This window comes from Gigantopelta aegis, chromosome 3 (genome assembly GCF_016097555.1).
Source record: "Gigantopelta aegis isolate Gae_Host chromosome 3, Gae_host_genome, whole genome shotgun sequence".
In the NCBI taxonomy this organism is placed as follows: domain Eukaryota; kingdom Metazoa; phylum Mollusca; class Gastropoda; order Neomphalida; family Peltospiridae; genus Gigantopelta; species Gigantopelta aegis.
Window position 1 is genome coordinate 45,060,190 of NC_054701.1, and position 64,492 is coordinate 45,124,681.

Sequence of the window (64,492 nt, forward strand, 5' to 3'; positions counted from 1 at the left end):
GAGGGATGGGTTACACTCTTACGTGCTAAAACAGCTGACGATACCAACAAGAATGAGACAATCCCGGGATACCGAGATATTTTTACAGGTTTACATAGTAAAATAAGTGGTCAGCTACTGTATTTACTTTTGTCATTTTGCAAAAATTTGGTATCGGCTTATACACGGGACCGATCGTTTTATAGCAGTTATTGTGGGTCAAACTAAGGGGTCGGCTTATACACAGCAATATACGGTACTCAATGCACACTAAACAAACTAAATAATTAAATCAAATTATTATTTTAATAATGCAACTTAACGAACAGAAAGACAAATACCACCTTATTTATGACCAGGAATATCAATCCTCTGGTATTCCAGTCACTGCTGCAAAAATTAATCTTCTATCACCAAAAAGTTCATTTTTCTCTACTTTGTGGGATTTCAAATGTCAGTCCCTTTAATTGAAATGTTAGTATGGAAATTGCATGCATCAAACATTCCCTAGCGGACTTGCAGAGTAAATTGTTAATTGGAAATCGTCTCTGTGCAGCTGCTTAATCTGAAGCCAAACTGCTTGTGTGCACAGCATTTAATTAACTCGGAACACAATTTCTCCATTTTATCTCTGTGATGGAAAAACAACAAAAGAAATCTAATATAAAAATACAGCAAAGGCTTAATACAGAGTTCAGGATGCAGTGCCCACAAACATACAAAGTGAAGGCTCGGACGGTCAGACGCCTTGGTTTTTATCTAAACAAACCTTTCCACTTGATGAAAGTGATGTGTTTAATTACTTCTTTAATTATTGAACCTTTGAAGTAGTATTCAGATGAAATGACTCTCGAAAGACCAAAAAAAAAATCAATTGAAAAACTTCAATGGGGTTTGAAAAGTTGGGTCATGGATATATATTACTGCAAGTTTTTATCTAAGTTAAAGCACAATTATTAATTAATCATCGACTATTGGATGTCAAACATTTGGTCTTCAGAGAAAACCATGCTACATTTTTCTATTAGCAGAGTAAGGGATTTTTTATATGTACTTTCCCATAGACGGAACAGCACATACCACAGCCTTTGATATTCCACTTAAGGGGGGCACTGATTGGGACAGGAAAAATCCTAATGATTATGTTGATTAAGTTTGAGCCTAAGAACTTTAAGTGAAGTCTGATGGCTTAATCACTAAACCACTGGTAGTCCATGAAGTGGCAACAGCAGGTTTCCTCTCTCAATATCTGGGTGGTCCTTAACCATATGTCTGACACGATATAACCGTAAATAAAATGTGTCGAGAGTGTCGTTAAATAAAACATTTCCTTCCTGCCTTCACTACTCCACTGAGACAAGTAGTCACATTTTGGAAAATATTAATTTTTATACAAACTAGCTAAGACATGACCATTCAGTTATAAATGGAAATCTGTATGCATTACTGGCAAATTATTAAATTCCCTAGAAATACGGCAATTTAAAAACAAAATTGCCATGAGTAAAACGGCCCACCAACGGCAATTTAAAGACTGCCCATGGCAACTGAAAAAAAGAAAAGACTTTTGCAGCAAATAAATAAGACTGAAAGGTTATTTTTCTGTATGTAGACATATTTTAAATGTATTAATGTTATATACTGGCATGTAATGTACACAAGGTGTAAACATTTTGCCATCATTGAGGAGCATTATCGATGGCACTGTTGTGCCGTCGGTGATGTTCCCAATCTACGGCAATTAATATCTCAACCATTGTAATGTAAGATGATCTTTGATTAACCAACATTATTATAATCTTTGCCTTGAAACAAATTATTTTCTAACCACATGTCGTTTAATCATTTATTCTCTGTCAATTACTAATTTGATTTATTGATAACAATTAATTATTAAACAAAATATCAATTTTCATATCAATAATCAAATTAATGACATTAATAATTCTATTTGATTGTATAATTAACTGAAAACAACATTTGCAATGTGAAATATTAAATTTACATTTAACAAGTTTCGTGTGAGTGTGTATCAAAAAAAAAAAAAAAAAAAAAAATTAGGAAAGAATGAATGCTATAAAAAAAAAAATTTTTTTAAAAATCAATAAAAAAAATCACCTTTACCTTTTTTGAATTCTTACTTGTTTTGGAAAACAAAAACCCAACAGTTTTATACATATATATACATGCATGTGTATCTTCTGAGGGCTCTTCCTAGTTGTTATCTCAAGCTCCTGGGCCCAATTTCACATAAACATCGTAAGCCTAGTTTTGTATATAAATGTAAATCTACAACTAAACCACCATTTGTATTACCAATACAGTACAACAAATATAGTTAAAAGTACATGTATTTCCTTTTCTTTTGTCCTTAAAATGCTCCATCTTCTGTAACGATGTAAATTTCTTTGTGAAATAGATGCCAAACACTTGTAAACGTATGCCTCGTATAACTGCTAGCTACTCGCAGACATAAACTTATGTTTTGTGAAATAGACCCCTGGTCTTGTTGACCACCTGCCCCATTTTCACCCTGGACAGGGGGTAGGCCTTTGTAACAGGGAATGATGAATACAAAAAATAATAATAATAATAACAATTTTAACAAGCATTCTGCAAAATTAAATGTCTCACCTGCCATACATTTATTCAGTGTTGCTGATAGCTGCATCCATAAATGTTCATGAAAAATAATTACTCTAAAAAAATTAAAGTGAACTTTATAATGCACACATACGTGGTTTCTCATGTATTAACTACAAACAGTACTGGGTTCAGTGGCATAGTGATTGATCCATCGGTCTCAAGGCTGATAGGTACTGGGTTCATAATCTGGTACTGGGTCCCACTCAGAATTCTTGTTAAATTTCTCACCGAGTGTCAGACCTTGTTGTTTAAGGGGTGCCGATAACATATTTTAGAGTGAAAATTTCACTATTTCATTCTAAAATGTGTTATCGTTACTGTAGAAAGTGTTATCTTCACTGTAAGAAACCCAGAACTATTTTGCTGCTGGCATTTTAAAAATAAAGATAAATTGCCATAAGTTATATAATAAATAGAATATTTCAAGTTTTTTTTGTCAGATATGATTTATATATCATCTCGTGAAGTTTGCAATCATATCACACTTGTCATGCAAGCGCAACTCATGATATATGATTGCAAACTTCACTCGACGAGATATAAATTATATTTGACAAAAACCATAAAATATCCTCTATATATTTCAAACAGTTCCCTATAATCTAAGCTAAGGAAGCAATTAATCATTCTCTCAAAACGTTTTTCACATTGAGGTCTGCTTTGAGATGAACATCCATAGGTGCAAGTTCTATAAACCAAATTTCATTGACCTGGGACTTGCAGTTTGTGAGAAATGGAACTAAACACGAAACTAACATTGAGCTACATGCCATCGGAATAGTAATGTATAACTATACCTCACCTTTCTACTTCCATCAAGGTGAAACAAAAATAAAGGTTTCTATACCAATGAATGAATTTTTAATGACAAAAAAATTGGGTAGCACACAAAGGTAAATAACTGGCCTCGGTGGCACAGTGGTTAAGCCATCGGACTACAGGCTGGTAGGTACAGGGTTCGCAGCCCGTACTGGCTCCAACCCAGATCGAGTTCTTAAGAGCTCAATGGGTAGGTGTAAAACCACTACAACCTCTGCTCTCTCACTAACAACTAACCACTGTCCTGGATAGACAGCCCAGATAGCTGAGGTGTGTGTCCAGGACAGCGTGAAATGAAAGGTAAACATATTAATGGAACTGAGTTTCTTATACAGTCAGTATTCAACTAAATTAAAGAGCGGGACGAAGACCAGTGGTAAAGCGCTCACTTGATGTGCAGTCAGTCTGGGATCGATCCCCGTTGGTTGGCCCATTGGGCTATTTCTCGTTTCAGCCAGTGCACCATGACTGGTATATCAAAGATTGTGGTATGTGCTATCCTGTCTGTGGGATGGTGCATATAAAAGATCTCTTACCACTAATAAAAAAAAATTGTGGATTTCCTCTTGCAGGTTTCCTCTATGACCGTGCCAAAAATGATTAAATGTTTGACATCCAATGGCCATTGATTAATAAATCAATGTGCTCTAGTGGTGTCATTAAGCAAAACAAACTACCTTTTTCCCCACTAAATTATTTGACACGTATCCTTTCCTTTCCTATAACCACTGATCCAAGGCTATGGTATCATGTGCTATACTGTTTGTAGGAATGTGCATGTAAAAGATCCTTTGTTGCCTATTGGAAACTAATAATGGGTACCTCCTTACCCCCCCCCCCCCCCCAACACCCATCTCACATCCAGAGTGAGTTTAATGACTTAATGGGTAAGTGTAAAGCCGCTACACTAACGTCTCTTTCACTAACCTTTAACCCTTTATCCTTAACAGACCAGATAGCTGAGGTGTGTACTCAGGACAGAGCTATTGAACCTCAATTGGTTATAAGTATGCAAATAAGTATAAATGAAATGAAAATTGTTAAGAGTGGTCCACATGGTCCGCGCTGTAGATCTCACTAATATTTGGGCACAATGGGGACTGTTGTCTTTTCTGAGTGCAGGAAGGTTATTTTAGTTCAGTTCTGTCTTTAACAGCTGCTAGAGAGTTGTCAATATTCAGATATGTACGGTATTTCAAGTTATTTTAATGTAATTCAACTTAACATTTTAGTGGTTTTAAGGTGAAATATTTTGAGGTCAGGATGTGTGTATTTATTTATTTTGGGCACACCGTTTATTGCCTCCACTTTAATGCAATCCAAAACCTTGAAGGTGACAGCAGCAAGTTTTTCCATATGTTAGGCACCTATCAGTTGGACTTTTAACATAGTCTGACTGGGGATTTTCCCATCCCAAATAGTGCCCCATGGCTGGTATATCAAAGGCCATGGTATGTGGTAAATTGCATATAAAAGGCCCTTGCTGTTGATGAAAACATTTAATTGGCTCACCTCTAAGACTATATATCAGAATTACCAAATGTCTGACATCCAGTAACTGATGATTAATAAGCCAATGTTACAGTGGTGTCATTAAATAACAACCCCTGCAATTAAGAAAATGTCCACAGCAAAAAAAACATGTCACTGATAAAATAAAAAAAACTCTGAATATGGTCCAAGGTCAAAATGTGCTATGGAGAATTAAAAACTCCACGGCAATCTCCATGGCATTGCCCCTGCACGTGCTGTAACCTCACCGTGGTGCAGGGGTGTAACATTCTCTCTGAGAATGGCTAATACAGCACAAATTGAAATTTTGAGTAAAAGTCAGCATCTATCTGTGATATTTGTATTTTTGTACAGTTCTTTACAGTTTTTATTTAAATCTTGAATTTTTATATTGATGTTGATCATCACCTTATTTGTTTGCATTACCATAGTTTGACACCCAATAGCTGATGTATTTTTCGTGCTGGGGTGTCGTTAAAACATTCATTCATTCATTCATTCATTCCATGGCATTGCCGATTGCCGTGGGCAATTGCAGGGGTTGAATATTACAAACTTTAACTTTATATGCTTTTCATTCCTTCGAGTTCTAGATGAATAAAATGTTTTTAAATGTTAACTTCATAAAAATAGATCTTACCATTGAATGGGAGCTCTTACATTCCTTTCCCATCACTCTCCTGAGACTAGTTCAAGGAGAGTAATTTTTATCTCCCCTTAGCATGTGAATTTATATCATATCAATATGATATCTTAAATGGAAGGAAGGAAATGTTTTATTTAATGTTGCACTCAACACATTTTATTTACGGTTATATGGCGGCAGCCATATGGTTAAGAACCACACAGATACTGAGAGACGAAACCTGCTGTCGCCACTTCATGGGCTACTCTTTTTTATTAGCAGCAAGAGATCTTTTATATGCACCATCCCACAGACAGGATAGTACATACCATGGCCTTTGTTACACCAGTTGTGGAGCACTGGCTGGAATGAGAAATAGCCCAACGACTCCACTGATGGGGATATCTTAAATGATTCCCCACAATCTAAGCTAGGGGAACTATTAAGAACTTATAAAATTAAAATAGCCTACATTGGAAATGAAAACATAATGTCATCTCCTAATATTTGATTACAACTTGGCAAACCATTTTTTTAAAGACTGGTTTTAACTTTACTTTATTACAAACTTAATCTTTAGTTATTTTCACAATAACATACCAAGTTGATCAAATCTTTCAGATATTCTGTAGTCTACCAATGAATTGAGAGAAAACAATGTGTTAAAAAGTCTCACTACTTATGAGGGAGAACTACCCAGCGTGTTATCATCTACTGGACCAACACATGGTAAATCCGTGTTATCATCTACTGGACCAACACATGGTAAATCCGTGGCCACATTTAACAAAGCTCCCAAATTTAATTGCACCAGCAGTGTCTTTGATCTGAAGGACTGTGGAGATGGCGGTGTTATATTTCAAAGTAGCCGATTCCGTTAATTAGAGGGAACTCCATTCAGTTTGTCGTGTCATCAAGATCCGAAAAACGTTCATCGTTTGAAGTTCTGTTTACACTGAAAACCATAATAATAATGTTGTTTGCCCAAAGAATATAGATTTTTTTTTAATATATAAAGATGAAAACAGTTTTGCCAAGGGTAAAATCATATTATTGAACTTATTGAATACCACATGATATACATGAAAAAGCAAATGTTTTGCCAAGTATAAAAAATATATTACCAAATCTATATTATAGACTATAATATAGTTAATACGAGATCAAACAATTTGCATTGGTGAGTTACACAAATAGTTTCACATTTTGAACAGATGTAATTACATGTAGTTTACAAAAAAGTGAAAAAGAAAATCATTTATGACATTCTTCTATCTGATACTGAAAGTAAATCAATAATTTGAGGAAAACAGAAATAAATAAAAAGCACAGTAATTAGAAAAAACTTTTTCTATCACTTTGAAGCAAATGACAGACCTGGGTTTTTTTTGTCAAATAGATTGATCATTTGTTTGTATGTTGCAGATACACTACATCATACAAGTACATATCTGTATCCACAAGTACATGTAAACTGTCAATGTTTCATTGTATTATAAACATGTCATTCCCCAAACTGCATTGAATTACTTGTGAATATATATGATAATTAATTCACCAAAAGCTAATACAATCTCTCATTTATTTATTTTTGTTTAACTTTTAGCTATGAAGACAAACCAAATTTGAATAGTTTTTCAAACAAAATTCATCAACACACTATTTTGGGGTTTTTTTCACTTGAATCTTGAATGCACCACACCAGCATTACCCTTCACCAGCTTGAAAAATATCCCCTCCTTTTAAGTGATATGTACATTTTAAGATGCTTAATTTACTTTAGTCCCCTGGAGATGCTTCATGATAATTATGTTTCTTTGCTCATCCATAGATGACCGCAACTACAAACAATTCAATATAGTGAGGACCAAAAAAAAATGTGTTTCCGGTTTCATCCTTGAAAAAAATAGGGTATGTTTTTGGGGTGTTTTTTTTTAAAGGGATAGTAAACTCAAACATGAGCTTTATGTGTTGAAAAGATGCATACCCAGACCACCAACAGATACTGATACTTTAAGAAATGAAAAACGAGTAATTTTAGAGTTAATAAAAAAAATGTGATTATTCCTGCTGTTTTCATTGCATCTGGAATTCTAGCTTGGGGTTAAGTGACATCAGCTCCAATCAACTTCTGTATGCACAGTGCAAAGAAAGAAAGAAAGAAAGAAATGTTTTATTTAACGACGCACTCAACACATTTTATTTACGGTTATATGGCGTCAGACATATGGTTAAGGACCACACAGATTTTGAGAGGAAACCCACTGTCGACACTACATGGGCTACTCTTCTGATTAGCAGCAAGGGATCTTTTATTTGCACTTCCCACAGGCAGGATAGCACAAACCATGGCGTTTGTTGAACCAGTTATGGATCACTGGTCGGTGCAAGTGGTTTACACCTACCCATTGAGCCTTGCGGAGCACTCACTCAGGGTTTGGAGTTGGTATCTGGATTAAAAATCCCATGCCTCAACTGGGATCCGAACCCAGTACCTACCAGCCTGTAGACCGATGGCCTACTACGACGCCACCGAGGCCGGTCAGTGCAAACAAATGCAGTCATTTACGACAAGGCGCTTCGCTTTCAATAACCTGACTTGTAAAACAACATAAATGACTTGATAATATAATCAACTATTTAACTAAATATATTTCAGTTTGCATTAACAGAACAAAATATAAAGTATTTTTCTCTCTTAAAAAATCCAAAGAAAAAATGCATATTATTAAGCCTATTGGTGGGGTATATTGCAGTAAAAACGACCACTCACAATAAATTTTCTTTATTTTGGGACTACGTAATTGGTCAGTTTTGTAATTTTAGATGGGAAAGTCTACTTAATACAATTTGATGATACCGGGTAATTTCTAGGAGTTTTAGCATTATACATGCCAATTCATGAGTTCCCTTTTTCTGCAAATAGACTAAGTAGTACATTTGTATTATTAAAAAAATGTGTCATACAATTTTTATATTTATGAACAAGGGGCTTTTATCATGCTGCCATTTGAAATTGAAATTTACGTAATAAAAACTATAAAAGCACAATCTACAATATCAGTTCTCAGACTCCCACCAACACTGCCTGACAATCTCGTTTTACAACATTGTCAGCAAGTACAAACAAAGCACCGGCAGCCAGATTTAAGTATGGTATACTCTAGATATATGTTCACTTTCATGCAACTGAATAAAGAATCAAATTCTTAGACAAATAAATATCTGCCAGAGGAATCCTTGAAAAACAACATAAAATGTGATCTCAATTCTCAGGACATAAAAAAGAAACAGAAGGCCTTGAAAGAGAGCTCTGCTACTGCTGGAACAAAGCACTGTTCAGATAATATACTGATGTCCAAAAGAAACTATACCAAAAAATATATATTTAATTTCCTTTTATAATTTGGATACTGAAAATAAAAGGTGGTTAAATATCTTTTTGCTTTTAAGGAATAAAATTCAGTTCCCAACATACAAAGACAAAACTTTCGTGAATATATGTTTTAAACATGCAACATATTTTGGTTTTTCTTTGGTAGTCTCTCAGAGTATTGGTATAGTTTCTTTTGGACGTCAGTATATGTTTCCGAGTTGTCCACTGATGATAAAAGCAGACGTCTGGTGAAAACACAGGACACAAGCACCCAGAAGACATATTTAAAATAACATACAGATCCGTTACATCGGTGAATGACCCTTTGGTGGATCCATTAGGTTTTTCCCATCCCAACCAGTGCCCTGCAGCTGGTATATTTGATTTGTGCGGTCCTATCTGAGAAAGTGCATAAAATTATCCCTTGCTGCTACTGAAACATGTATGAGTAGCTGTTTTCCCCCTGAAGACTTTGTTAAAGTTAGGTTTTTTTAACGACCAGGTTACCCCATAAAGCGGTCTATTTACAAATTGCTTGTTTTCAAAGAATCTAGACATGCGTGAACCCTGACACTGGAAAGAGTTTTGGTGAAGTCAGGTGACATGCATTACATCACTCTTGAAAAAACAATAGCCTGGTTTATTGAAGGAGCTGACGAATGTCAATATTAGATTATGGCATGCATTTAATCTTTTCACAATAGAAATTGACATTGTTATGAATATTTGTTGGTTAATTTTGAAAGTAAATTGAACAAGGTAAAACATTATATCATCAAATCAATTGTACATTAAAATATGCATGCACAGAAACCATTTCCCGTTAAAAGGCCAGTTCACGGTTCACGGTTACTCGAGGATAGTCTTTGAGAGGAAAGACTACATTTTTCCATTAGAAGCAAGGGATCTTTTTTTATGCACCATGGGTTCACAGATAGGGATTGATCCTAGAATATAAAATATGGCCTTGAACCACTACCACCACTAGAGGTTTTTACATTGTAATAATTTACACTCATAAATATATAAACTGTACATTATTTGGCATTAAATAATTTTGTTTAAAGACACTCGAGGAAAGAAGAAAAAAAATCACAACCACCCCAAACCCCCCCAAATTTTGAAACCAGTCCTCCATGCACATGCACCGGCCTCGGTGGCGTCGTGGTAGGCCATCGGTCTACAGGCTGGTAGGTACTGGGTTCGGATCCCAGTCGAGGCACAGGATTTTGAATCCAGATACCGACTCCAAACCCAGAGTGAGTGCTCCACAAGGCTCAATGGGTAGGTGTAAACCACTTGCACCGACCACTGATCCATAACTGGTTCAACAAAGGCCATGGTTTGTGCTATCCTGCCTGTGGGAAGCGCAAATAAAAGATCCCTTGCTGCTAATCGGAAGAGTAGCCCATGTAGTGGCAACAGCGGGTTTCCTCTCAAAATCTGTGTGGTCCTTAACCATATGTCTGACGCCATATAACCGTAAATAAAATGTGTTGAGTGCGTCGTTAAATAAAACATTTCTTTCTTTCTTTTCCATGCACATGCACAACCCTATATAGTCCGTCCCATGGGGAACGCCTTTTTTCATACCATGACATTTACTAGAAGTTATTTATTTCTGAGCAGATTGATTTGTAATTTGCATGCAAAATTAGTTGTTAGTTACTTTTTGTTATTTCCAAAACACTTTTACTTTTCTTCTTACGTCAAACCAAACGGAAATTATTTACAAAAATATTTATTTTTAGAATGATGGGACGGACTATAGACTGGCTAATTAAATTCACTTACCCTATCAAGACCGTAACAATAAAGAATGGCTGAAGTCGTGTGGTAAAAAATGAAAATAGTAACGACCAGTTACTGTATTAGTAGCCATAAATTCAAATTAATGTTAATAATTCAAAGTTCAGTAAATAATTAATTATTAAAGTAATAATCTGAAAACCACATTTCTTTTCTCCATCCCGTTCAACAACTTATCCCAGGACTCTCGTTCTGCACGTGCAACAGTGTCGATGGATTCCATTGGCTAAAAGACTACTGAAAGCGCTAGCACGACATCCCGTTACAGGAATAAAATTAGAATTTTACATGAAAATGTTCCATAAGTTGACGTAGCCTGGATTTTAGATGGGGATGGGGGGGGTGGGGGGTGGGTTGGGGGGGGGGTGTTGTCACACTATGTATGTATGTATGATTTTATAAGATTTAATACAGTAAAGAAAAAAGTTTCGAGGATGGTCCAGTGCCCCCCTCCCCCTCGCTACGCTGTAATAGAATTTTACAATTATTTTAAACATACTTCAATCGTTAGAGTACGGTGTATATTTCGAACGTCCGTTTACTTTAGTGATTTTAGGTAGGACTGTTTTTATTTGTACGGCCATGGATGCGTTTGCGGCAAAGTCAACTTCGCCATGTTGCGATGAGCTCTACGTGCATTTTGCTATCTGCACTGACGCCATATAACCGTAAATAAAATGTGTTGAGTGCGTCGCTAAATAAAACATTTCCTTCTTCCTTTCCATCCTTCTTTGCTATCTGCACGTGGAATTCTCCCAAATGACGTATTTCCTAATGAAAAGAATATTTTAGCTAGATGGGGTGGGGTGTAGGCCCAAAACGTATGTAGCGTTATAGGGGTGGGTGGGTATATTTAACAGCGTTGTGTAACGCTCTTTTCAGGCACGAGCTGGTTCCAATAATTATGAATAAAAAATATTATTGATAGTAAATCTTAAGCCAGAGATGAATTTTACTTGTAGAATGCAGGAAATTGCATTTGAGGACATTTAGATTTCAAAATTTTACGGAGGAGCATACCCCGAACCCCCCTAGAAAGTCCCCCCTCCCCCCCCACCCCCAAGTCTACTTTCTTCCACCGTGCCTCTTATTTATTATGCCATGGCGACAGTGTTTAACGTAGATAGTTTGTTTTGTTTAACGACACCACTAGAGCATATTGATTTATTAATCATCGGCTATTGGGTGTAAAACATTTGGTATTTTTGACATATAGTCTTAGAGAGGAAACCCGCTACATTTTCCCATTAGTAGCAAGGGATCTTTTATATAGACCATTCCACAAACAGGATAGCACATACCACAGCCTTTGCTATACCAGTCGTGGTGCACTGGCTAGAGTGAGAAATAACGTAGGTAGTTAGAGCTACTTTAGCCTTCGTATACACACAATAAGGAGTATAATTCGAGTTGATATGCGTATAATTATGCGCTTTCCCAAATCGCAAAACAATACGTTAAAATTATATTACATCCGTAGCATGGCTTTATTTTATGGGACGTGCGTAATACGTAATTTAAAAAAAAAAATGTTTGGGGGGGGGGGGGTGGTCTAGCGTTATGGAGCGTTACAGGGAGACAAACATAGCGTTACGTAATATTTGAACGGCCCTTAACACGCTCAACTAGGGATATTTGGTATCTCAGAACAATATTGGAAAACGAGAGAGAGAGAGAGAGAGAGAGAGAGAGAGAGAGAGAGAGAGAGAGAGAGAGAGAGAGAGAGAGAGAGTGGAATTATGATTTTCATATACTTAGCATTTGTGACACCCAATAGCCGATGTATATTTTTGTATTGGGGTGTTGTTAAACATTCATTCATTCATTCATTCATTCGTTCATTCTTTTATTTATGTACTTTCCAGTAGACATACCATGGCCATTCGGCTTTCACGTACTTGGCAACTGTTTGGGAGGTGGACCCGAGTCTATCGAGAGCGATCGATCCTACGACCCATCGCACGTCAGGCCAGCACTCGACCACTAGCCCGATGGAAACATCACGTCATGTTCATATTATACTGACATTAGTTTTTGCGGTCTGTTCGACCCGTTTCTCGGGTGAGAGCACCTTGACATTTCGAGAAACAGGTGCGAGATTTCAACACCGGTATTTGGGCGTGTCCAGTTCCTTTTATCTTCTGCCCAAGTTAGATGTCACGGACAACGATGTGTTTCTGGGCTTGAGCGAAAATATTCAGTAAACACGTGTGTCGATTGTGGCTCTTTAAATAAGACATTTCAAGCAATTTTTTAGTAGCCAATGAAGGCAAGAATTTTCATTTTTTATATTTGTTTATTTATTTATTCATTTTACGGCCTGGTAAGATCACGAAAATTTATAGTTTTTGTTTTTGTTGTTAGGTTTTGTTATTATTATTATTTGTTTGTTTTGATTTTTAATTTTTTTTATTGATTTTTATTTTTTTTGTTTTGTTTTTTATTTGTTTGTTTGTTTGTTTGTTTTGTTTTGTTTATACTTAAGTTTTGTATAAAAACACCAAAAAGACATGGATTCGAGAGGTACGGGTGAATACACAATATGTTGGAGCTAGGCATTGTATTTGTGATATTTTTAAAAAGTTTGAGACCAAAACATACCATACAACATTCGAGTGGTAACCTCGCAGGGTAATTAATCTACACGTGAATAATTTAGAAAACAGTATGTAAGTGATATCAAAGATTTGTGTATCACAGGGAAAAAATTTCCTGATTAAAACAAAGTGTAATTTAGAAGGGGGCATTTAATGTAACTAAGTCTTAACCAACACCATGCTTCCTTATTTTTACCCCTGCACGTGCTGTAACCTCACCGTGGTGCAGGGGTGTAACATTCTCTTTGAGAATGGCCAATACAGCACAAATTGAAGTTTAGAGTCAAATTCGGTGTCCGTAAAATTCTGTAATATTTGTGTTTTTGCAGTTCTTTACACTGTTTTTGTTTAAGTCTTGAATTTTTATATTGATGTTGATCATCACATTATTTATTTGCATTACCATAGTTTGACACCCAATAGCCGATGTATTTTTCGTGCTGGGGTGTCGTTAAACATTCATTCATTCATTCATTCATTCACCATACAACATAAGCAAGTGAATTTTTAATGCTCTTTCCCAGACAGGACGGCGCATGTCGACTTGTAACATACCAGTCGTATAGCACTGGTACGTGTTAAACTAGAAGCACATTGATTTATTAGTCACCGGCTGTTGGATGTCAACATTTGGTAATTCTAACATATAGTCTTAAACAGGAAACCTCCCCTGCGCGTGCTGTAACCTCACCGTGGTGCAGGGGTGTAACATTCTCCTTGAGAATGGCCAATACAGCACAAAATTGAAATTTTGAATAAAAGTCAGTACCTGTCGGTGATATTTGTGTTTTTGCACAGTTCTTTACACTGTGTTTTTATTTAAATCTTGAATTTTTGTATTGATGTTGATCATCACTTTATTTGCTTGCATTATCATAGTTTGACACCCAATAGCCGATGTATTTTTCGTGCTGGGGTGTTGTTAAACATTCATTCATTCATTCATTTAAACAGGAAACCCGCTACAGTTTTCTATTAGTAGCAAGGAATCTTTTATACGCACCATCCCACTGACAGGATAGCACATACCACAGCCTTTGATATATACCAGTCGTGATGCACTGGCTGTATCGAGAAATAGCCCAATTTTGTACCCTTCTGGACTAGTTAATGATTTTCAATTTGATACCACCATTCATACTAGCTTCACAGATATATTGGATGACGCTTATGTTTGTGTGTGGGACATCTTTGTGTTGAAAAAAAAGATAACAGGATAGCACATACCACGGCATTTGATATACCAGTCGTGGTGCATTGGCTAGACCCGATGTCACTGATTTGATTCGGGAACTCAGGAATATCAACAAGTCCTAGCAAAGCAGCTTTACGTATTATATAAAGCGGGAACTTGAGCTGTTTAGATTCAGATGAAATCGTCGCAAGTGTTTAACGAACCCTGGAACCTCCCTGCAGGCGTAATTTTCAGGGATATCAGAAGCTAAGTTAGGTTAATCATGTATGAACTATGAAAGAGATTGAGTTACAACCTTACCTTAGGAATACCTGATCCGTTACAAGATAATCCTCTTCCCGAGATAGGCAATCGTCTGCAGATGCTATCAAATGCAGTGAAAAACAACTTTTGCTTTGAAAAGGAAAAAAGTTCCTTTGTGATGTCTAACCTTGAAGATAGTGGACACAACGAAATGATGCGGCTTCCGAAATGATGCGATTTTTCTGCATTGGGTGTGGTCTGGCAATAACTGCGTCAAGCTTTTAATTTCCCCGGCTTCACCAAAAACCGGAGAATAAGATTTTAATCACAGAAATAAAAGTGTATTTACACTAAAATCAGAGGGAGAGATAGAGATATGGGCAACCACTTTGGCCGCTCATTACCGTACACGGGTAATCAAAGGGAGGTGGTGGACTTAATGAACTGAATAAACAGACAACTCGCTGGATGTCTGCTTGTCGTTCGGGCGCGGGTTCTTGAGCAAAGGAATTGTTTTCGACCCTGGTCGCCCCCTTGATCCGACCGACGCCTTCGCACTTCATGCCACTTGAAATATAGCTCAGTGTTTTCTCAAGGAATCGGGGATCTCATTGAGGCCCATCAAGCACGCTTGACCATTGTACGGGATGGGGTCACATCAACGACACTGTGAAATGATCGTGTATCGTGTTAATGACCTGTCCAACGGTCAACAGACAAAACTTCACACTGTATACATACTTAAAGGAGGCGACAATAATCCACGAATTGTATGGTTTGAGATACTACTGAAGAGCGATATCATGGTCGAGATATATGAACTCGTGTGTGTACTAACAGGTACTAAGTCAATAAAGGTTAACTATATTGAAAACTTTTAAATGACCGTCGAGGTTTTGTTATTCCAGCAGGGTGTTTTTTTAAAGCACGAATCCTTCGAGATGGGAAGGGGGGAATCATGTTATACAACTATCCAAAACATGATCCGGTCATTCTTTTCATCAGGTTTGTAGTATCTGTTGCAGAATTGTTATTTTTATATTATAGATAAGATAAAATTTATTGCATTTAAACATTCCACATCTGAACAGAGTGCCCCTGCGCGTGCTGTAACCTCAAAGTGCACAAAATAACATCAAAAAGTTGCAATATCAACAAACAATTCTAGATGAGCTGGGTGGATTTAAAGGTACACATGTATATCGTCGATCTGAGTTGTTTACAAGATTCACTCTAAAGCCTTAAATAGCTAAATATAATTTAGGGGGCAGGGTGGCAGTAAACAAGATGAACTAGAACGGTAAAATGAGCTTTTCTCTATGTTGACATTAAAGGGACACACCCTAATTACTGTTAGTTGTTAACCATTACGGCGTTGTTTTTCGCTATTAAACCCATTTTTTCACAAATAAAATTGCACTTTACTTACCGTTTATTATTTAGAATATACATTTCCATTCACCTGAAGTGTTTTTTGGTAATCCTGGTAATCCTGGTGTTTGTAATACCACAAAATGCATTTTTCGTATTTCTTAAAAACGGTCGCACGTTTGAGAAAAAACCGTTGAGCAGACAAGGTCTAATCTATTTTTAGACGGGATATTTCCATTTCAATGTCACAGACGTTGGTATACCACGTGACCGTTATCATTTTGGTTCAGTTTGTTTTCTCGTGCACGGTTCGCGCAATCAACATCCGATTTGTTGTTCATTTGTGAGATTTTTCTTCACAATTCGTGAACATTTTCAGTAACAATAAAGTTCAGACAAGTAAGTGTCTCAATACAAAACGGTACAAATCCTTAAAACCAATAATTTTGCTAAGTCTTACGATATATGGAGAGGGGATACAACCAGGACAGAACAGTTGGAACATGTCCAGGAGAGGTGAAAAGAACGCACCCAAAGTCTGTGCGCACTCTGTGAAATTTGTCGTGACGTAGGCATTGTCGTGCTTCGAGCGACATCTACCGGTGACATCAGAATACTAACTTTCAAAATTATTTCAAGCAATTGGAACATGGGGATTCCCATGGTATTTATCGATATAAAACCTGCTTTTTCACTCCATTTGATAAAAACGTGATCTAAGTGTGTTACAGGTTTGTAGATTAACCAAATTATAATTTATTTTCGCTGGATGGAACTAGGGTGTGCGGCTTTAAGGGCACTTGTAAGATGAAGATGAAAAAGTGACATACTTTTAAACTTGAATTCATTGCTTGCGTCCCAGGATCGAATCATCTCGGTGGATCCATTCAACTGACTGGGATTTTTTCTCGTTCCAATCAGTGCAAAGGCCGTGGTATGTGTTTTTCTGTCTGTGGGAGAGTGCATATAAAAGATCCCTTCCTGCATTAGGAACAAATATAGCGGATTTTCTCTGATGACTTCGTGTCAGAATTACCAAATGTTTGACATCCAATAGCCGATGATTAATAAATCAATGTGCTCTAGTAGTGTCGTTAAAGAAAACTAACTTTTCTGTCAGTCAATCTCTCTATATGTCTGTCTTTTTGTCTCTCTCTTTGTAAGAGACTGGAGAGTGAGTGTTTTTGCTAATTTAATATATCACAATAAGACGGACGCTGCGAAGGGCGTTAATACCAGCATATCCTTTTTAATCCAAAAACGTCAATAGAAATATCCCTTGCGAAAACAAAAACATTTTCAATTACATTTTTCACTATGGAGAAGAAGGCCAGCAAAACAAAGTAAACTGTACATTGAAAATGTTGAAAAATATTAAGGCATACTGTCACAGATTTAAGTACCTTATTTCTCTAAAAATGGATAATAACTAAAAATTACATTAATTGTTGGAAACTGTGACGGAACATGCTCTTATTTTTTTTTCGCCTGTGGTGATGTTAATGGTTTCAGAGGGCTGTGTGCACTTGTTACGTAATACCTCCGCGCGACCGTACCCTCTAATACACACCCAGACCAGGTGTGGAGGCCATGTGGCCAGTAGTTACGTAATACCTCCGCGAGTGCGGTTTTACGACCGTGATTTTTGGCGAACTAGGCGACAGTAAGTCTGGCCATCTAAGGAAAAATACCGTCTCTGGGAGTTGGGGGAAATTCACTTGATAGGTGAGGTGCCGCGTTGTGCCTCCAGGCGATATTCGCTGTCTCTCAGATTTATGAATAAATAGATAGGATTTTAGAGATATCGGGCAGAAACATATTGGAAGGCTTCCAGGGAACGTTAGTCCGTTTGGACTGGTAAATATATATTTCTGCTCTGTTGTATAACCTTGATGTGATTGATGTGACTTAAAATATTTTTATACTGTATTATACCAATATTATTTAGACAGTGTTTCCGGTAAACTGACGAAGTAAATTGTAGGCTTCACTGTGCTAAAATTAATAAAGCTTAGCCGGTCATCCTAGAGGACCTAGGTAAACTGTATGTTATTGTCTTTATTGTGATAGGTACCAGTATTAATTCTGCATTACAAGGTTACTGAATGAGTAGTTAAGGGTTAATTAAAAATTAACCAGTTAGGAATAGAGTTGTAATTCCTTTATTAATTAAGTTCCCCTGGAAGCTTTTCTCAATTATCACACGTGTGGGTGTTGTGTCACGGTGAAGTGATTAGAATATTGTGTAAACTAGACACCTAGTGATTAACTAATTAAGTGATTAGTTCTGGGTTGTTATTATTATTGTTGTTGTAAACCATTAACTGCGGCAAACATATTTGTCAGCTTAAGGCTAATACAGATTACAAAGTGTATTGTGTTTTGTTGTGTTTTCTAGTGAACTAAACGTGCTATATTACATATACTTTATATAAGATCTTATCTCTGATATACCTAGAACCGAGCCATGCGGGTATTGGACGGCCCGTTACAGAGAGATCTAATAGATATACAGTTAGGAGAGATATTTGGATAATCGTGTTTATTTCAGTTACGGGTATTATAGGATCCCCGTGACAGGAGTGAAAATTGGGGCGCTCGTCCCGGATCTGAAACGGGACATGCATATTTAAAAAGGTATTGTTTGTAAATGGGGGCTTTATAAATTATTTTTACAAATTACCAGAAGTAGCAACGTTGTTCACTAGAAAATTAATTAATAATAAGTGCGTCATACCTAAACATGGATAAGAATTTGCTGGATAGGCCTACGCTCAGTGTAGTGGAGATTAAGCGAGCACGTAAGACCGAGTTAGTTGAAATCGCGAGTGAGCGGAAAATTGATTTAACATCAGCTAAAACATTAGGAGATATAAGGACAATTATTATCCAGGAAGTTTTTGGTGATAGTCCTGTTATGGAAGACAGTGAGATTGTTCCAGAGATAGAGATAAATGAGTTAAGTGTGGAACAACAACTAGCTTTTAAAAAGCTTGAGTACGAAAGAGAAGAACGTGCATTAGATAGAGAGAGAGAGAGAAAGAGAAGAGAGGGATAGAGAAGATAGAGATAGAGATAGAGAAGATAGAGAGAGGGATAGAGAGAGAGAGAGAGAGAGAAGAGAGGGATAGAGAGAGAGAAAGAGAAGAGAGGGATAGAGAGAAGGAAGAGAGGGATAGAGAATTCCAGTTAGAAAAATTAAAAGTGGAACAAGAGTTAAAGTTGAATACTGAAGAAGTTAGATGTGAGGCAGGAAATGGGTTTAACATGTCGGAGGCTTATAGATCAGTGCCTGTATTTGACGACCGGGAGGTAGCCATGTTCTTCCAACTTTTTGAACGGGCCGCTAAGCAGCTAAATTGGCCGCAGTCTAAGTGGACAATGTTAGCCGTGTCTAAGTTTAAGGGGAAGGCTAGCGTAGCTTATAATTCAATGAATGATGAGCGAGCAAGTCAGTACGACCTAGTTAAGTCTGCGGTGTTGAGGGCTTATGAATTACGACCTGAGGATTATCGTTTACGGTATAGCGAGTTGAGAAAAACGCAGGGTCAGTCTTATAGTGAGTTTGTGGCTAAGAAGGCAGGGATGTTTGATAAATGGGTGGTTTCTCATCAGGTAGAGTCATATACCGAGTTACGGGAGATGTTGATCTTACAGGACATTAAAAATGGATTACCAGTTAGCTTACGTATTCATTTAGAGGATCGTGATGTCAAAAAGATAGAGGAGGCAGGCATAGTGGCAGATGACTACGTGTTAATACACAAAGCTCAGGCAGTAAAGGGTAGCTCTTTACAACAGGGTGATAAGAAGAAATTTCAGCCAGGTTTTTCCCGGGAAAGTAACTATCGGGGAGAGTCATCTAGTTGGTCAGCTAGTCAGCCAAGGAATGCACCTGGTGGGCAAAGTAAGGATAAGCCTGCATTATCAGCCAATGCACGAACTTTTCGTCCACATTGCAGTTACTGTAAAAAGGATAACCATCTTGTCGGGGACTGTTTTAAAAGGAAACGCGATAATGCGCAAGTGGTCGGTTTAGTGAGGTCAGCTCCGTTAGCGAGAGAGTTAATGGTTAGTCCCATGGCAGAGAAAGTAAACCCGTATGTGTCCACTGGTATGGTTTGTGATGTGAAACATGAACCGAGTCCTAAGGCAATATCAGTCTATCGAGATACTGGGTGTAGTCAGTCACTTATCACGTCGGAGTGTTTAGCTGGTATAGAGAATTCAGATACAGGACGTAGTTTTGCTTTAACCTCGGTTACTGGAGAAAATATGGTTGTCTGGTTACATAACGTTTTCTTGTGTTCGAAGTTTGTGACGGGACCAGTCATTATGGGTGTTGTGAAGGACTTGCCTTTTGAAAACATAGGAGTTTTGTTGGGTAATGATTTGACTAGTCAATGTTGTCAGCCGCAATGTGACCAATTGTTAATTGAAGACAGCCCTTTACCCATAGAAGAGTGTGAGGTTGATGAGACTAGATATCCTGTATGTGTAATGACTAGGGCTATGGCCAGAAGGGTAACACGAGACCCAGAGGATATTTGTGATTTGTCTGATACGTGTGTGAGCCATGAAATTGGAGTGGATGAGGTTATCAGTAAAATGGTAGATAAGTCAACTGAGGAACTAAATGTGGTGGAACCTGTTGATCTCCCGCAGGGGGGAAATGAACCAGTTGTGTTTGATAGAGGGGACTTACCTTGTAATAGACAAGAGTTAATTCTAGAGCAGGGGGCTGATCCAAAATTGTTGGCAGCTCGCACTACATTGTTAACTGAGGGCGAGATGGAGTCTTCTTCTGCAGGAATTCCCAATTACCATTGAACATATCAAGGGCACATCCAATGTAATCGCTGATGCCCTGTCCCGAAGTTGAACGTGGTGATAATGTGTTGACATTCTTGAGTTCTGTTTTGTTTTTATATATTTATTTGTATACCAGGGACTCAGAGACTCAGTGTGATTACTGGTAGTCACCTTATTATTATGTGTTGTAAATGCCAGGATGCGTCGGTTAACGCACTTTTTGTTTTGTTTTAATGTAGTATATTTCCCTATTCCTAGAGTAGAGGAAATATCGTTTTTGAGGTGGGGGTGTGTGACGGAACATGCTCTTATTTTTTTTTCGCCTGTGGCGATGTTAATGGTTTCAGAGGGCTGTGTGCACTTCTTACGTAATACCTCCGCGCGACCGTACCCTCTAATACACACCCAGACCAGGTGTGAAGGCCATGTGGCCAGTAGTTACGTAATACCTCCGCGAGTGCGGTTTTACGACCGTGATTTTTGGCGAACTAGGCGACAGTAAGTCTGGCCATCTAAGGAAAAATACCGTCTCTGGGAGTTGGGGCAAATTCACTTGATAGGTGAGGTGCCGCGTTGTGCCCCCAGGCGATATTCGCTGTCTCTCAGATTTTTGAATAAATAGATAGGATTTTAGAGATATCGGGCAGAAACATATTGGAAGGCTTCCAGGGAACGTTAGTCCGTTTGGACTGGTAAATATATATTTCTGCTCTGTTGTATAACCTTGATGTGATTGATGTGACTTAAAATATTTTTATACTGTATTATACCAATATTATTTAGACAGTGTTTCCGGTAAACTGACGAAGTAAATTGTAGGCTTCACTGTGCTAAAATTAATAAAGCTTAGCCGGTCATCCCAGCTAAGTAAACTGTATGTTATTGTCTTTATTGTGATAGGTACCAGTATTAATTTTGTATTACAAGGTTAATGAATGAGTAGTTAAGGGTTAATTAAAAATTAACCAGTTAGGAATAGAGTTGTAATTCCTTTATTAATTAAGTTCCCCTGGAAGAGTTTCTCAATTATCACACGTGTGGGTGTTGTGTCACGGTGAAGTGATTAGAATATTGTGTAAACTAGACACCTAGTGATTAACTAATTAAGTGATTAGTTCTGGGTTGTTATTATTATTGTTGTTGTTGTTGTAAACCATTAACTGCGACAAATATATTTGTCAGCTTAAGGCTAATACAGATTACAAAGTGTATTGTGTTTTGTTGTGTTTTCTAGTGAACTAAACGTGCTATATTACATATACTTTACATAAGATCTTATCTCTGATATACCTAGAACCGAGCCACGCGGGTATTGGACGGCCCGTTACAGAGAGATCTAATAGATATACAGTTAGGAGAGATATTTGGATAATCGTGTTTAATTCAGTTACGGGTATTATAGGATCCCCGTGACAGAAACCAAATCTAACTATTGCATCACCTTAACTGAACCATGATGGAGTGAACCCTCTCAGCAATTTTAGTTTTTGAATTATGGACCATTGCCATAATTCAATTATTTTTACCAAATATCATTAATAAATGAAGTATGGTGGTTATGAAGATAGTTGAATAAAGTACATTTAGGGACAAATCAGATTATTTTTGTTCAGATAATACTTTGTTAGACCATTAAATAGGTCAGTGGTCTGTGACAATATGCCTTTAATGGCCATTTTAGTAAAACAGGATTTGTTGCATGTTACACATAGTACACGCATATGGATTAACACAGGAACCTGAAGGTTAATCAGTCTTTCGGCAGCACTTATTTATTTACCAAACAAGTGACCCATGACACATTCTTATAACTAAAAGCTTATTGGGTTATTGCAAGCGACCCCGTACAGACATTCCTGACAACGTTTGTAACCATTTTGTAAATGTTATCAGATTTTCAGCTCACTGCATCCCACCCACGCCCTCCAAAAATCTTTTTGGAATTTCCTAAAATCAGGGTACACTGGCGTAGGAAGCGGGGGGGGGGGGGGCAAGGGGGCATGTGCCCCCACGTTTCAGATATTTTGCTTTATAACAGTGTAAAGGTGTGTAAATATAAAAGTGTGCCCCCCCCCCCCCCCCCCCACACACACACACTTTTTGGCACCTTACTACGCCACTGGGGTATATACACGCGCCCTTTAAGACTTGAACCAGCTAGAGCGTGTACATCTAGTGTCAAAATCCGATGACCGATTCCTTCCAAGTGAACGCATGACATGACCTGTATTACCTATGTTTGTGTCATTATAAAAGACACACACAACGTACTCTCTCTCTCTCTCTCTCTCTCTCTCTCTCTCTCTCTCTCTCTCTCTCTCTCTCTCTCTCTCTCTCTCTCTCTCTCTCTCTCTCTGTGTGTGTGTGTGTGTGTGTGTGTGTGTGTGTGTATGTGTATGTGTATGTATATGTGTGTTTGTTTTTGAAGGTGTGTTTGTGTGTTTCTCTTTCCCTCTCTTTTTTTAATTGAAGCAATGCTGGAGCCGATTACTAATGGGTTCTGTTTGTGCATATTAAAAACAACTTAGTAATTTTCTGCTACTTGAAACAGTGGAATGGCAACGATTTCCGTCTCTTAACTAACACTAACCAGTTGGTCTAAACATGTTTAATGCCTAATTAACATCGCGCAGATAGTGTCGTTAAACAAGTATTTTGTTCCATTTATATAATATAAATAAATTCTCATCTTTCCATGGGAGTATGCCAGCCACTACATCCAGTGCATTGTGATGCAACCCATACCAGTAATGTGATTCTTAATAAAAACTATTATTATTATTTTTTAATTTCCTCCTCCTCCTACGCTCTCCATACATTTAAAGGGACAGATCCTAGTTTTTAAACACTAAGGCATATTTTTCACCTAGACCCTAATTTCAACCCGTAAAAATGGACCCTAAATTTGGTTAATTTACAAACCTGTAGATACAACAGAGTGAAACAAGAATCTATGACGTTGAAATACCCTTAAAAATAGACTAAAACGCGATTCCATAATCATTACTTCTCAGACGCGCGTGCGTTTTTTAAAATATGAAGAAAAAAAATGCATTTTGTGATATTAGAAATACCAGGATGACTAGAAACACTTCGGATAATCTAAACAATAAAATGTAAGTGATGTTTGATTTCAGTGATCATAAACGGCTCTAATAGTGAAAAATATGCCTTAGTGTTTAAAAACTAGGGTCTGCCCCTTTAAAGAAGAAAATAGAACTAATTTAACATTGACATTAGGCTACCCTACCAAATTATTTTTTAACAAACCACCAATCAAATCACCAATTCATCAAACGCATTTTACCACATAAATTAACATTGTTTATGTCCTTGTAGAAAGGAAAGGAATGTGTGTCCAACGACGGATGAGCTGGCGAAAGTCGACACCCATGACAGACGTGTGCTACAGCAGTTTGTTCTGAATGAGCACGTTAAAACCTATGACCTGGCCTGACCTAATCTGTCCAACGATGTTTTATCATCACTGAGTTTAATCAGCGGCAATAGCTAAAGCACTTGGCGTAGAAAACGCTAGGGAAAAAACCCTACTGCACCATGGGGGTTCAATTGACATTCCAATCAGAAACAATATAGCATGTATAACTAATGCACTTTCCTATTGAAAGGATATCGGATACAACGAACGGCATTTTGAAAGAGAACGAAAAAAAGAAAAGAAAAGTTGGGTAAGATCTAGTTCCGTCGATAGAGCGCTCACCTGATCGATGTGCTTAGGTCGTAGGATCGAATCTCCTCGATGGATAGATTCTCTGGGGTTTCCTCAACCTAATTTTAGCCATATACTAGTACATTAAAGGCCGTAGTATGTGCTCCATATGCAGTGCGGGACAGAATGTAGCTGAATTTTAAAGACAAAAATTTTGTTTTGTTTAACAACACCACTAGAGTACATTGATTAATTAATCATCAGCTATTGGATGTCAAACATTTGGTAATTCATCAACGGATCAAAGGAAACCCGCTACATTTTTCCTAATGCAGCAAGGGATCTTTTATATGCACTTTCCCACAGATAGGAAAGCACATACCAAACCTTTAACCAGTTGTGGTGCACTGGTTGGAACTAGAAAACCCCCAATCAATTGATTGGATCCATAGAGGTGGTTCTATCCTGCGTCGCCCCCTTGATTTTAAAGTGCTCATTGAGGTGTGATAGGCCACTGTATTAATCATCCATGACTATATCTTTTCTTATAACTTGATTTACTATTACACTTTTACGGAGATTTACTTTTGCGATAGCGGCATTGTCGTCAACTTTTGGGTTATTAAAGTTTATCTTCAAAGTTTTACGTTTATATTAGTTTCTCACAAACCATAGATCTCTCGTACGGTCTCCCATTTTTAATTAGGGGGCAGGCTGGATGTTGCTCGAATTAAAAAAAAAACCCCGAACATGCCGGAATCTCGATAACAATATTTATTCCTATTAGCATTATTATAACAGCTATATAGGGTTGCAAACGAATTACTACACATTTTTACATGGATTACAACTAATTTTGAGGGTAGAATGATTGTAATACATAGTAAAAAGGTTTCAGGTTAGCACATTTTGCCCGAATATCTGTATAATTTGTGCCCGAATTTCAGATTTTTCTCCAGCACTGGGGGGCGGGCAGTTGTCTCGTATGCTTATGTCACAAACTATATGTCCTTGGCCATTGAAACTTGGTTTTCAGTTGCATATAGGCGTATTCAATGCAGTGCAACGAAAAGGTTTATTGTAGGTGAGACATTTAATTCCGTGGAATTCTTATTGTTTCTTATTAACAGCCATGGTATGTGCTATTCTGTCTATGGAACAGGCACATTAAAGATCCCTTGCTCCCAATGGAAAAATGTAGCGAGATTTTTCTCGATTCAATCTCATCCCCCCCCCCCCCATTCCACCCGGTGTCCCTCCCCTCAAATGGTGTACCAAAGGACATGGTATGCGGTATCCTGTCTGTGGAATTGTGTATATAAAAATTCCCTTGTTACTAATGACAAAATGTAGCGGGTTTCCTCTCTAAGACTATGCATCAAAATTAACAAATGGTTGACATCTAATAGCTGATTTCGTGCTGGAGTGTCATTAAACATTCATTCATTCATTCATTCATTCCAATAGTCAATAAATAATAAATCAATGTGCTCTCGTTTAATAAAACTGTCTCTCTTAAAAACCCAACAAAAGCCAACTGGTCATGAAACATTATTACGAATAACATATTTAAACCAGTGAACCAGTGGCCTAGTAATAGGCCTATACTTTCCACGTGTTTCTATAACAAGCTTAGCATGTCCTAGCGATCATAGAACTTACCACTTGACGTATTGTCCATTCTCTTCATGTATTGTGCGAAACGTGCCAAAAAGCATTCCAGTTCCACTTGCTACAGGAAAAGTAAACATGGCTGAAACATTCTTATATATTGTGTATGGCCGTAGGTATACGCGTACAGAGAAAACTGTTCCTACAGTAAACTAATGTTGTATTGAGAAATTTCAAATCTGTGCCATTGTCTTCGAGTATTTATCTTAGGAAGTCAGTGTGACCTTTAATTCGTTTCTCCAGACTGGAACCAGATTTTAGGATTTTTACGACGTGTGTTATTACATAATAGTTCCTTCTCTCCAACTTTCTTTCTGTTTGTTTTTCTATTTCTTTTTCTTTTACTTTATTTTTAAAAAAATACAATAAGGAAATGAACTATTCCAATCTACGTATATGTATAACATGATTTTATTGTCCTTTTGAATGCACATGTGTGTTCTGCAATCTGGATCTAGCTTAGTCAGTAGAGCCCTTGCCTGAGGTGACTGGGTCGTAGGGCCGAAACCTCCCCCCCCCCCCCCCCCCCTCAAGTCGACCTTCTGCCAGTCTCAACAAGTGCTCCACAGCTGGTATATCAATGTCCGTCGTAGTATATACTGTCTTTTCACCGGGAAAGTGAATATTATTATTATTTGTTTTTTACTGCTAATGGAAAACAACAACAACAACAAGTAGCAGGTTTCTTCTAAAGATTAGGATTAATTACTCAATGCACTAGATGTGTTTTAAAATTAAATACAGTTTTGGAGGCTATATCTACTAAATGCGATGCATCACTGACTAAACTGACGGCGGAGCTATTTCATATTTTGAACTATTGCCAGTGGCAGATCCAGAAAGTAGATTTAGGGGGGGGGGGGAGAGGAGCAATGGCATGTGGTCTAAGGCCACAAACGTTCCCTAAAATATTACTGTCGCAAAATGTAGGGGAGAGGGCACTAGATCCTCCACTGATTGCATACTATTAAAAAAATTCATCTCTTTGGTGAAATTCTTGCACTTTTTTTCTTTTCTTTTTATCGTTTTAGATAATAATAATAATAACTTTATTTAATGAGAGTGACAGGTTTTGCACAAGCTAATCTTCCACTTGGCCCTCAACAATACATTGAAATACTGGAAAAGAAAATACATATATACTAAATACTATACTATTATAATAATGCATACATACATATTGACTAGAGAAATCTTACATTTAACAGACATCTGTTAGTTGTGTAATATTGACACTAAAGTCTCAAAACATTAGATGAAGTGATAGCCTTTACAACTGTAGTGGCAGCACTATTGACGGATGTAACCAGTAGGGCAGGATATGGTCAGCTTTCGCGAACTTCTGATATTCATGAGTGCATATCATCACAGTTATATTTATTCCAATGACCTCCGTCCTGTGCTAGTTTTGATTCAGTAAACTAGTCTGGCAGTCCTCATTATGGTGGCACTGTATTATTCAGTAAAGGATCTCCTCGGGAGTGGCTGTCCTCCTATATACGAGGCACTACATAGAGATTCGTGGATTCAACCACTATTTTGCCCCCTCCGTTCCCTGCTCTTCCTGTCTCGTACGCTTGTGATGGGTCATAATAACACCGACATTAGCTTGAACAGAGATATGCATTGTTCGTTCAGTCTGGTTGTAATCAATGCAGCGAACAGCCTCTGAATTGAAAAGAAAACACCAGACTCGGGCGTACCACACTTTAGTTGTACTCCTTTATAAAGGCCTGCCAGTTGACTTTAAATGGGTTTTTTTTATAGATTATCGAAGAAGAAGAAGTTAGTTTTGTTTAACGATACCACTAGAGCACATTGATTTATTAATCATCGGCTATTGGATGTCAAACATTTGGTAATTTTGACATATAGTCTCAGATAGGAAACCCGCTACAATTTTCCATTAGTAGCAAGGGGTCTTTTATATGCTCCATCCCACAGATAGGATATCACATACCACAGCCTTTGATATACCAGTCGTGGAGCACTGGCTGGGACGAGAAATAACCTAATTGGCCCACCGACGGGGATTGATCCTAGACCGACCGCGCATCAAGCGAGCGCTTTACTACTGGGCTATGTCCCGCCCCAGGATTATTGATTACATAAATTAATATTTACGAATTAAATTCACCTGTATATAATATAATAATATAACACATTTGAATGTTTAAATCGGCAACTATATAATAGGCGCACCACCCCTTGGATAGTGACCTGCTTAGGTTGAGTATTCTGGTAGGTACTGGGTTCACCTCCCGGTACCGGCTCCCACCCAGAGCGAGTTTAACGACTCTGTGGATAGGTGTGAGGCCACTATACCGACTTGTCTCTCATTAACAACTAACCACTAACCACCAGCTCACTGTCCTGGACAGACAGTCCAGATAGCTGAGGTGTGTGCCCAGGACAGCGTGCTTGAACCTTAATTGGACATAAACAGGAAAATAAGTATAAACAAACCTTGTGGGCACTCGTTTTTGAAGTGTATGGGTTTTTTTTACTCATGCTATTATTTTTGTTTCCCAAAACAAACCTAACCCCCAAACCCACACCCCCCCCCCCCCCCCCCAAAAAAAAAACCCCCCAGATAAAACAAAAATCACCAAACAAAACAATACAAAAACAAAACAGAACGAAAGAAAGAAAGAAAAAAGAATTAAAGTCCGTGAGAGTGGTTAGTCGAATAGTGCAATTACATAGATTTTGGGATCGTGTGTGTGTTTGTGTGCGTGTGTGTGCGTGTGTGTGTATGTATGTATGTATGTGTGAGTGTGACAAGCCATATCTTTACTATCATTTTATAGAGAAGAAGAAGAAGAAGAAGAAGAAGAACAACAACAACAACAACAACAAAAATCCCATACATTTTCGTCCTCCAGAGTAGACTCAATGGGTATGTGTAAGTAAGGTCACTACTACGACTGACTTCGTGTGACCTTCTTAACATTCTATGTTCCCCTTTTCATGAACATTGCTCTATCCCCCCCCCCCACCCCCCAAAAACAAATTCTGAATAAGACTTTGGTTTCTCTTTCTTTTATTGCAGTTTTTTTGTTGTTGGAAATATAGGCATGAGATATAAACCGTAATAGTTACAAAATAAAACCAATATTCATGTACATGTTAGAGTTAATTAAACGTTTGTTTTATTTAACGACACCTCTAGAGCACATTTATATATTAACCAACGGCGAATGAATATAAACATTTGACAATTCTTAGTCTTAGAGAAAAGCCGCTATATTTTTTCCATTAGCAGCAAAGGATATATGCACTTTCCTACATGAAGGACATCAGTTACCACGGCCTTTGATATACCAATCGTGGAGCACTGGTTCGGACGGGGGAAATCCAAACAGAGCATGGGTCCACCGGGGAGTTTCGATCCTCTTTAGACAGAAAGAATATGATATACAGTGACCTTTAGTATTATACCACTCATGAAGCTTTGGTTGGAACAAGAGAAAAGACAAGTTACACGGGCGGATCCAGGAAATATTTTTGCGGGGGGGGGGGGGGGGGGGGCTAACGGAAAAAAACCACATGGACCAATTCGTCAAAAAGGCATCCCAATGAGGGGGAAAAAAGAGAGAATATATTAGGGAGCGGGTTCCCTAATACCCCCTTAGATCAGTCTCAGCAGAGCGGGTTTAAGGATCCGCGGGGCTTGTAGCATAAATAACAGCAGGGTCCCCTTCCTAGGATATATATTTTGCAAGTCCCTCGGGATGAGGGGTAAAATGACCTGGGGAAAGTAAATGTACACATCACCGCGGGGCCCTCTGAAGAACGGGGACGGTAGCATGTGCTACGTGTGCTACTAGGATAAACCGACTGCACCTGAGACGAACGCAATGCCACTGAGATGTGCATATTACATGATGTGATATAAGTTGTGTATGCTTGAACAATATGGGCGAATTTACAACGCCTGTTTATGTCTTGCACACGTGTAACAACATATATTTACAATGCTTAAACACCTGCGTCTAAGAAAAACAGGCTTCGTAAATTCGGCCCAGTGTGTTTAGTTTTTAAAGCGTCCATGGACTAAGGGAGCTAATCACGTTTTTGTTTACGCGACATTCTAACAAAAAGCATTGAAGGGCTGAGTCCCTATCTTACTTCATATTATCGATGGACTCTTTTTACAAACAAACATGATACGATCAATAATTCAAGTATTTCTGTTGTCAACTCGCATTCACAGTCAACTATATACATGTATATAGGTCTCCGTATAAAAATATTTATTTAAAGACATCTGACTGATATAATATTGGCATAAACGTTAAAGCCAAATTTTCAGCGCAAATGAATACTTAAAGGTTTTGTTTAACTACACCACTAGAGCACACACACACTCACACACACACAGATATATATATATATATATATATATACAATGTATATATATATTAATCATTGGCTATTGGATGTAGTCTTAAAGAGGAAACTCGCTACGTTTTATCATTAGTAGCAATGGATCTTTTATATCCCACAGACATGATAGCACATACCACGGTCTTTGATATTCCAGTCGTGGTGAACTGGCTGGAACGAGAAATAGCCCAATGGTCCCATCGACGGGGATCGATCCCAAAGAGACCGCGCATCAAGCACGCGCTATACCACTGGGCTACGGCCCGCCCCTATACTATGAACACTACAGAAACATATCAATATATAAAGTGTTGCTTGCAAAACTTACATAAGGTAACTAAACATACATTGAATAAATATAAGCAAACACATGCTGATCATTCATGGTACCCTTTAAGCAATTTTACATATATATATATATATATATATTATTTATACAAGCGCCAGAAGAAAAAAACAATAAACTTTCTTGGATAATATATCTAAATTTATTTTAAACTTTTTTTTTGAAGATAAGTAATCTAAATAAAACAACACTGTACTCATGTGCGTTAGATACCATTCATCTCGTTGCTTACATAAGTTTACTTTCCCTGTCATAGACAGAACTCTCTGGCGAAGTCAAAGGTTGTGCCCACGACAGGCGTGCTTGGACATTGTTCTGATGAAAACACGCCCAAAATGTCCCATACCAATACCAACTTTGCTTTCTCTCGTCATATTCGTCCATGTAACACTCTCTTTCTGTTATTTTTTATATTAAATATGTATATTTTGTCGATGAAAAATATAGCACGTGGCTATTCGACCCCGTTTACATAAACTATAACCTCCTGCATCAACGGTCACTTCTGACCTTCGTATCAAATTTATTAAAATCAGACCCTAAAATCCACTGCTTTCTGACTGGTTATCAGGATCCGATGTTAGACTGCAAATAGATATAAACATTGAATTTTAGGATCTAACAAAAACCAAATCTAAATATAATTGAAACAAAACGGATTATCCATTAAAACATTAGCGATGATCAAACAATTACAGCATGACCATCAAATAATGGAACAAATAATTTAAAATATAATATTATATGTCTATCAATAAATATTAATTTTTCAATACAAGTCAAGCTATAAAGGCAAGGCAAGGCAAGGCAAAGCAAAAAATACTTGAAAGGGACATTCCTGAGTTTGCTGCATTGTAAGATGTTTCCGACTAATAAAATATTTCTAGAATTAAACTTACATATTACATATATTTTCTTCTTTAGAATATCAGTGTCTGTATATTCCATGTGTTTCTGGTCGTCTTAATATTTGTAAGAAGCCCAAACTGGATTTTGTCTTCAAATAATTTCGTACATACAATTTTTTTTTTTTTAGGAAATAAAATGAAATTTAACCTAGTACAAATATTAGAACGATCAGAAACACGTTTAATATACAGCCACTAATATTTTATGCAGAAAAATATATTTGATATATAATTACAATCGTTAAAAAGTCTGTTTGTCGACAACGTCTTAAAAATTGCAGCAAACTCAAAAATATCCCTTTAACGTGCGTGTTCTGACTCAGGAACAAGCTGTTGTAGCACACATCAGTTCTGACGTGAGCCAGTCCCTTCGCCCAAGACAGGAGGTAAGCTACCATGGCTCCGAGAGTTTCATTAAATAGCTTGGCTCACGCGTACGTCGGTTTGTTTGGCACCCTTTCGAGTCCTTGGAAATGCACGCATCACCTACCCACCTGAAGAAGAGTGTGCGATATAACGGCATTAAATTGTGTAATGGAACTGAGTTACTGAGACTCATAATCATATTATCTTCAGTAAGACATCGCAGAGGGCAAAGGTCAAAATTATTCCTTACTTCATCAAGAGATACTACTTCTTATTTCTGCTCCAAGTACAAGTGTAGCAGATTTCATTCTGTCTATGATGTTGATTTTAACTTTTCGATATAACACATTTGTGCGTGTGCAGAAAAGAGGTTCGGGGGTCGAAACCTTCTCCCAGTCCTTGATCAAAATGATTCTAATGTTCAATATATTTTCCTGGGAAGCATGAACCGACCCCCCCCCCCCCCCCCCCCCCCCCCCCCCCCCATATAACGCTCTCTCGCCCCAATCTAGCCACACACTTGATCACATCATTCGAGTGAATAAATCTCTATTGAACATGTGTTCTACACTATTATTAGACAATTTAAAATACTGTATGATACACAGAGGAATAAAGAATTCCAAACCGACATGCACAAAAGGCCATATTCATTTAATGTTCAAACATTTAAGAGGTATAAAAATGCTGCTGAAAACAAATTAATTAGAAACACTGCAGATAAACACATTAACCCTGGTACGTCAAACATTTTTAATTATAAAACGTTTTCTTAAAGGAATGTCCTGAGTTTACAACCATTGTAAAATGTTTCCGACCAATAGACCCTTTTCGATGACGTAACATATAAATTAAATATATTTTCTTATTTAAAATATCAGTGTCTGTATTTACAAGGTGTTTGTTGCTGTTCTAATACTTGTCAGTAGCCCAAAAACGGATTTTACCTCCCAATAATTTCGTACGTACGAAAAAATATATATCACGAATTAAAGTAAAAACTAAGTGCTACAAACATTAGCAAACACATTCGATATACAGGCACTGGTATTCGAACAAGAAAATGTATTTGGTATGAAATAGTAGTCGCCAACAAGGCTCTGTTATCGCAAACATCTTACAATGGCTGCAAACTCAGGACTGTCCCTTTAATAACTGCTTAAATGTGTTAAATTAAAACAACAAGACCATGCAGTTATTACAAAAATAGAACAATTAAAATTGCTAAAATTTTCAGGCATTCATGAAATCACTGATTTCATAATCTTGCTGAATATACACAAATATACATTTTCATCATTACATATATAGATATTAACGCACTGGCGCAGAGGATACTTTATGGCCTCATAAATTGTCTCTTGCCGTTAATGGGACGCGAACCTGTGACACCGAATCGCTCGCACCTTGCCGACTTGCCACGATGTCTTCTGATCTATCGATGCATCCATAAAAAGGATGCTCTTTAACTCAACCACATGCATGGGGCCTACAAACTACGCGGTCGATCCCACTTAGGTGCATGAAACAATGGGAAGACCTGGCACTGGCTAGTATGTATTGATGTATGAATATCTATAAATTGTATGTATGTCGTAGTTGACTGTTAATGTATGTATGTATCTATGTACGTATGTATGCAGGTAGGTAGGTAGGTAGGCGTATGTATGCATGCATGCAAGTGTGTGTGTGTATGTGTGTGTGTTTGTGTGTATGTATGTATGTATGTATACATGGATGGATGGATGGTTGGTTGGGATGCATGCATGCATGCATGCAAGTGTGTGTGTGTGTGTATGTGTGTGTGTGTGTGTATGTATATATGTATGTATGTATGTATGTATGTATGTATGTATGTATGTATGTATGTATGTATGCATGCATGGATGGATGGATGGTTGGTTGGTTGGTTGGTTGGATGGATGTATGGATGTATGGATGGATGGATGATTGGTTGGTTGGATAGATAGATGGATGCATGCATATGTGTACACATGCGAGCATGGATATGGTGTGTGTATGTCTTCATCTCTCTCTCTCTCTCTCTCTCTCTCTCTCTCTCTCTCTCTCTCTCTGAACACAAATATAATACCACAATCTCAATGTACAATAAAAATATAATACCACAGCAACTTAAAATAACTTCACAATTTTAAAATAATTTGAGATACTAAAACATAGTAACCCATGGATACAGACATTCTATATTTCACATGTGATAATTAACAACACTTTGCAGAAACTAAATGATAGAGTGTGCAGTCACATGACGTTAATCAAAAAGCCACGTGATACAGTCTGTCTGCGTTGTTGGTGGTTAGACGATAACCAAGTGTTCTGCACACACGTTTGTTCTGGTGACTGGGCTTTCAACCAAACGATAACATAATTCTTAACATGGCTGCTTTTATAGGAAAATGGACTTTTGTATCTGAAGAAAACTTACAAAAATTTATGGAAACTGCAGGTAAGTGTATCTATATTTATTTATTTGGTACTTGCAGATTAATTGAATCTATCACCGTTGTGATATGGGTCCCCGATGATTCGCGGTACTTTGTGTTAGTATATTTTAACTGCTTTGTATTTTTATTACAATTATTATTTGAAGAAACTTTTTAATTGTTACTTGAACCAAAGAAGCAGAAAAATCTACATAACTGATACAATCAAAAGTGCACACGTGCTTACAATCGGCCTACTCCCGCTCTTTGAAACAAAAGCAAAAAATGTAACTCTGTTGAGTTGCGTTATAATATTGTTATATATAACATCACATTGGTAAATTAAAAATGTTAGGTAGGCCAACAATATAAATTTACAATGAACTTGAAAGATGAGTATGAGAGTAGGTAGATGGTAAAACATTTTAAAACACACAGAAAACTGAGTTTTAAGGGGTTCTTTTTTATTGAAAATACATGGTTATAAATTATAATTATTATACAAATAGTAGAAAGAAAGAACACAGACATGTATGGAAATATATGCACACAAATTAAAGATCAAAGAACGTCAGGAATTATGTAACGCTCACTTGTCGCATGTTCGTAATATTCATGGTGATGGGTGTTTCTGACTCGGTGTGGTACACGGGCTGAGGTCTGTGTAATAAATCAAGAGAGGCAGGTGGTATACACCTCGGAATACGTCTGGAATGCTTCCATCTCTCGTATTTATTGTCACAGACTGCAGTGTGATTCATGTTCCTGAGAATGTTTCAGAACTGCTCAAAGAACGCATTAATAGAATGTGAAGATAAAATCAAGTTTGAGAAACTTCTAACCTACAAACATTTCGGAGACCAGAAATATATAGGAGGATATAGGTCTACAGACTACAGGCAATGATAATTTTAGAAAGAAAATGCATTTATGTGTAACAGGCATTTTAATCGTCAAGAAGGGCATGGTATGCTACAAGGCTACAAGGAATAAGAATAATTAAAGACACAAATTTTAAACTACGTCTTTGGGGCGAAAGAGACGATCGACCTGCTGCTGACTGTGGTGTTCATGGAGGCGGTAAAACTCACGATTTGTATTTAATAAGCATAAAGAAACTGAACGCCGAAGAAGAAGAAACGACGTCTGTTTTGGTGTTTAACATATGATACGACATTTGGTCGAAATAAAAATTAAACGAACCCCGCTGCCGCCATACAGGCTCCTCCTACCGATGCATTAAATAGAAAGGGATCTTTTATAATGCACTTTTCAGTACACATCACGGTTTTCGATGTAATAGTTGTGCGGTGTAGGTTGAGACGGGCGGTCGATCCTGCGACCCATAGCAGCTTAGGCGAGTGGTCTCCCTCTGAAACACCACACACACGCGCGCACGCGCACACGCACACGCACACGCACACGCATAAGCACACACCATTTCATTGCAGTGACTACAAAGTCAAGAAAATTCCTCCTTTAACAAACGTCCCAAATTTATCAATTGTTCTTTAAGTTTGAGACCCGGAATAAATGACATTGCAGCTCACCCCCACCAAACCCTTTCGTCGAATGGCCCTGACAAGATTACGAGATATCTAGGATCATAGATTTTTTTTCTTTCTTCTTCAAGGTACCAAGTACAACGATTACGATATTTATGACTCACAAAAGACAACGTCCATACACTATCGTCTTAGATAGGAGAGGGTGCTATACGATAAGATAAATATTCAATAGCTATATTTTACCGACTCAACAGTTTTTTTTGCTTTGTTTAACGACACCACTAGAGCACATTGATTTATTAATCATCGGCTATTGGATGTCAAACATTTGGTAATTGTGATATATAAGGCCTAGTCTTAAAGAGGAAACCTGCTACATATTTAACATTAGTAGCAAAGAATATTGTATATACATCATACCACAAACAGGATAATACATACCACGGCCTTAGAATGTGGGTATGATTCAGACGTATATAAAGTAATTATAACGTGTTTCATTTTCATTTTTTATTTATGTTCGTTTCTATATCAACTTATGTTTCAAGCATAGGGTAGGGTGAGCCAATACACATATTCTTCACATATATATTAAATTGAAAATGCTTTCAAAATTCCGGTTGCAGTCTATTAAGAACCAGAAGTTGAAAGTGCAGGTGTCAAGAAATTAGAGACGAGTGCATACAGCAACAAAACAAACAGTGAATTGTTCAAACAGCAAAAGAAAACATCATTTACCACCTAACCTCGACAATGTACGCGCGTCTGTTAATTTGAGAACAGTTTGCTTTTTAGTGGTTCAAATATTTTATTTGTTTTGTGTACTATCGTTAGGGTCAATGCAATACTCACTTCTTTTTCTTCTTTTTCTTCTTTCTTCTTCTTCTTCTTCTTCTTCTTCATAAACAAAGATATTCGAATAACTGACAACCGTTGATTATAATATGTAGAGAGAGATAGAAAGAGAGATAGGGAGGTAGAGAGGTAGAGAGAGAGAGAGAGAGAGAGAGAGAGAGAGAGAGAGAGAGAGAGAATGACTTTTTTAAAAGTACAAAGCGACAGACAAACCCGCTGTAGGTTAATTTTTTTTCTTCTTTTTTTCCTATTTATATCCACTTAGGGTTCAAGTAAACTCTTCTGACATTCATGAATTAATGCTGAACCAACAATAAACAATTCTGAACTACGCTGGTACGCAGTGTAAACAGAATGTACTGTGCTTGGTAAAAATACGTTTTCAAGTGTCACGAAGAACCGCGACGGAAACTGTTATCTGTATAGATGTTCATAGTCGGCCCAGATACATCCTGTTTATAATACATACATCCCCATCCATTAAATTAAACATGGATGCAGCAGTTTAGCTATTTTTCTGGTAGGGGTGAGATGTAGCTCAGTGGTAGAGCGCTAGCCTAAGGTGTGATCTCCCATTAATGGACTCGTACACCTCCCGTCAATTCCAACCAGAGCCTCACTTGTACATTAAATGTGAACTTCAAAACCGTAATACATGGTATCTCTGCACAATGCAGAGTCGAATGGGCATTTGGCAAAATAGAGATACATTCCATGAATCTCTTTATAGTGCCTCGTCTATAGGAGGATTCCGTGGTGTACACATGTTTTTCAGCTTTTTATCTAATTTCAGGGGTTTTTTGGTTTTTTTTTGTAAAACAATTTTAACACAGTAGCCTGGATTTGATGTGAAATGCTGGAAAATTACAGAGGTTTCAGTTATTATTTTTAAATGGGTATAGCACCCGGCCAGGGCTGTGTACAGTTTCCTGTCTATGGGAAAGGGCATACAAAAGACCCCTTGCTGCATTTCGGTAGAAGCAGCAAGGCTATTTTTGTGGAAGCGAGTTTCACCTCTCTCAACCAAGTGTTGTGGTAACCACACCAGACACCAATCATATGGATATCTTTGTCGAGTGACATGATAGCACATATCACGGCCTTTGATATACCAGTCGTCGTGCATTGACTAGAACTTGAAATAGCATTTTTGCCCACCGACGCGAATCGATCCACGACCAACCGCGCATCAAGCGAGCGCCTTACCACTGGGCTACGTCCCGATCCCTTGATACTAATGGGGAAATGTAGCGGGTCTCCTCTATTGAGACTATACGTCAAAATTACCAAACGTTTTACATCTAATATGATTAATAAATCAACGTGCAATAGCATTGTCGTTAAACAAAACAAACCTTGGTCGAGAGATGTGCAAGCGTTATGAACATTTCCAACTTAACAATCCAACAATCACCAACAGTAATAGTTTAATAAACAGAGAATAATACATGAGTGGCCGTTAGATACCATTTATCTCATAACGAGTTCTTTTAAAATGTATCTAACGAACGAAAGAGAGTTTGATACGTTTTTAAATAATGAGTTGTGAGATAAATGGTATCTAACGGACACGAATGTATTATTCTATTTCTTACATATCATCAAAAACCAGGTTTTATGCAAATTTTAACATCTTTTTCGACTAAAAGTTATTTACAGCCGTTGCACTTGTAGCTGACTTACGCGTCACAGACACTGATTGCCAGGTTATCTATACGTCACAGTGTAATCGATTTCCACCGTGCTGTTTTTTTTTATTGGACGTATGACATTGGTGACCTGGTCATCACCTAGGTGCAGTCAGTCGTATGTCTTGAAATTGTTAACACACGTACGTGTGTAAACAACTATTTGTTATAAAAAATAACGCATGGTGTTCTCACTAACGGGTGAGTAAGATATGAATATAGCTTTAATACTGTTATCTGAAAACAAACAAAGCAATGTTTTGGATAGCAGTTATTAATTTTTATTTTTTTTTATTTTTTTTTATTGTCCCCAGAAATATTTGGCAGTGTCAGGGTTGAGGTGCCCTGAGCTCTCTGACGTACACATATTTTAATTGTATTTCATATAGACTATTTACATGTACACAATGTTCATGTTTAAAACATATACTGCATTAAAAAAAACTCTCTCATCCACTCGCCTACTCACCCCCCCCCCCCCCCCCCCCACCCCACACACACACACAAATATCCATGTACATCAGTTTTCATATATGTCGGTAATTAGTTTTAATTATTTCTGGGAGCACATCTAGAGCACATCGATTTATTAATCATCTGCTATAACATTTGGTAATTTGGACATATACTTAAAAAAGAAACCCTTTAAAATGTATTAGCAGCAACGGATCTTTTATATATACCAGTACACTGGTTGGAACGAGAAATAGCCCAAAGGGCCCACCGACGGGGATCGATTCTAAACTGACCGCACATCAGGCTAGCGCTTTACCACTGAGCTACGTGCCCTACCCTTCCCACTGTGATAAAGCAACTTTTAAAGGGACATACCCTAGTTTTTAAACACTAAGGGAAATTTTTGACTATTAGAGCCTTTTTGATAACTGAAATCATACTTTTACTTAGATTTTATTGTTTAGTTTATCTATTTCCGTACATTCGAAGTGTTTTTGGTCATCCTGGTGTTTTTCATATCACAAAATGCATTTCTCATATTTTTTAAAAAACGCACGTGCGTCTGAGAAGTAACAGGTATTCAGTTGGAGTTTTAGTCTATTTTTAGAGGGTATTTCACCATTTCAAAGTCACAGACTCGTGTTTCACTCAGTTGTAACTTTATCTAAATGTGTTACAGGTTTGTAGATTAACTAAACTTAATTTTAATTTTCACGGGTTGAAACTAGGATCTGTCCTTGTAATGTTTACAAGAGGTCTGGGCTGTTCTGAAGCCTCAAGAGTGACTAATTATAATGTGCATAACCTTGGCATTCTCTTGTAACAAAACCCGTCTGTTAAAGTTAGAGACGTCCCGTGATACATATGGACTGTCAGGAGAACGGACGTGCACGGGATATGTTCGCCAATTGACCCCGCTGTAGTGGACTGTCCGGTGCCACGTCTGGCGGGTCGCTAAAAACAATTCTTCATAGTCCTAAATGTCACCACTTAGACCACATTGTGCATATTAAATCCGACTCCGTAGCGCCGGTACGTTACCATTATGGAAATATGAAATTATCATTAATCAGGGGCCCATTTCACAAAACATCGTAAGCCCAGTTTTGCACGTAAAAGTAAATCTACGACTAAACCACAATTCTTATTTCTATTATAAATATAGTTAGAAATACACATATTTCATTTTCTTTTGTCCTTAAAATGCTCTATTTCCCTTAATGATGTAATATTTGTCTTGAAATAGATGCCAAACAGATGTAAATGTATGTCCGGTATAATTGCTAGTCACAGACGTAAACTTACGATGTTTTGTGAAATTGCCCCCTGTAGTTTTGTTTTAATGCAGTCTAGCTCGAGTACTCTGACTGCAAGAGAGCCCATGTGCGTCTAGCTCTCCTACAGTCAGAGTACTCGGGCTAGATGCAGTCTAGTACTGCCAGGAGCATTTACAAAAGTGTGTGAAGTGCACGGGGCATGGCCAAGGGAAAGATATTGTGAATAAGGGGTGAAGCGGGATGTGATGAGTGGAACATTGTTAGTAAGCCTAAATATGAGTTCCAGGGATATCTTGGTAGGGTGCAGTTCGCAATCAAAATCCGCTTCACTGGTTTTCAAGTAAACTGGTAGCCATACGGATCTTTCGTCTTATACTGTCAGTCTTCCTGTATACTGTCGGTCTTCTTGTATTTTTGCGTCATACGAATCTTTCGTCTTATACTGTGAGTCTTCTTATATTTTTGCGTTATACGGATCTTTCGTCTTATACTGTGAGTCTTGTATGTTTGTGTCGGATCTTCGGTCTTATACTCTCGATCTTCTCGCGGTATTTTTTCGCCATACGGATCTTTCGTCTTATACTGTGAGTCTTATATATTTGCGTCAGATCTTCGGTCTTTGTTATACTGTGAGTCTTGTATTTTTGCGACATACGGATCTTTTGTCTTATACCGCGAGTCTTGTATGTTTACGCCATACGGATCTTTCGTCTTATACTGTGAGTCTTATATTTTTGCGTTGGATCTTCGGTCTTATACTGTGAGTCTTGTATTTTTGCGCCATACTGATCTTCCGTCTTATACTGTGAATCTTCTTGTATGTTTGCGCCATACGGATCTTTCGTCTTATACTGTCAGTCTTCTTGTATTTGTACGCCATGTGAATCTTTCGTCTTATACTGTGAGTTGTATGTTTGTGCCATACTGATCTTCCGTCTTATACTGTGAATCTTGTATTTTTTCGCCATACACATATTTCGTCTTATACAGTCAGTCTTCTTGTATTTTTACGCCATCTGAATCTTTCGTCTTATACTGTGAGTTGTAACTTTGCACCATACGGATCTTACGTCTTATACTGTCAGTCTTCTTGTATTTTTACTAAGTGTCCGACGAATCTAATGTTAATCTCGATATTCTAGAATCAGTATTTCAAATTATTTAAATTTATGCTGAATAACTATCTCGAGCGACAGACATGGTTATAGTATGTTGTTTAGAGACAAAAAAACGGTAACCGTTGATAACATGTGGGGGGGTGGGGGGGTCCTAATGTAGCCCAGGGTAAAGTGCTGATTGGCGGTCGGTCTGTGGAAGGTGGACCCACTGGGCTATTTCACGTTCCAGCCAGTGCACTACGACTGGTATATCAAAGGCCATGGCATGTACTGTCTTGTCTGTAGAATGATGTATATAAAAGATCCCTTGCTACTAATTGAAAAATGTAGCGGGTTTCCCCTTTAAGACTTTTATTTGAAATTACCAAAGATTTAACATAGCCGATGATTAATAAATCAATGTGCTCTAGAGGTCAAACAAAAATAAACTTTAACTGTAGGAAATTATGTTAGGATTCTAGCTGTGAGGCAAGATTGCATCATTAAGAGGTTCTAAGAGAATCGTAATATGATATTCCCCCCCAAACAGACGCCCGAAGCACAAGGATCTACGGTATTTTTGAATCACAGGTCAGCACAAGTTCAACAATAATTCTTTCACCAAGATGCCAACAACTGTATATGCTGGAATGAGTCGAGACATCCGATACGCACAAAAGCGGCCTGCCAAGACAAGGACCATATGCCATGATGGTCGCCAGTCAAGTTAATCTGTGTAAATAGTTATAATTTAAAGTGCGCGCTCACGCAGCAATTTGCAGTAACGACTTGCAGCTTGGAATTTGTTTGTAACAACGGTCTCAGTGGCGCGCTGGTTATGCCATCTGGGCCCTGTTTTACGAAGCGATCTTAGCGCTAAGATCAACTTAGGTGCATAAGGTAGTTATGCACTTAAAGGGACTGTCTTGAATTTTCAGCCATTGTAAGATGTTTGCGATAACAGAGCCTTGTTGGCGACTACTATTTCATACTAAATACATTTTCTTGTTTATAATACCAGTGTTTGCGGTCGTATACTAATGTTTGTAGCAGTCAGTTTTTACTTTAATTCGTGATATATATTTATTTTTAAAATCCAGTTTGGGCTACTACAAGCATTAGGACAACAACAAACACCTTGTAAATACAGACACTGATATTTTAAATAAGAAAATGTGTTCAATTTGTATCAAAAAGGCTCTAGTGGTCGGACAATTTTTACAATGGTTGTAAACTAAGGACTGTCCTTTTAAGATGATCTTAACACTAAGATTACTTCGTAAAAACGGGGCCCGTTGATTAAAAACATGGCTGTATCTAGCGAGTTGAGTGAGGTGGGGACATGGGGATAGTGCCTCCCTCCAAAAATACAAAAAAGTACCCTTATTTTTTAAAAGTGCATTTTTTTTTTTGTCTACCAGGAGATCACCCTATATTACTGAACCCTGTTGTTGTGTGGTGTGAGGTTTTTTTTAAAATTTATTTTTCTTCCTGCCACATCTTTCCAGAGTGATGATTTCTGGAATAACCTTTGGTATATCGTCTGATCAAACAGTTATTTCAACAGTCGACTAACTGACACCGTTGATAACAGGTTGCGTCTAGGATATCTGATATTATATGGCCTCTTGACTGCCAACAAACTGAGACTGATCATCACATCTGTAGAAGCGAAGTGCTTTATGTCTTCCACATGACATTTAATACCTCAAAATAGGTATTCTACGACATTAGGATGGCATCTCCTTTACAAAAAAGTAAATCTCGTTAGCCATTAGTAAAGATTTGTTTCATAGAAAAAAAAAGAAACCTTTTTTTCTCTGTTATAATCTGTTTTTGATTAAGGTATCATATAAGGCTTTAAATCGTTTTGTGCTTTCATGTGGTAACCATATAGTCCTGCTTATGACAATATGCATACCCCCCCCCCCCCCCACCCCCACCCCCAAACTCACACACTTCTTTTCGGTAGAAGTAACCTGTGTGACGGCTGTCCCTCTGTCTGTCTGTCTGTCTGTCTCTCTCTCTCTCTCTCTCTCTCTCTCTCTCTCTCTCTCTCTCTCTCTGCGTCTCTCTGTCTGTCTGTCTGTCTGTCTCTCTCTCTCTCTCTCTCTCTCTCTCTCTCTCTCTCTCTCTCTCTCTCTCTCTCTCTCTTTCTCTCTCTCTCTCTGGGGCAGGACGTAGCCCAGTGATAAAGCGTTCGCTTGATGCGCAGTCCGTCTAGGATCGATCCCCGTCGGTAGGCCTATTGGGCTATTTTTCGTTCCAGCCAGTACTCCACATCTGGTGTAACAAAGGCTGTGGTATGTACTGTACTGTCTGTGTGATGGTGCATATAAAAGACCCCTTGCTGCTAATCGAAAAAGTAGCCCATGAAGTGGCGACAGCGGGTTTTCTCCTTCAATATCTGTGTGGACCTTAACCACATGTCTGACGCCATATAACCGTAAATAAAATGTGTTGAGTGCGTCGTTAAATAACCCCTCTCTCTCTCTCTCTCTCTCTCTCTCTCTCTCTCTCTCTCTCTCTCTCTCTCTCTCTCTCTCTCTCTCTCTCTCCAAATATTACACACCAAATAGCCGTACTTTATAGACGATACACCAGCAAAGATTCCATGTCCCGGCAATGATTCCATGTCCCACCCATAATGTTCCATGTTTCCGTTGGCTGGAAATGCCATTTTTAAGACCTGAAATTCAAAATGTCTCTCAAATACATGCATTTCCCCCCAGACCATCGAACACCCCCCCCCCCCCCACACACACACACTTTCAAATATATTCGGCGAGCTTTGTGGAATATGGGTATGGGAACTTGTTTTTCGTGCCCATATCCAAAATAGGTTCAGGCACGCCCATCCCGGACTTAATTAACCTCTGGCATCGCCAGTGGCCAATTCCGAGACAGGAGTGCTTTGTGGAATAGATGGTCTCATTACCCAGGTATCGCTTAAAGAGGTTGCAACTTGAGCTGCATTGACTCACTATGTAGGCGTCTAAATGACGGTGACCTTTAAACAGTAATGGTCACATCTATAGAGAATTCCACTATCTATGATTACGAAGCGATACCGACCATTCACTGCCTCCTATATTCATAGCTTTTATGTAACCAGTCCAAACCACTACATATATAGGCCCTAATAACTGTAGGTCTAACTGGTCCCTAGGTAGATTCCAAACGCATCGACAACAATTAATGCCCTCTCGAGAGCACGAACATATTTGATAATTCTAACATATGGTCTTGGAGAGGAACCCGCTACATTTTTTTTCCATTAGTAGCAAGGGAAATATCATATTACGATTCTCTTAGAACCTCTTAATGATGCAATCTTGCCTCACAGCTAGAATCCTAACATAATTTCCTACAGTTAAAGTTTGTTTTTGTTTGACCTCTGGAGCACATTGATTTATTAATCATCGGCTATGTTAAATCTTTGGTAATTTCAAATAAATGTCTTAGAGGGGAAACCCGCTACATTTTTCCATTAGTAGCAAGGGATCTTTTATATGCACCATTCTACAGACAGTATAGCACACACCACGACCTTTGATATACAAGTCGCGGTGCACTGGCTGGAACGAGAAATAGCCCAATGGGCTCACCGAAGCGACCATGATCGATAAATGGAGGACGATTATTACTGAACCCGCCACAACTCAAGTTTTTCACACCGTTCAATTTGTTCTATTTGGGAAAATAGTGAAATGACATCTTAAAGGTACAAGAAGGAACGAAAAGAAAAAGAAGACATCTTAATGACCTAACAAAATATTACCTGATAATATATACATTTGATTTGTCCCTAAAAGTACTTTATTCAACCATGAACGTAACCACTTGATACCACTTATTAAATGATATTTTCGCAAGGAACAGGTCCAGTTGACTGCCGTAAATACATCGTGCTAAATATTGCATACAAACCTGAATTACATAAATACAACGGTAAAGGAAGCCGCCATCGTTGTCACTTAAACATAGAAGTGGCTATATTGACGGCAGCCGTGCATATAGCCTCAGTTAATGAGGGCTGGCTATCTATATAGCAGTGGGGTTTTTTATTGTTGTTTTTTGTTTTGTTTTTTGTTGGTTTGTTTGTGTTTTGTTGTTGTAGTTTTGTTTGTGTTTTTTTTGTTTGTTGTTGTTTTGTTTTGGGGGTTTTTTGGGGGGAGGGGAGAAATCTAAACATTTCCGTACTACGCACGGGGTACATCTTGTCCCACTATAAAATCCTAGCTACGCTAATGGACAAAAAGGGCACTAAACCAAAACGGCACTTTTTTTTTTCTTTTTCTTAGCCTCCCCTCTATAAATTACGGTGCTGATATTAACCGTCTTCATTTTCAGGTGTTCCTGAAGCCTACATGAAAGACGTATTGGCAAATAAGCCACAAGTGGAGATCAGTAAGGATGGAGATACTTACGTTATGAAGACAACCGCAGGAGAACGTGTCAGAGAGTCACGCCTTAAAGCAGGGGAACAATTCGAGGGCATGTCTGTCACCATGCAGCCAATGAAAGTGAGTCATATTGGTCAGCTGACGTGTGTCGTGTGCATAACACACCATTCCATTGGCTGGCTAAAAATAAATGTTTCAAAACGTTTGAATATTCATGTTTCATTAGCCACACCTTTATTTATTCTGCTAAATATCAAAGTTAAACAGGTCATCAATTTAACAAGCGTACGAGACAGAGGGCAGGCAACTGTCCCCTTAATGCTGGAGCAAAACCTCAAATTTGGGCAAAATGATACAAATATTCCGGCAAAATGTGCTAACCTGAGACCTTTTTACCATGTATTTGCATCATTCTGCACTAGTTTTAATCCATGTAACAATGCGCAGTGATTCGTTTGCAACCATATATAGCTGTTTGGTAGTGATGCTAATATGAATAAATGTTATTCAGATTCGTTTCATTTTGGGAAAAAGCCAGCCAGCCTGCCACCGCCCCCTAAACAAATGACAGCCCGTACGCCTAGATGATCAATTTTAAAAGAGGGTTGGATTCAAGATGAAGTCATGGCCACTTAACGCCATGCCCACCCCATCCACCTTCGACTTTTGCTGTACATAATACAGGCATAAGCGACTCCTTAAATTCGAGCAAAAATAACACATATTCGGGGAAAAATATGCTAACCTGAGACCTTTTTACCATGTATTTCCACCATTCTACCCTCAAAATTAGTAATAATCCATGTAAAAATGTGCATTGATTCGTGTGCAACTCTACATAGCTGAATGCTATAAAGTGAATAAATGTTGTTATCCATATTCGGGCATTTTCGTTTAATTTAAAAAAATGGGAGCCCATACGCCTATGAAAACAGGTGTAATTCTAATATATGTCATGGAAACCATTTGCACATGCCACAAATGGGAGCCCGTACGCCTATGAAGACAGATGTAATTCTAATATATGCCATGGAAACCATTTGCACATGCCACAAATGGGAGCCCGTACGCCTATGAAGACAGGTGTAATTCTAATATATGCCATGGAAACCATTTGCACATGCCACAAATGAGAGCCCGTACGCCTATAAAGACAGGTGTAATTCTAATAATCATATTTGCCACAAATGGGGAGCCCGTACGCGGAAAGGTGTAATTCTAATATATGTCATGGCAACCATTTGCACATGCCACAAAATGGGAGCCCGTATTCGCCGAAAACCATTTGCAATGCCACAAATGGGAGGTACGTGAAGACATTCTAATATATGTCATGGCAACCATTTGCCATGGCAGGTGTAATTCTAATAATGTCACCACATGCAACAAATGGGAGCCCGTACGCGTATGAAGACACATGCCATGGCAACCATTTGCACATGAGAGCCCGTACGCGTATGAAGACAGGTGTAATTCTAAATATCATGGCAACCATTTGCACATGCAACAAATGGGAGCCCGTACGGTATGAAGACAACTATTTGCACATGCCGTACGCGTATGAAGACAATGTTTTATATGGAAACCAATAAACCATTGCACATCATTATTTTGCGTTTCAGGCCACAGTTACTGTTGAAGATACCAAAATGGTTGAGACGCAAACTGTGGGAGATACCACAATTACTATTACTCGCCAAGTGAATGGAGATGAGTTGGCATCGGTGAGAAGAATCGATTGTTTATCTTAATATCATTATTTTACTAGTTTTACTATTATTTGCAATAAATAAGTACAAAAACATCGTCCCGACATATAGTCATAGCATAACCAACTTGATAATATCAACATTGGACATAAGCAATAACCCGTAGCAACTGAACAGAAATGGCGGGTCGAAGGGAGTGACCTTTTCAGGGTTTTGGTCCTTGTGCCCTTTTATCCTTGGTCCCCTCACTAAAGTATTTACTGGGTCCGCCCCTAAGCCGTTAAAACGCACTCTACGTGGGAGATGTTATACGGCTGCTAACCCAACACCTACCGGACTTATATATGCTAGTCTCAGACTACCAACTGTCATGACGGGGTTGACCAACCTCGTCAATCTTTGAACTTCCACGACTGTCCGTAGCCCAGTGATAAAAGCACAGCTACTAGTCTGAACTGTTATGTCATGATTTTAGGGTTTGGATTTTCTTTTTGCTACATTTGGAATAACCGTATTTTAAAAAATTATTCATATCCCAAAGAAACAAATCCATTGTTAGAATTTTTTTTCCTTTACAGTTTTGGCGGCCAACTTTAATTCAAGATGGCGGCTAAGCTAAATCCATATGGATCATTATCCGAACTTGTTTGTCAGTTATAGATTCCTCTACCTATTAAATTAAAGGTATGCGTCCAACAAAACATATATTGCATAATAACACCTATACCACCAAGGCCGAGCGCTGTCGTCTGACATAGTACAAATCGACAGCAGCGAACCTTTTTAAAAGGCCGTGTTTAACATTTTCAACACAATGCATTCATTGTGAATAACTAATACGTTTTGTTTGCTTTTCTTTTCAGGTTATGGAAGTGAAAGGTGTTTCTGCAACAGTGAAGTTTAAGAAGGCATAGAGTCAATTTAGGACATACGTTTCGACCTTGTCATCCTGTGTTAACAAGTCGAACACGTTTACTTCATTGTTTAACTATTTAAAGCTGCATTCTCGAGTTAATTTTAATATTTAATTATTTAGAATAGATTATACAGTTTCATTTTCTTCCCACAGCGTATCATTTTTATTTGTTTAATTATTCCTTTTGGCTGGTGTGTCTACGTGTAGGTCACGTAAAAAAAAAAATATTCGCTGTACTCAAGGGGAGGGGGGGGGGGGGGGCACCTACATATTTAAGTGAAATAATGTATTAAAATGGCGACGGGGCATGTTATCTTAATATACAGTAATAACGAAAACACACGAGTTTATTACACTGTAAATAATGATCGATGTTTCACTAGGAGGCGAGATTGTAGCTTTAAATTATTATTTTATCTTAAAATACATCATTTGTTAAGTATAACAGTATTATGAAAGTATTAATTTTTGTCTGTTTTTCTCTCTCTTTTTTTAACCCGTGGACAAAGGTTCTATATACGACAAATGTCAGAGTTTATTCTCAGGACAGCCTTGTCAGGAGATGAACGCGTTAAAGGTGCATCGTCTTCTAAACACATTGCACGATACAACTGGTTCAAATGTACAGTTTATTGTTTAGAATATTCATTTCTATGCATCCGGTGTATTCTCGGTTGTCTTAATATGTAAAGTAGTCGTGATGCTGTTTTTTGGGTGTTTTTTTTAGGTGGTTTCAGAAATGCATTCTGTTGAACAGTCATTCACTTTTATCATTACTGTTAATTATTTATATGTATGAATTGTAATGTATTTATGTATAAAACACTGTGAAATGATCGGCAATCTAAATAAATATATTCGTATTCATATTAAAATTTACTATTTCAAGTAAGGAACTCAACTTTAGACAGGAATTCCCTCGAGTGTAGTAAGGAGACCATGCACCTTTAAGAACTGTCAGACCACTTGTTGTTTTTCAACTAATCTTCTCATTACATGTTTAATAAACATTTGTTGTTGTGCACCACAAAATTAAAACACAGTTTGTTGTAATTTGTTTTTAATGTTGTTTTTTTCACATTGTAACAATAAGTGTTAGAAGTTTGCTTTGTTTAACGACACCATTACAACACATTGGCTATTGGATGTCAAACATTTGGTTATTTTGACAATAATCTTAGAAAGGAAACCCAGTATATTTTTCCATTAGTAGCAAGGCAGCTTTAATATGCACTATCCCACTGACAGGATAGCACATACCACAACCTTTGATATACCAGTCGTGATACACTGGCTGTATCGAGAAATAGCCCAATGAAATACTCCTTTTGGACTGGTTAATAATTTTCACTTTGGTACCACCATTCACATTGACTTCACAGACTTTGGACGACACTTGCGTTTGTGGGTGTTGAAAATAGAGAGAGAGAGAGAGAGAGAGAGAGAGAGAGAGAGAGAGAGAGAGAGAGAGAGAGAGAGAGAGAGAGAGAGAGAGAGAGAGAGAGAGTGTGTGTGTGTGTGTGTGTGTGTGTGTGTGTGTTACAGCCTCTTCCGATTATTCACCCCTGTCTCATCCGCCTAACACATCAATAATCTCGAATTAATAACAAGTGACTGTTAAACTAGCGCAGACTTACGTCTCCTAGATAAAGAACGTTATTTGCTCATGTGTTTCCACTGTCGTTAGATAAGTGCATTATTACGCCTTTGATGATAAAATCATGAACTTTGGCAGACGGCGCATGTCATAACAAATATTTTAGGCTGCTCTTTAACCCGCTGGTTATCGGACACTATCAGGGGAACATCTACGATTTTACAAGGTGTGTGTGTGTGTGTGGGTGGGGGGGGGGGGGGGGGTCAATGAAGGGAGTGTAGTAGTTAATAGCGCAAACTTTTTCACTCTCACAAAGTTTTGTTTTTTAAATTGACCATGTTTTAGAATACATGTATTTTAAAGCCATTTCCAACAAAAGTAGTTAATGCAAGCCAGCGCCATTTTAGACTAGTTAGTAAGAGTTATAACAATATTGCTGTATACGGGTTCTTTCCAAAATATCATTTAACCGAATTTCAAAAGTTAAAGTTTGTTTTATTTAACGATACCACTAGAGCACGTTGATTTATTACTCGTCGGCTATTGTATGTTAAACATTTAGTAATTTTAACATTAGTCTTAGAGAGGAAACCCGCTACATGTTTCCATTAGTAGTAAGGGATCTATTATATTATATGCACATATTCACCATACCACAGACAGGATAGCACATACCACGGCCTCTGATATACCATTCGCGGGGCACTGGCTGGAACGAGAAATAACCACATCAGGCGAATATTTTACCATTGAGCTACATCCCGACCCCTGAAATTTCAAATGCCAATTTACTATTGAAAAACATGTCATTATTACTTCGTGTCAGAATATTCAAACAATATTTTAGTGTTAAGCAGAACCGTTTTACGACAATGAAGATTATTAAGGTTACACACCACCGTTCACTTTTGCATGTATTTCAATGCAATTTCTATGTCCGAACATATTCTGTCACAGTGTAAAATATAGGACAACATTGAAAGGGCTACGTGACTACTATTTTTTAACTTCCAGTTCCAAAAAAAAGAAAGAAAAAAGGGCGAGATGTAGCCCAGTGGTAAAGCGCTCTCTTGATGCGCGGTCGGTTTAACATCGATCCTCGTCAGTGGGCCCATTGGGCTATTTCTCGCTCCAGCCAATGCACCACGACTGGTACATCAAAGGTCGTGGTATGTGCTATCTTGTCTATGGGATGGTGCATATAAAAGATCCATTGCTGCTAATCGAAAAGATTAGCCCATGAAGTGGCGACAGCGGGTTTCCTCCCTCAATATCTGTGTGGTCTTTAACCATATATCAGACGCCATATATAAATAAAAATATAATGTGTTGAGTGCGTCGTTAATTGAACCATTTCCTTTCCATGCAAAAAAATCAACATAGGTTGACCACGAACATTTTGAGTTATCCACCCGTACTCCTTAGCACTACCACAGTGTGCTGTTATATAATTATTATAAGTGACAGCATATCACTTGCACGGTTGATCCACCAAGAACCAAAAATAAAAGTTTGTTTTGTTTAACGACACCACTAGAGCACATCGGTTAATTAATCATCGGCTATTGGATGTCAAACGTAGTCATCAGAAGAAACCCGCTATATGTTTCCATTATAAGCAAGGGATCTTTTAAATATGTACTTTCCCACAGACAGGAAAACACATACCACGGCCTTTGACCAGTTGTGGTGCGCTGGTTGAAAAGAAGAAAAAAAACCAATCAGTTGAATGAATCCACCGAGGTGGTTCGATCCTGCGATACACGCACCTCAGGAGAACACTAAATCCCGCCCCCACCCTGGACTAAGTCACATGTCATACCAGAGGTAGGGGTCAGGGTAGACATGCCTATACTTGAAGGATATTGACATGTAACACCGTTTGGATTTTGGACTTGCACAGTTATTATTTAGTATTGATAACAATAATAACAAGTGACTTCCAAACAATGGACTATTTAAATACAACCTACTTCTAATCATCAACTATTTCAAAGGGCTGGTAGATACTGGGTTCGGATCCCAGTCGAGGCATGGGATTTTTAATCCAGATACCGACTCCATACCTTGAGTGAGTGCTCCGCAAGGCTCAATGAGTAGGTGTAAACCACTTGCACCGACCAATGATCCATAACTGGTGCAACAAAGGCCATGGTTTGTGCTATCCTGCCTGTGGGAAGCGCAAATAAAAGATCCCTTGCTGCTAATCGGAAGAGTAGCCCATATAGTGGCGACAGCGGGTTTCCTCTCAAAATCTGTGTGGTCCTTAACCATATGTCTGACGCTATATAACCGTAAATAAAATGTGTTGTGTGCGTCGTTAAATAAAACATTTCTTTCTTTCTTTTTTCCAAACAATGGACTATTTAAATACAACCTACTTGTAATCATCAAATATTTCAAAGAGCATTTCAGTACAATATATATATATATATATATATATATATATATATATATATATATATATATATATATATATATAAATATGCGGTAGTATTAGATAGAAAATATCTTTTAAAACCAAAACAAATCGTTTCAGCGAAAAGGCCGCTGGCCCATAACCCGCAGAACCCCGATATATATATATATAAAAAGATCTTGTCAGAATTGCACATTTTAAAACAAAATGAAAAAATGTCGTCCATACTAGACTCTATTTCAATTATAAATAGTAAGAGACAAAGCAAAAACTTGAAACAGATTTGAATCTACAACAGTAGAACATAAATGCAGTGTCAAAAAGTGTAACCGAAGTAACTGTGGTACATGCCAACATATTTTAGAAGGCACACATATAGAATTCAACCACAAAGGTTTATTTTGGGTACACAGGGATATGGATTGTTCGGTTAACAATGTTATTTATGTAATTACATGCCAAGGTTGCAAAGAACAATACATTGGTCATACCACTCGACTGAGAGCCAGAGTACGCGTACACAAACAGCAAATAAAACAACCTGAAACAAGATGCATACAATTGAGTTTGCATTTAAATACATGTGCGGCACAAAAAGATATTAAATTTACCATTTTCCCATTTTATCACATATATACCAATGATGAAATAAAAAGAAAGACAAAGGAAATGTATTTTATTAGAAAGTTTTGTCCACTTCTTAATGCTCTTCGTTAGATAAAAGCAACAATGACGTAATTAAATCAATCCCCTTCTACTACAGTAACGTCATAATATGTATGACGTCATATTTAGCAGTTATTTAGCAGTTCCTTTCTGAAGATAAGACTGAAACATGTAAAAGGATAATTATTTCTTTAAATTGTTTTTTAAAATACCGGTACATATATACTGTACACTTGTTTTCTTTTATTATTTATATATATATATATATATATATATATATATATATATATATATACACACACACACACACACACACACACACACACACACACACACACACACATTTATTCATATTAGCATTACTATCAAACATCTATATAGGGTTACAAACGAATCACTACGCATTTTTACATGGATTACAACTAATTTTGACGGTAGAATGATGGAAATACATGGTAAAAAGGTCTTAGGTTAGCACAATTTACCCGAATATTTGTATCATTTCCCCCGAATTTGAGGTTTTGCTTCAGTAGTCCCCCCTCCGCCTCATATACTTAAGGTGTAGTGCCTTAAGTAAATTTCACATTACAGATTACGGTAACATTTAAATAGAAAACACCAGGACTTAGTATTTATGTCGTGGCTTAGCTCGATTACTAGTTCTTTTTGAAGAAACTGTGTTTCACCAGATGTGATAGTTACTATTATTTTCCCATCATTCCAATCAGTGTGCAGTGTTTAGTGTAGCAAAAACGTCATATTATATGCTACGCTTTCTGAAGCAATGTGCTTATATAGTTCTTGCAAAACAATTGAGAGGAATGTTGTTGTTTTTTAAAAACACCAGACGCGTATGCAGGGAGGGAGGGTTTCGAAGGTCGAAAGCCCTCCCTGCTTCAGTAAAAAATAAATTCATTGTATTTTTTAGGGAAGCACGACTGGACCCCTCATATTGAGTGTGTGTGTATGTGTGTGTGGGGGGGGGGGGGGGGGGCGGGGGAACCCACACTCTGTATGTATGTATATATGTATGATTTTTATCAAATTTAATAGTTTTTAACAAAATAAAACCCCACCCACACTCCCTACGCCTCTGCTTGGGATACACTTGATTGAGCGCTCGATGGATGCCTCGGTCGGTCTAGAATTATCGATCCTCCGTCTGTGGGCCTATTGGGATATTTCTCATTTCAGCCAGTGCACCAATATCAAAGGTCGTGGTATGTGCTATCCTGTCTGTGGGATAGTGCATATAAAAGATCCCCCGCTCTAAGACTCTCTGTCAAAATTACCAAATGTTTGACATGAGACATCCAATAGCCGATGATTAATAAATCAATGCGCTTTAGTTGTGTCGTTAAATTTACCCCCCCCCCCCCCCCCCCCCCCCCCCCCCCCCCCAAACAACAACAACAACAACAACACTATTTGGGACGGGATAAAAACCTGATGAACCCATGGAAGATGATTGATTCTAAAACCCATTGAATCTCATGTGAGTGCTCTACCACTGAATTATTCGTTCTGCCATCTGGCCTCCTACAAAGAAAAATATAAACAATTTTTTAATTATTATTTTGGGGGTATGCTCAACGTAATAAACCTGGTCAGTTTGGCACTGGGTCCCGTTTTAGTTTAGCGATCTTAGCGCTGACGTCACATTAAGTGCATAAAGTAGTTAGCAGTGACCGATCCACAAAATCCATTTAGGCGGGTACCCAATGACATGACGCGGAATGCCAAGGGAACTTTGGGGGAGGTTTGTAGGTGGATCGTAAAAAAAGAAAGAAAATTAATATATATATAATAAAATTATAACTCGCAAAATTTAGGGGGCGGGCCCCTGGCCCCCCCCCCCCAAATCCGCCTCTGGTTAGGTCCTACCATATAAATGTTCTTAGCTGGAACCATCCAGGGGCGGATCCATGATTTCGTAAGGAGGGGGTCCAAAACTTATAAAAAAGGGCACCATTAAAGCCGCACACCCTAGTTCCATCCAGCGAAAATAAATTATAATTTGGTTAATCTACAAACCTGTAACACACTTAGATCACGTTTTTATCAAATGGAGTGAAAAAGCAGGTTTTATATCGATAAATACCATGGGAATCCCCATGTCCCAATTGCTTGAAATAATTTTGTAAGTTAGTATTCAGATGTCACCGGTAGATGTCGCTCGAAGCACAACAATGCCTACGTCACGACAAATTTCATAGACTTGGGGTGCGTTCGTTTCACCTCTCCTGGACATGTTCCAACTGTTCTGTCCTGGTTGTATTCCCTCTCCAAATATCGTAATTATTGGTTTTAAGGGTTTGTAACATTTTGTATTGAGACACTTACTTGTCTGAACTTTATTGTTACTGAAAATGTTCACGAACTGTGAAGAAAAATCTCACAAATGAACAACAACAAATCGGATGTTGATTGCGCGAACCGTGCACGAGAAAACAAACCGAACCAAAATGATAACGGTCACGTGATATACCAACGTCTGTGACATTGAAATGGAAATATCCCCTCTAAAAATAGATTGGACCTTGCTTGCTTAACGGTTTTTTCTCGACAGAACATCTTGTGAAAAAATGCAAAAATGCATTTTGTGGTTTTACAAACATCAGGATTACCAAAAAGCACTTCAGGTGAATGGAAATGTGTATTCTAAATAATAAAATGTAAGTAAAGTGCAATTTTATTTGTGAAAAATGGGGTTTAATAGCGAAAAACAACGCCGTAATGGTTAACAAATAGCCGTAACTAGGGTGAGTCCCTTTAAGTTTGCCGAAGATAAACGACCCGAGCTCCCGAAGGGAGAGATATCTGTAGGGGGATCTGGGGGCATGCTTTTTTAAAATACAGATGCTCAGAGGCACGCTTTCGAGGCAATTTACTGGTTTGCTAGTTGTTCTGTTTGGAAAATGTGAATTTTATATAATATATGGTTTAATGGGAAGCTAAAAGCAAGCATTAGCCAAGAAACAACATGTGTATTGTTGTCAGTCACGCTGTACGAAGGAGGGAACAATGTGGACAAGTTGAATGCGTGTTGGAAATTTCATTGCAAAACTGTCAATCACTGAGTTGATAGCAAGTCCATATAATCGATCCTCCGTCATAGTTGTACGCAAAAACATTTCCAGGCGACACAGTGCACTGAATGAACGTTCACACTCGCAACTTGTAAATGGAATGACATACAGTAAACGTATCAAACAATGAATATTTAGAAACATCATCACATCTGTTTCTTTCAAAGTGGCCAAAGCAGAACTGGGCCTGTCAGATTGCGGAACTCTAGACCAGTTAGTCCACGAGCCAGAGGGGTCGGTCGGTAACCCTTAGTTTTGCCATGTACATCTTAATAAATATTTTATAATGTTTTTATTCAGTTATTCACTTGACAATTCCTTTGAAATATTGCTTTTGAGGAAAGGGGGTTGGGTTATCATAAGCGTCGTTACACAGAAACACTTCCAAGAAAACTTTATATATATAAATATATATATATATATATATTAATTAGATGTCACTATAAGCTTCTGCTGCAATAAGATCCTTCAAAAAGAATATCTGAGGTACTGAGACTAAACTTTATGTCAAATTTCTACTGAAAAATAAACTGTGTGAATTCTATTTTGTAACGTTACAAAACAAAAAACCGTGTTATATGAGACCCTAATCCTCAAAGCATTTCAATATTGGTAACATAACTACATTCTCCAGTCCATTAACTCCCCATCATCCACGTTTTGTATTCCTAAATGCCATGGCAAATATTTAACAATGCTTTTAATATAGTCACCCTTTAGAAATTCTGTAAAAATATAACTGTCATGGAAATGGGGGTAGGGTCATAAAACGGGTAATACACATAAAACGCTGTGAGTCTTGCAATGCTATCATAAATTGTCTATCCCTAGGGATGTAGACCTTGACAAAAATCACTATGAGCATTCGTCCTCCCATTTTGGGTCCTGGCTCGTGGACTAAGTGTCTTTCCCATAAATCTAGTTCAACATCAATGGCTGATGCATCAGATGGGTTTGGTAAATCTTCTCTGTGGTATTCAATTATAGGCTTGTTCAATTCCGCTAATCCTTGCCTCGTGACAGGTATTAGGTGAAGAGACTTAACTGCAGTAACTGAAACGTTCCGATAACTGTTGTATGATGTGATCCAAATACGGTATAGTGAGGTTTCTTCCGTAATATTCCTCTGAGCCCAGGGCAGGCGCATTGCAACAATGTTGTTGTACATAAAATCTTCTCGGAACCGATAAACCGACAGAAATGCCATTAGCCAATTAAACAGCTTGGTTGTACCAATATTTGTTGAATTTGTTGACGCACACTTTAAAGTGTGTTCTAAACGGAAATAATATGTCGGTAGCCTTTCACGATGTCAACTGATCTGCCCTGAAGACAGACGGCTAAGATTCATATGTATGCCATGAAGGACATTGTCACAATGAGTGTCATGATGAATTCGAAGTGTGTCATTGAAGAAAATAACAACCAGCATCATCGATGGTGTGACGATTTCTGTCCTTCGGTGAAGTTCTCATCTCGTCTAAGCAAGTAATAATAGCCGGGTATAGTTCTGTCATTACTTCAAATGCGTCATGCCTTTCAATCCATCGAGTTCGGCAAAGTTCGGCACCGGTGTGGCATGGTTTTAATTTCCAAGCTGGAAAAACTGCATCCGAATGAGTAACTGTTATCGTCAATGCCGAAAATCAGCGAACGTGAAAATACGGCTTACTACATAAAGCGAAGTGTTCCGATATAAAAAAAAAGAAGACATTTTCCTTTGTTTAGTGGATCATAAATAATAATTTTTAAAAAGCCATTTAAAACGGGCGCATCAAAGGACGTGGGGGCGATCCGCCAATGATCTTTGTTTAGTGGGCGATGAATTAAAGAAAAAAGGGCACATTAAATGACGAGGTTTGGGGGGGGGGGGGGTCACGGGACCCCTGTGACACCCTCTGGATCCGCCAATGCCATCTAAACTATTACAACAAAAACGTTGTGAACTGAACAGTCTGTGGGGGAAAACAGTCTTGAGTAAATTGTTGGTGCCATAAGTTCACAAGTAAATGTATATCGTCTGCACACCATTAAATTAGCGTCGGTTTTGAGCAATTGCCACTAATACTACTAAAGATAAAAACTTGCTGTATCATTCGTTTGGCATGTTAAACTGGTAAATGAGCAGCATTAAAACTAATTTCATATTATGGCTAATTAAATCCAATTTCGTGGATAATTATATGTCTGCTACAGACTCCATGTGGTTTGAGAACTCAGTGGCGGATCTAAGAGTGGGGGAGACAAGGGCCCTGACCCTCCCTAGATTTTCCGACAGTTATATTTTCATTTTTTTTATTGTTTACGTTGGAGAATCAGAGGAATCCCTTCGGGAACGTTTGTGCTACATGTCCTAAATGGATTTTCTGGATCCGCCACTGGGACTGATATATCAATCTTCATTTTGAATGTAGAGTAAGTATGCAAGGATATTATTTTAACAATGAATTTCCATCGTGTTACCATTTCCTGGGTATGATGCTCCACTGCTATTACAACAGTTAATATATATTGACACACTTTGATTGAATTAAATGCGTCACTTACGACCAACAGTATATCAAGTAAATTTGAATATTTATTCTGAAAGAACCATCACTTCTAAAACATTTCAGTTTTGCAAATCACATATTTATTTTTAAAAAGGAGAAAGCTTGTAAATAGAACGTAAGTACGTATTAATAAAATCACCGCTTAAACAAAATATTACGTGAAAAACGTTATTTTACTTTTATTAATAATAATACGATAAATAAAATCAAACTACTCTGACTCGTGAAATCCTTGTTTTCTTTTACCCACCCCTGATTTTGTGTGACGAAGTCTGGTGCACGGTTTCTACCAGAGGGTAAAAAGGTATGGTGCCATACGCAAATATTTTTGCAGAATTTGTTTTAAAGTTAACTTTTTAACAAAATTAATTACTCTTATCATTACTGTATGATTTTCTTAATCCTAACCCTAAACGTAACGCATTTTCTTTCTGAGGGAGGACCCCCCATACCCCTGTTGACTGTGGTTGCATTCAATTCCATAGAGCCATACCCAACAATTTCTTTCTGGCAGAAACACTGTGGTGGTAGTGCTCCATATTCGTTGTTTGATGATGGTGCATCAGAATCAGACGACTTGTCCATACAAAACCTCTTTTTCTAGACAAGTATTCGTTCCTGGTGAGTCATCAGAAAAGCTGATGTCATGTTGTGTGCAGTGTTCTTTCCGTGTTCTTTGAGCCATGGGAGTCCTTTTGCAGATAGTTCCTGGTTCTGCTACCTCAGGGTGTACTTCACTAGTTTCAAGAATACCTGGTTTATCAGCTAATGCAACAGACAAACCAGGATAGTTAAGCAAACTGAAGCTGGTATCCTTAATGAAGAAACTATGTTTAGGAGTTTATTGGTTTAGGATACACCGGGTTCGAGTGAAGCTCATTCTAAGGATATAGGGTTTACATTTTCAATGAGGGTGTGTACTGAATATCAAATCCAGAAGTAGTGAACACTATACCATGTTTACCTGTTGAGTATGCAGGATTCTCCCCGGGTTATAATGAGTGAACAGTAACCCCTACAGCTTCTGCTGTGCGTTGGGTGTACTCTCCGGGTTCTGTTGTGTGTTCAGTGCACACTCCTGGTTTTGTTTTGCATTTGGTGATCTCTCCGGGTTCCGTTATGTGTTCAGTGATCTCTCCAGGTTCTGTTGTGTGTTGGGTGTACTCTCCGGGTTCTGTTGTGTATTCAGTGCACACTCCTAGTTTTGTTGTGTATTTGGTGATCTCTCCGGGTTCGTAATGTGTCCAGTGGTCTCTCCAGGTTATATTATGTGTTCAGTGATCTCTCCAGGTACCGTTGTGTGTCCGGTGATCTCGCCAGGTTCTGTTATGTGTCCAGTGGTCTCTCCAGGTTCGATTGTGTGTTCAGTGATCTCTTCAGGTTCTGTTGTGTGTCCAGTGATCTTTCCAGGTTCTGTTGTGTGTCCAGTGATCTCTCCAGGTTATATTGTGTGTTCAGTGATCTCTCCAGGTTCTGTTGTGTGTTCGGTGTTCTCGCCAGGTTCTGTTGTGAGTCCAGTGATATTTCCAGGTTCTGTTGTGTGTTCAGTGATATCTCCAGGTTCTATCGTGTTCAGTGATCTCTTCAGGTTTTACTGTGTTCAGAGATCTCTCCAGGTTATGTATGATGTGTGTTCACTGATATATCCAGACTATGTTATGTGCAGTGTTCTCTCCGTGTTTTATGGAGTGTTAAATGATCAATCCTCTGGTTTCGGCTAAATTATTTTCTGGGTCTGTTGTGAGTGATATGTCATGTTCAAGTTCTCTTATGTGTGCTACGTCATGATCATGACATGTTGTACGTGTGTTCTGGCATGTTCTTCTTCAGGTTCTGTTGTGTGTACTATGTCACCTTCAGGTTCTGTTGTGTGTGCCACGTCATGTTCAGGTTTATTGTGAGTTCTCTATTATGTTCAGGTTCTGTTGTAAGTGCTATGTCATGTTCAAGTTCAAGTTCTGTCGCAAGTGCCGTGGTATGTGCTGTCCTGTCTATGGGGAAGTGCATATAAAAGATATCTTGCTGCATTAGGAAAAATGTAGCGGCTTTCCTCTGATGACTACGAGTCATAATTACCAAATGTTTGACATCCAATAGCCGATGATTAATTAATCAATGTGCTCTAGTGGTGTCGTTAAACAAAACAAACAAATAAACTGTCGCAAGTGCTGTCACGTTCATTTTCTCTGGTGATTATTTTCTCATGTTCAGCTTTTTGCTATGTTATGTTCAGGTCTTGTTGTCATTGATGTGCCAAGTTCTGTTGTGTATGCTACATATCATGTTCAGGTCCTGTTGTGTGAGCTATGTCATGTTCATGTCCTGTTGTGTGAGCTATGTCATGTTCATGTCCTGTTGTTGTGCTATGTCATGTTCGGCTTATGTTGTGTGTGCTATGTCATGTTCGGCTTATGTTGTGTGTGCTATGTCATGTTCAGCTTCTGTTCTGCGTGCTATGTTGTGCTAATGTTTTGGTGTGTGTGTGTGTGTGTGTGTGTGTGTGTGTGTGTGTGTGTGTTGTGTCATGTTCACGTTCACCATTCTGTTGCAAATATTCGTTAACTGTAAAGTTCATCATAATTCATAGATCTTGCTATTGTTTATGTTGAGGCCACATTTACTTTATTCGCCTTTTAACCTTACGTCTGGTTACATTGTCTTCTGTTACTGGACTTTGTCCTGGATAACTTACAATTGCGTTTGTATGTGCAATATTGTTAACCTGTAATGCCTACATGGCAGGGGCGTAGGCTAGGAGGTATCAGAGGGTTCGGACCCCCCCCCCCCCCTGGTTACTGTCTTAAGATACTGGCTTTATCCTACAAAGGTTAGAATGACGAATGCAGCGAAGCTCTGCCGAGCTGCATTCGCCATTCGACCTGAGCAGGATAAAGCTGATATCTTAAGACAGTAAACAGTTATTTCTTTAATCCTGCAATCCTACAGGAATAGTCACAAAATCATTATTTATTTAATTTTTGTATATGCAAATCGTGTATTTACAACCTAGCAAGGCTTTTGTCATAGGACGTCATACAAGATACATGACGTCATTCTTTGTAAGATGCTGGCTACATTCTGTCACATTCAAAAAGCATTTGTCAACTCTAATTCATAAATAAATATACAAGCTAGGAGGTATCAGAGGGTTCGGACCCCCCCCCCCCCCCGAAGTAAATGGTCCGCTCTCATAACTAAAACATACAGGTTTATACATATGGAGTTTCTGGTGGTGCAAAAACAAAATAGGAAAAATTCCCCCCACTCCCCCAGGTCCAGATCACGCTGCAATCCTATAGGTCTTCAAAGGCAGCTGAAAGACGGAAATTGATCACCGTAACATACAATAAATACATCCAAACCCAGTGTAATTATGCTTGCACTTTGGTCGTATATGCCACATACAACATTGTTATGAATTAAAATTGTATCTACAGATACAAATTACATGTTGGAAACTTTGCTTCGATTAAAAAAACTTCAAAATTGATATTTGTTTTTCAAGAAAATTCATCAAAACATGTTTATTATTATATTTATGGTGCACATAAAATAGCAGACCATACAAACATTAATGTTACTGCAATTCCTATTTATATATACAGACACGATTCTTGTCTGTTGCCAAATGGTTCGTTGCATGCAGTATAAATGTTTTCCCATATTAGACCGGGCTCTCGCAACGACAAAAGTAATATTATTTTTAGGATTCAAGCACATAAAAATATTGACATAATGTATGCTCTGTTATACTTCGCATTTGTAATTTCTATCACAAACCGATAACAAAAAATGCATATGGGTCGTATTTGGCACATACGACCTATGTCAGACATAATTATATAAGGAACTGTATTTAAAAAGGGTGTATGTATCACATACGACCAGTCGTGTTCACATAATGGACAGCAAGCAATTATCGGAGGAAAGTCGTATGTGTCAGTTACGTCTATTTTCGTGCAAATTGGTATCTGTGATTCACTTACGAAAATTTAAATTCTTCTGTATAAGCGATGCTATTAGGAATACAGCTACGATTTATTGTGACAATATGTAATCGGGGATGGTGATTCCAAATATGCAAAAAAAGACGTTTTAGGTCGTATCTGCCACTTACGGTCTTTTAGCTCTCACGCGACGAATATATAAATACAAATTTAACTTTGATGAATGGTTTTACAAAGAGCTGTAGCAATAAAACGATGAAGAACTACTGAAGTCTGGAATATATATTAATATATATATATATATATATATATATATATATATATATATATATATATATATATATATATATATTATATTTATTTATTTATTATATACATAGTAATGAAATATATAGATCTACGGAAACCATAAAAGTCATATCCGGTGAAAAGTCATATTTTCACTGTATTTTAGCTACAGTGAAAATATAGAAGTATTTACTTTTTTGTAAAAGTGCATGATTAAATTATCTCCCTTTGTCTCGGTTCTTCGTATTTAAATTTGATGATTACCAATGCATCTGATCGTATTTGAAAAATAAAAAACGTAATTTAAACAACTGTACCTATAAAAAAGGGATACGAAGTGCAATTACGATAAAATATATAAAACAAATTGAATACAAAGCTAAATAATGATGACACAATGTAGTGTCATCGAGTGTAAGTGTAAGAATTTAAAGGGACATACCCTAGTTTTTAAACACTATGGGATAGTTTTCACTATTAGAGCCGTTTATATCACTGAAATCAAACATTACTTAGATTTTATTGTTTAGATTATCCATTCCCGTACAATCGAAGTGTTTCTGGTCATCCTGGTGTTTCTAATACCACATAATGCATTTTTCATATTTTTAAAAACGCACGTGCGTCTGAGAATTAACGTTTATGGAGTCAAGTTTTATTTTTATTTTTAAGGGTATTTCAACGTCACAGACTCTTGTTTCGCTCTGTTGTATCCACATTTGTCACAGGTTTGTAAATTAACCAAACTTAGTGTCCATTTTTACGTGTTGAAACTAGAGTCCATACCTTAGTGTTTAAAAAACTAGAGTCTGTCCCTTTAACGGCGTTCGACTCGTTTTGTTTTTGTGGGAGTTTTTAGAGGATCGCTTTGTCGGGTATGTTTGCACCGCAGTATTGTTAAATAAATGTTAATAAAGATAAATTTTAATCAAATTTCTTTTTAAAAGTCTATGGTAAAGTAAATTTTCTGGCAAAGTTCCATAGGAAGAAATATATCATGACGTTACGTGTTTTCGATAGGATAAGTGAAAGATATTACCAAAGAGCGAAAGATATTGTCAAAAATTAGGAAATATGTATATAATAAATAGACCATTTCATGGCGTTTTTCCGAATAGGATTTTTATGTCAACTCATGATGTGTGAAAACCATATTTTCACTCATTGCTTCGCAATTCGTGAAAATATGGTTTTCACACATCACTCGTTGACATAAAAATCGTATTAAAAAACCCCCATGAAAT

At 37.8% G+C, this 64,492-nt stretch overlaps 1 protein-coding gene across 1 annotated transcript; it reads left to right on the top strand.

The window, feature by feature from the left end:
- Nucleotides 1-34,637: 34,637 nt before the first annotated feature.
- On the top strand, nucleotides 34,638-49,743 carry LOC121390520 (fatty acid-binding protein-like). Its single transcript, XM_041522353.1, has 4 exons — nucleotides 34,638-34,801; nucleotides 46,013-46,185; nucleotides 47,688-47,789; nucleotides 48,638-49,743. Exons 1-4 carry the CDS (start codon nucleotides 34,732-34,734, stop codon nucleotides 48,686-48,688), a joined length of 396 nt encoding a protein of 131 aa, XP_041378287.1. The 5' UTR covers nucleotides 34,638-34,731; the 3' UTR covers nucleotides 48,689-49,743.
- Nucleotides 49,744-64,492: the final 14,749 nt, after the last annotated feature.

Coding starts and splice junctions, on each gene's coding strand:
- LOC121390520 (XM_041522353.1), top strand. CDS start 34,732: ATGGCTGCTTTTATAGGAAAATGGACTTTTGTATCTGAAGAAAACTTA. Junction 34,802..46,012: donor AAAATTTATGGAAACTGCAG/GTAAGTGTATCT, acceptor CTTCATTTTCAG/GTGTTCCTGAAGCCTACATG. Junction 47,790..48,637: donor ATGGAGATGAGTTGGCATCG/GTGAGAAGAATC, acceptor TTTTCTTTTCAG/GTTATGGAAGTGAAAGGTGT.